At 39.0% G+C, this 72089-nt stretch overlaps 2 protein-coding genes and 1 long non-coding RNA gene across 4 annotated transcripts; 2 read left to right on the forward strand and 1 right to left on the reverse strand.

Annotated features, from left to right (window-relative positions):
• Window positions 1-15942: 15942 nt before the first annotated feature.
• PLA2G4C (phospholipase A2 group IVC) lies at window positions 15943-37672 on the forward strand. Of its 2 annotated transcripts, XM_026722873.2 has the most exons (14): window positions 15943-16210; window positions 18484-18600; window positions 23906-24048; window positions 26247-26445; window positions 27580-27688; window positions 28316-28456; window positions 28810-28863; window positions 29676-29735; window positions 30109-30234; window positions 32828-32953; window positions 33821-33928; window positions 34545-34699; window positions 35160-35328; window positions 36562-37672. In XM_026722873.2, exons 1-14 carry the CDS (start codon window positions 16187-16189, stop codon window positions 36717-36719), a joined length of 1689 nt encoding a protein of 562 aa, XP_026578658.1. In that variant the 5' UTR covers window positions 15943-16186; the 3' UTR covers window positions 36720-37672. The 2 variants fall into 2 exon arrangements, with proteins under 2 accessions (XP_026578658.1, XP_087773089.1); XM_087916963.1 differs by lacking the exon at window positions 18484-18600.
• A 14376-nt stretch (window positions 37673-52048) lies between these two features.
• LOC113451481 (olfactory receptor 5P76-like) lies at window positions 52049-53023 on the forward strand. Its single transcript, XM_026722867.1, has one exon. It carries the CDS (start codon window positions 52049-52051, stop codon window positions 53021-53023), a length of 975 nt encoding a protein of 324 aa, XP_026578652.1.
• A 4367-nt stretch (window positions 53024-57390) lies between these two features.
• On the reverse strand, window positions 57391-60531 carry LOC148124195 (uncharacterized). Its single transcript, XR_015739933.1, has 2 exons — window positions 60169-60531; window positions 57391-58194 (listed from the first exon to the last, which is right to left on the reverse strand). It is a non-coding gene; the product is annotated as an uncharacterized LOC148124195 (long non-coding RNA).
• Between the last annotated feature and the right edge of the window lie 11558 nt (window positions 60532-72089).

The raw sequence follows: 72089 nt of genomic DNA on the forward strand, positions 1-72089 counted from the left end.
TTTGGCTGCAGAGAGAGTGGACATCTCTGTGGCTTGAGACTCTTCAATTGCCATTTTAAGAGTAAGATCAAATTTACTTAAAAGATATCTCTAAAGTCTGAGGTCCCTCCCTATGAATGCATGCCACCTCGTGACCCAGGAAGGTTTTGGCACGTAATAGTTGCCAAGAATCTCTTGTAGATCTTCCCAGGATACAGTCTTAACTGCCTGAGGTGCCAACAGTGCAGTGGCAATATCAAAAACTGCGGCCCCACAAAAACTTAAAAAGTAAGCTTTTTTCCTGTACTGAAAACTCCGTCAGATCAGCAGCATCCAGGAAGCAGTCAAAACGATTAATATAAGAGTCCCAAGTTTTGAATGATGGGTGGAAACACAGGAATGATGGAGTGGATGACATTTGTCCATTGCTGAGGGAACAGCTTGATGTTTCTTCAGCTTTAATTAACAATCGCAGCTCTCAGTTTCCTCAGTGGAAATTATCCCACCTCTGTCGCCAATTTTGTGGCTTTCAAGGAATGAGCTGAGGCAACCAACAATGTTTATTGTAACAAAGAAACAGGTTATCTGCGACAGCCGCTAACTAACAACATGACTGGCTGACAGGCAATAGCTGATACCATCTGAGAGCTTTTGTAGTTAGCTGTCAGATGGCTCAGCCAATAGGAATGAACTGGCTCCCATTTAAAATGTGGACTGGATCGGAAACTTCTGTAGAACACAACATAGTGAACTTTAACAATTTAGTATTACTATTCCTCCCATCAACTGACCATTGGCTCATAGATATGAAAGTCATAGCCCAGCACATATAATCATGCCAGTTGGAGAAAATATCTTAGGACTACTTTTTAAAAAGCTTCCAAATTGAAATTTAATAAAATTCAATACCCCTTATTTGTATATTAGATTATTCATTCAAATACTCATCACTGGAGATTTTTAAGATGAGATCGAACAGTTATTTGTTCAGAATGGTATAGGTTCTCATGCTTGAGGAGGGGGTGAAATTCAAAAATTTTTCCTATCAGATCTGTGGCTGTGGCTGTGGGTGTGGCTTGGTATAATAGTAATAGCAACCAGGGGCAATTTTTTACCAATTCAAATCTTCCCTACCACCTCTCCCGAGCCAGGCTGAGGTGGTTGAATTTCACCCCTGAGTTAGACTAGAAGACTTCTAAAGTCCATTTCAATTCTGTTTTTTTGTATTCTGAAAGTAATTTTTTTTCAGAGGTATGTGATCCATATATTACTAAAACTCTTGGCATGGCAAATAGAGCAACAATTTTTGAACCAAAGTATCTCAAATTGGCTAACTGAATGTGTCCAAAATCTGGAACCCATTATTCTTGAGGGAATGGAAGTTGGTGAAATTTTGCCTGCTTCAGCACTTCTGGTTGCTACTGCAATTTTGGGCTGCTGCTACTCCAGTCACAGAACATTTTCAATGTTCTGGGACATTTTTCCAACCAGTCTCACAATCCCTCACCTTTAACAGTTACTTACCTACTTGTGGGAAGAAAAGGGAGAAGGGAAAGGGGAATCAGAAAGGGAAGGGAGAAAGGAAGGATACTTTCTGCCATATTCCCATAAGGAAACACAAGGTGGAAGCTGGTAGGAAGTTGGAAAATGCTCCTACTCCCAGTGTTTTTTGCCCATTCTTGGTCATTCTGCTTCTCTGTTTAGGTAATCTGAATACCAGAACAACTAGACACAAGGACAGTTTTTCCCCAAATGCCATTACTCTGCTAAACAAAATTCTCTCAACACTGTCCAACTATTTATAAAGTCTGCACTACTATTACTATTAATCTTCTCATCACTCCTTATCACCCATCCCCTCCCACTTGTGACTGTATGACTGTAACTTTGTTGCTTGTATCCTTACAATTTATATTGACTGTTTCCTAGTATGATTTGATTACTTATTGTACCCTATAACTATTATTAAGTGTTGTACCTTATGATTCTTGACTCTTGATGAATATATCTTTTCTTTTATGTACACTGAGAGCATTTGCACCAAGACAAATTCCTTATGTATCCAATCATACTTGGCCAATAAAGAATCAATCTTTCTTTCTTTCTTTCTTTCTTTCTTTCTTTCTTTCTTTCTTTCTTTCTTTCTTTCTTTCTTTCTTTCTTTCTTTCTTCCTTCCTTCCTTCCTTCCTTCCTTCCTTCCTTCCTTTTTCTTTCTTTCTCCTTCCTTTTTCTTTCTCCTTCCTTCCTTCCTTCCTTCCTTCCTTCCTTCCTTCCTTCCTTCCTTCCTTCCTTCCTTCCTTCCTTCCTTCCTTCCTTCCTATCATCCATCTATCTATCTATCTATCTATCTATCTATCTATCTATCTATCTATCTATCTATCTATCTATCTATCTATCTATCTATCTATCTATCTATCATCTAATGAAATATTTCTAAATAATGTGCCAATGGAGGTATAATTTAGGGTTTCTTCTCTTTATCTTCTTATTTAAGATATTCCTTTGTTCATTTTTCTTTTATTAGTTATATCTCAGTCTCCAAAATTTGTATAAGAATTCTCTCTCTCCTTTCTTTGCCCCAGTCTGTCTCGATCTATCTATCTTATTATATTGTGTAAATTATGGTGTTTTTGCTTTGTAACAGTCATGTTTTGGCCATGGAGTGCTTATAAGCAGTACATTAATTAGTTCAAATCTGACTGACCCCATATCAGTAACTTATTCATTTTTGGGGGTGCACAGTTTACTTATTTATATTTAATTTAATGAAGATATAGAACAATATTTCTATCAAAAATCTCAAAAAGTTTGATTTCCTCTGTAAAGTTCTGCCAAAATTTCCTTGGTGTTCACCAATCAAGAATATGTTAGTTGATTTAGTGCTAGATATAATTGAATTCAGCACATATCTCTATTCTATTGCAATAATTGTGAACCTGAAGACACTATCTTAAGCTCAACATGGAAAATATGAAAATAAGATACTAAAGTATTTTCTGGGAACTGACATCTTTATTATGGCATAGGTTTTTGAAGAGCCATGTTCTTGGTTGAATGCTTATAAAATCAATTTTTGATAGGACAAATACATACAGTAATAATTGAAAATGTTATTCAAGCTTGCTGGTTACCTCCACTCCCCATAGCTGCTTATTAGGCAACCACACTGAATTTCATTCCTTATTTCCACAGCTGATTTGTCATAATTCAGAAATTAAGTAGAATTAGGCATTGTTAATACTTTGATGGTAGATAAGCAGGATTATAGCCCAGATAAGAAGTTGAAGAAGGAGTGGGGGCATACTTTGGAAGAAAACAATACAAAAGTTTTCTGTTTTCTTTTGTCAAGAAAACAATATAAATCTATCCATGAAATCACTAGGACTCAAATATGACTTAAAAAACTTTAGATTTATACCTGTATAAACTTTAGATTTATACATTTATAATCTTGAAACTTTAGATTTATATCTCAAGGATACATTTGTTGTTTTGCTGCTATTATTTGATTTGAAACCTCTCCCATGGTGGCAACTTCAGTGGGTTTTAAAAAGAGTTTGAGATGCTTGTGATAACTCCAGAATTTCTTTCAAAATGGAATTTTAGCACTCAATTTATTAGATGAAAACCTAATAAATAAATACCTTTCTCATTTAATACATATGGAGAAATTACATTTAACTGTTTTAGATTATTAGAGAATAGAATTTTTTCTCAGCATCAAGGGTCTTTCCAGATTTAGAGATAGTTCCAGGGGTGGGATTCTACCGGATCCCACTGGTTCTATAGAACCATATGTTAACATTCCCGTTAGTTCGGCGAACTGGTGCAACAGCCCCCTGACTGGCCCCACCCCTCTCTGCCTACTCCTCTGCTCTTGGAACTGGTTTTTGTTATTGCACATACATGACATTGTGCACATCCGTGACATGCCTGCAGCCTGCTTTTGCTCACCAGGCCAGCCATTGTTGCCTGCCTTTTGCTGTGGCAGAGCAAAACATTACAAGTCCCACTCCTTTCAGGAATCGGTTGAATCCTGTTTCTCTCTGCTGCCCAGGAACAGTTTCCGAAGGGAGGGGGACTTGCAAATTTTTTGCTCTGCCGGGAGTGGCTCTTCCAGCAAGAGCAGGTGAGAGAAGCAGCCCAGAGCCGACATGAGCCTTTCCTGATCTGCCTGCTCACAGGTAAGCCTGTGAATCATGCTAGCCCTTCCCCCACTGTCCCTGGGGCTGCCCTGGCCTTGCCCAGCCTACCTAGCTGCCCTCCCAACACCACCATTCTCCACAAGTCCAGACCCATCCTGCCGGCGCCACTGGCTGGGGGCCTACCTAGCCACCTTCCAGCATCCCCAGGCTCATCTGGCTGGCTTCCCTGTTGGTGTGGCCCCATCCTGCCAGCACCACTAGCTGCGGCTTAACTAGCTGCCCCTCCCAATGTCCCTGGGCTCAGCTGGCTGGCTAAGCCACCATGTGGCACTCTCCCAGCTCTCCCTACCATGTGGCAGACCAGTTGGGTGGCGGATCTGGCTGTCCCCATATGCAGCGCCATCACCACAGTGTCTCTACCACCTCTGCCTGCTTGTCCTGGGGGCAAAATGGGAGGCAGCCAGGCCCACTGCCTCTGCCACCTGTGGAGATGATTTTGGAGGACTAGGGGGTGTGCTCGCTGCACGCTTAAAGCCATGAGCACCCCATCACCACAGCTGTCACAAACACACACACACACATACCTGGTCTGGGACAAACTGTGATCCTGCGAGCTCCAGTCAGCAGTGGGTGGTGGGAAAAGGAAGAAAGGGGGGAGTGTGTGTGTGGCATATAACTTGCAATGGGGCTTTGAGCACCCACCCAACCCCAGCTGTTTCCATTCCACTCGGTGATGCTTTCAGATGGCTGAGGCAGGGGGTAATCATGCTTAAAACATGCATGCTGCTTTAAATCCTGCTTGCCACTTTAAGCGTGAGTACCCACTGCCTCAGCCCTCTGAAAGCATCTCCTAGTGGAGTGGCAATGGCTGGGGGGGGGGTGTTCAAAGCCCCGTTGCACACCATCCCTCCTCCCCCTTTCTTCCTTTTCCTGCTACCCGCTGCTGACTGTAGCTATTCATCCCAGACCATGTGTGTGTGTGTTTGTGTGTGAGTGGGGGGAAGAGAGGAGGCAGAGAGAGAAAGAGAAAGAGAGGGAAAGAGAGAATCCTCTCAGGACCAAAGAAAGAGTTGAAGGTTGGTGGAGGTGTTGTATATAGATATTTGCATACTCGTAATACTACATTCTGATTGGACTGCCATTGCTGCCTATTGATTGGTTACTTAACTACTGTTGCAATTGGTCTGCCTGACAGTGGGAAGTTTAAAGAACTGTCATTGGCCGCGAGCCGTGAGCAGCCGCTATAAAAGAGGCTGCCACGGCTCCGGTTTTGTTGAAGTTACTGATAGCTAATAAAGAGCTGAATTCACACTGGTCTTGAGTCAGATCTTTCCCGCAACAGAACACTGGCGATGAGGTTGGGATTTTGAAACAAGGAGACCAGTTGAGCACGTGGCAACGACAACTGAACAACCGACGAATAATTACTTCTTTATTGTTATCCTGTTCTAACTTATCCCATCCTACGTGCTCTAGAAATTGGGCATTGGCACTACATAACACCTTAGATGTGCCTTTCTCCCAAAATCTATATGCCCTATGGTTTGCTTGGTAACCAACGAAGAATAATTGTTTAGCTCTGTGTTGCCCTTTACGCCTGAGTTGTGTAGGAATATGCACCCATGCTGGTGCACCAAATGTGTGCAGGTAACACAGATCAGGCTTCCTGCCATGCCACATGGTGAATGGTATTTCACCAGTAGTTGTATTAACAACGTTGTTCAATATGTTATTAGCACACATTGTGGCCTCCCCACAAAGAATCAGGTAATCCAGAATCAGTTAACATTGTTCTAACCATTGCCTGTAGTGTTTGGCCTCTTCTCTCAATAAATGCGTTGTGTTGTGGTCTGTATGGTGCAGATTTCTTGTGCTCTATTCCAGCTACCTTTAATCTATTCTGGAATTTGGTGTTAACAAATTCTGTACCATTATCTGTCACCAGGGTTATCAGTTGCCGTTTAGTCTTTCTTTCTGCAAATTTTAACCAGTTGAAGAAATGTTGATATGTTTCAGTTTTGCTTTTCATTAGGTAGCAAAACCCATATCTAGAATAATGGTCCATAATGCTCAGTATATATTGAGCACCCCCCATACTGGGTTTCTTTGGACCTATAATGTCTGCAAATACTACTTCTAAAGGTTCTTTGGTTTTGAAACCATTTAGCCTATTTGCAGGCAATATTTTATTCTTATCTTCACAGCAGACATTACAACGCAAATATTTATCACAAGGTTTTAACCTTATTCCATCAGATAACTCAACTGTACGTTTTAGCATTTTAAAATTTACATGCCCCAAACGCCTATGCAATAAATGGATACATTCATTATGAGGCTTTATATTGTTAAATACAGTCTGTGCCTCCCCTTTCTTACTATCATGTAATACATACAATGTTCCATTCCAAGCTGCAGTTACCTTTTTGTTATCTTTTTCAATTATGCAATTATTATCCTTAAATGTAATTACATAACCTAGTTTGTCTAATACCCTTACAGAAAGCAAGTTCACCTTTAACTGTGGTACATACAACATTTTTATATCCTGGTTTAAGCATGGACAGTATGCAATACCTTCTCCCTTGGCCTTGAGGTTCCAGCCATTAGCAAGTGATATATGTTGAGAGCTTGTAGACAGTTTTATAAATTTTGTCTTATCTCTCATGATGCAGTGGGATGCACCACTGTCCACCACCCATAAATCATTCTTCACATCACAGTTGCTAAACGTGGCTAGTTCAAAAGATTTCTTTGGCTTTTTTACATTCTGGCTTTTTTCTTTTCTGCAGAATCTTGCCAAATGTCCTCTGCCTCCACAATTAAAACACCTTTTAATTGTGTATGCCGTCGAAGATAAATTCTCTTCTTCCGGGTGCTTTAATTTACTTAGTTGGTTTCTATCAAGCTTTGAAGATAATTTCTCTTCTTTATAAGGTTTATCTTCTCTCAGCTCGTCACGTCCACACCTTCTTCTGGCTTTTTCTAATAGCCTGCCGGTAATCTCGGTTAATGATAAACTATCTTTTGGCAATACTTCTAAAGCAGTCACATAATCATCATAACTTTGATCTAATGAAGACAGTATGATGTATACTTGTTGCAACTCATTAAATATAAGCTCTTTTTCTTGTAATTCCTGAAAAATGCTCTTCATACAATTTAAATGAGTTAACATGTCTCCATTCTTCTGAAGATGTGTTGAAATAGTTTGCGTGTAAGATATATATGAGCTCCTACACTGTCCCGAACATATATCTTCCTGAGGTTCTCCCAGAAGTTTGCAGCATTTTCCTCTCCACGGATATGGATAAGTTGCTGGTCAGAGAGAGTCAGTCCTATGATGCATAAAGCCTGCTCATTCTTTCGTTTATAGTCTTGTATCTTTTTGTCATCCTCTTCAGCATTAGGATCTAAGTTAGTCACATCTGGTGGGTTTGTTATTATGTCCCACAAACCTTCTCTTCGTAGAAGTAAACTACATTACATTGACCATGAAACATAGTTTGTTCCATCTAGTCTGGATATCATGGACAGATTAGGCAAATTTACTTGTGCCATTGCTCTTCAGGTAAACAACTATTTAAAAACTACTGAAAAAAAAAACCAGTTTGTTTTTACAGTAATGTGCAACTCACACCAACTCTCACTGCTATATCCTCGTTAGTTAGACTGTGCGCACTGGGCCCATAACCAATGTTAGTGATTGGGGACAAACCCCCAAACAGAATGTGCAGCAGCAGTCAAGCCAGGCAGCCAAATGAGAGAGGAAGGGCCCTAGAGTTTACACACACTGATGACAAACACTGTTTTTGTAGTTTAAATAGTTGTTTAATCCAATTAGAGTTTAAACATTGTCAATCAGTCCATATGTCATTCACAAATATATCCATTCAGTAACTTAGTCCATTCACTAGTCAGTTCTATATCCTTATCTGCTTGTAAAGATATCTTCTCCTCTGATACCTTTCCTTTTGAAGACAACGCTGAGTATTCACAGGATATCAGCACATCAATGAAATAGTCCTTTCGTTCAGGTATTCAAACAGTTGTAGCAAACAGTAGCAAACAAACAGTAGCAAGCAGACAAAACAAGCAGAGAAAACAAGCAGAGAGAGATTACGTTTCTCTTACTGCCTTTTATTGCCGTTTGTAACCGCACCCTTAATTAGTTAATTACAAGCAGTTTGGTGCTTAAAGCTACAAGTTACAAACACCCAAACCTTGGTTTTATATATTTATTCACCCAAACTTAGTTGGTGTATCTATGTTATACCCAACAGTAACAACTCACCACCCGCACCGTTCAACCCAGCAGAAGAGGACTGGGAATTGTACATTGACAAATTCCTCATGTTCCACGAAAGCAATGAGCTACAGGGGATAACCGATCAACAGAAGAGAGGTGTATTCCTGACACACTGTGGACCCACAGTCTTCAAAATGGCCAAGGCATTGGCCAAACCACAGGACGTTAAAAAGATGGCGTGGCCAGATTTGAACTGGCTACTGAGAGTCCATTACATGCCAGCTGTCTCCAGCCTTATCTGGAGACATGAATTCTACAAACGAGATCAACGAGAAGGCGAGAGCATCGGAGATTTCATAGCAGCCCTAAGGGACATCGGAGGGGCATGCAACTTTCTCAACATGGACAAAGCCATGAGAGACCGCATGGTCCTCGGACTGAGAGACCTTACCCTACAAAGTCGACTGCTGACCCGACCCAATATCACAGTGATTGAGGCCATCGCTGAAGCCGCCACCACTGAAGCAGCAAAAAAATCAGCAGCCACCATGCGACAAATGAATACAGCTGCCCAAGAAGCTCAGGGTGACCCGAACCAAGCCCGAGACAAGAAATTAGAGGGCACTCAGAAGACCACCACCACAACCACCCACCATGAGGACATTGATTCCTCACCCGACACCAATGATGAGGAGGAAGAAATACATAAGCTCCAGTCAGAATGGAACCGGCGAGGAAAGAGGGAGAGGAGATTGGAGTTCCATTGTGCCGGATGCGGAGGAGACCACCCACGTTCCGAGTGTCATTTCCTCAACGCCATTTGCAGACACTGCAAAAGACGGGGGCACATCGCTAGAGTCTGCTGGAACAGAAAGAACTACAGCCCTAAAAGACGTGGCAGCACGCCCCCCAGAACCAGAGAGAGACAGACAGGAAGTCATTGGAGCTGAGAAAACAGAAGTAAGTGGCTCAACGAGAAGGAGGAAACACACCAAACAATCATCATTGGCCATTCAAGTGCAACCGATGCAAGAAAGGTACATATCAACATTAACATAGAGGGACAGCCTTGTGAGATGGAGGGGGACTCCAGCTCATATCTGTCCATGGTATCATGGAATACCATAAAGAACTTGATACCAGACATACAAAGAGAAGAACTAGAAAAGCAAAACCTGACCCTGAAAGACTATCAGGGAAATAGGATCCCTGTAGTTGGACTCGGACATTTCCAAGTCAAGTTCAAGAAACATACTGAAATCCTCCCATTAATGATTGTCGATTGGGATCGCCCTAGCCTGCTTGGACTCAGATGCTTTGCACCCCTGGGAATCGGAGTGACCAGAATTAACAGCGTCACCGAGACGGACTGGGAAGAGAGCCTGATGAAGGAGTTCCAAGACATATTCGACGGGAAGCTAGGCAAGTACCGAGGGACCCCTATATCATTTAATTTGAATCCTAACGTAACGCCAATCAGACTTAAGGCCAGACGAGTCCCCTTCATACTAAAACCAAAAATCAATGAGCAATTGAATAAACTCATCGTACAGGGGTTTTTGGAACCCATCGATCATGCATGATGGGAAACTCCAATTGTGACTCCTGTTAAGCCAGATGAGTCTGTGCGCATCTGCGGTGACTATAAGGCCACCCTTAACCATGCACTACAACAAAGCGCATACCCCGTTCTAGTAGTCCAGCACCTTTTACATTCATTAGGGGCAGGAAACTATGGTCGCACCTGGATAGGTTACACCCCATATACAATCCTGAAAAGCCACCAGACTGCTCCAGTAAGTACCGCACATTTACAGCAGGGGACCTTGTATACGCCAAACAACTTACGGGGGACCCACTTTGGATACCGGCTAGAATAACCTAAATAACAGGACCCCAGTCATACCGATTAGAAACAGAGGACGAAGAAGCTGGAAAAGACACATAGACCAACTAAGGTCTAGAACAATAGAACGAAACACCAACAACCCGAGGCACATAGAACATACACAAGCACCACACCAAACAGACAATAATAAAACCAGAGAGGCGGGAGATCCCTCAAACGATAATAAAAAGGGAGGGGGAGACCCTCCACTAACACGACAAAAAAAAAAAATCACCAACAAACACCACCAGTAGGCCCATCAAAAAATAAAAACTACTTACCTGCAGGCGACTTCAGACGAAGGGAGCTGGCAGCAGAAAAACAACACAAAGCCACTCCTGGAAGAAGCAGCCGAGCCAACTCAACCAGCCCAGGTGGACCAGGCAGGAGCAGCATGGCTGACTCACCCTTCCAGGAGGTTCCACAGAGAAGGACAGGAGAGATAGCGATCCCATCCGAACCAGCCGAAGACAATGCCACAACTGAATTGCACAGGTCAAGTAGGAACCATAAAAGCCCCACCTACTTACGTGACTATGTAATGTAGGATGGACCAAACCAAGTGGGGAGGGGTGTTGTATATAGATATTTGCATACTCGTAATACTACATTCTGATTGGACTGCCATTGCCGCCTATTGATTGGTTACTTAACTACTGTTGCAATTGGTCCGCCTGATGGTGGGAAGTTTAAAGAACTATCATTGGCTGCGAGCCATGAGAAGCTGCTATAAAAGAGGCTGCCACGGCTCCGGTTTTGTTGAGGTTACTGATAGCTAATAAAGAGCTAAATTCACACTGGTCTCGAGTCAGATCTTTCTCACGACAGAACAGGAGGGAGAGGGATACAAGGACCATCTCCTCTCCAGAGGGAGCCCCAAAGGGAGGCATAGAGCCGGGCAACGGCAATGAGGCAGCGATGGCAAAACCGCTGAGTTGGGCAAGGAAGGAAGAAGCACTGCACTGGGCATCGGAGTTGTGGGGAGGCTCCAAGCAGAGGCAGAGGAGGCTGGAGGGAACGAGAAGGAGCAGCCAGGGAGTCTGCAGAGAGTCCGGGTCTCTCTTGGACTTCAGGCTTTGGTTGCGCCCAGTGGGAGTGATGGGGAAGAAAAGAGGCTTTCCTCTGAACGAATGGATTGCTCACTTTTTTGTAAGGAGATAGTTGGGAGGTCAAATTGCTTAGGTAAATAGAGCAGGAAGAAGTTCATAAATTATGTGGTTGTTTTGCAAAGGCAGGTGAAATGCAAGCGAGTGCCAAAGCACAAAAAAACCAAGCACGGGGCAAGCAGCTGCTCCTTTGAGGAGCATTTGCCCATGCATATGCAACCCTCTCCAACCACAGCCACCAGTCACAAGCGGAGGAGGATGAGAAATGTTGACCAAAGAGACACTTCCACCACATGCGCACAGTGGTGGGGGGGAGGGAGAAAGAGGTGGCAATGTGTCCTTGAAATGCGCCTGCAGTGGGAAATTTGCTTGGGCAGCTCCAGAGGCAGCAAGACGAAAGCACACCCGGTTGTTTCCCCCAGTCAGATCCAGCAGCACAAGTGGAAGAAAGAGAATGTTCCATCTCCCTATCTTCCCCACTCTCTCTCTGTGTGTGAGAGAGACAGAGACAAAGAGAGGGGAAGCTAGGGAGAGGAGCAGAGAGAGAGACACACACAGAGAGAGTGGGGGGGAGAGAAAGCCATAGAGAGACACACAGAGAGAGGGAAAGAGAGGGGGAGAGAGAAAGAGGGGGAAGAGAGAGAGGGAAAAGAGAGAGAAAAGAGAGAGAAAGGGGGGAGAAAGGAAAGAGAAAGAAAGAGAGGGAAAAAGGAATCCCACCCTGGGTGGCTGCCCCCCAATTGACAGAGGAGGAAGGAATAATGGGGTCATATAGAAAGTCAGCATACAGGCATCCGATCCTGGTTACATTAGGAATATTTTGGTTACAATATCTGTAAATTTGGAATTTTTCCTTCTGTGCTACAAATTCATTTTTGTTAAGAGCATGGGATGTTTGAGTGTTACATTTCTGAAATGTTTTTTGTGTTCATTCATGGAAGTTGTTAACTTTGATTTGTCAGTCTTGGGTTGCCTGATTATTACCTTCAGGTGAATTCTTGAGATTAAATAGAGTCGAAATAAATAATAAAGTTTCTTCATTCACAGTTCCTAATGTCCGGTTTTTGAAGAAAGGATCATTTCTAAAGATGTTATTATTCTTGTAAAATTTGTTTTGTTTCTGTAAGTTCTCTGCAACAATGCCACATACAGAGACACAATGAAGAGAAATAATATCTGGCTATGGGTGTCAGAGGATTAAAAGTATTGAGCCCTCCAGTCTGTTTTACATCTACATAACTTCAACTGTTGTTCTTGGTTCTGATCTGGTTCAATAGCTTGTGATCCAATGTAAGAAGCATGTTGAGGAACAAAGAGTGAAAGGGTGTGGAAGTATTCATCCAGAATTGAAGGTTAGGCTGCTGGGGAGAAGGAGCGTCTTTGGGACGGAAACTCAATGTACTGTAGATACAATAAGAAGCACCAGTTGGGTCTAGGAAGGGTCACCAATCTAAAATGTTAAAGGCTGCATGATTCTGCAACCCTCAGTAGGGTGGCTTCTTTCTTTCTTTCTTTCTTTCTTTCTTTCTTTCTTTCTTTCTTTCTTTCTTTCTTTCTTTCTTTCTTTCTTTCTTTCTCTCTCTCTCTCTCTCTCTCTCTCTCTCTCTCTCTCTCTCTCTCTCTCTTTCTTTCTTTCTTTCTTTCTTGCCTGCTTGCCTGCCTGCCTGCCTGCTATTGCCTTTCTTCTGGGCTGTTCTTATTCTATGATACTATAGAACTGGGGTTGGTCTGAGCATCCTCTTGTTTCTAAGCTGCCTCATTTATTTCTGTTGATTGCATGCATTTTTTTAAGACCCTGCACCAAGATTAAAAAACACAGTCCCTGCCTGCAGGCTTATTCTCTGAGAGGCAGAGTACAATAGAACAGGGCCAAACTGGGACAATCTCATCCCTGTGTGTGTGTGTATGTGTATGTTTCAGGTGGGCTTCCTAGTTTTAGAAGGAGAGAGGGAAGGAGGAAGGAACAGAAAGAAAGAGAGAAAAAGAAGGAGAGAGGGAGGGGGAGAAAGAAAGAGAGGGAGATACAGAAAGAGAGAGAGAAAGAGAGGGAAAGAGAGAGGGGAGAGAGAGAAAGTGAGAGAGAAAGAGAAGGAAGATACAAGAAAGAAAAGAAAGAGAAAAAGGAAAGAAAGAAACAGAGAGAGAGAGAAAGGAAGTGAAAGGAAGGAAGGGGATGGAAGGAAGGGGCAGAAAGAAAGGGAAGAAAGAAAAAGAAAGAAAAAAGAAAAAGAAAGAAAGAAAGAAAGAAAGAAAGAAAGAAAGAAAGAAAGAAAGAAAGAAAGAAAGAAAGAAAGAAAGAAAAGAAAGAGAGAGAGGGAGAGAGAGAAAGTAAATGAGATATATGGATGGATTGATCAATACATGGAAGGAGGGAGAGAGAAAAAAAGGAGAGGAAGGAAGGACATATACCCTGGCTTCAGAAGACTTTGAAGCAGTACAGCAATCTAGGGCTGGCCTGCAAGGGATCTCGGAGGTCATCTAGTCCAATTCCATGCTCCAGCAGGAGATCCTTACAGAATCAAAGAGTAGCAGGGTTAGAAGGGTGTGTGTGTGTGTGTGTGTGTGTGTGTGTGTGTGTGTGTGTGTCTGTCAAAACACCAAAAACAGGCCAAGTAGCTCTGTGGAGGTCAGTCATAAATTAGAACACTTGCTGAGCAACTGGTCATTAAGCAAGGACCTGGTCATTAAGTGAGGACCACTTAAATTTGGTTTGCAAGTCACATGGCCACCTGCTTGGGCCTCACCCTGCCCTCCCCAGGCCTTGGAAACTGGCAAGAAAACCTTGCTAAGCAAATGGTCACTAAGCAAGGACCTGGTCATTAAGCAAGGACCACATAAGTTTGGTTTGCCAGTCACATGACCACATGCCTGGGCCTCACCCTGCCCTCCCCAGGGTTCCCCAGGCCTTGGAAACTGGCAAAAAACATTTGCTAAGCAACTGGCCACTAAGCAAGGATCTGGCCATTCAGCGAGGACCACTTAAATTTGGCTTGCCAGTCACATGGCTACCTGCCCAGGCTTCTCCAGTCACATGACCACCTAGCCATGTCCACCCCAGTCACATGACCACCTACCCATGCCTAGTCAGCAAGCCACCCCCACTCCAGTCACATGACCACCAAGCCACACCCACAAATTAGGTCACGCCCACAGAACTGGTTGTTAAGAAATTTGAATCCCACCCCAGGATAATTCATATTTTAATTACTTCAATATTGAAGTAGTATGCTGTAAATTATTAGGATAAAATAATAAGGTATTCCTTTTGAAAGGCTGCTTAAAATGCCTTTCTTCTGAGGATTCATTTTTCCTGCTGGGAGAGCTCCGCTGCAAGGATACAGACAACTGCTTGAAAGCTGGTTCTTTTTATTTTTCAGGAAGGCGAGAGATAGCAAGAAGTCTGCGTTCCTGGGGCTAGCTGGCTTTGTATGATAAGCCCCTGATTTTTTATACCTTTTCTCCTTTTGTGTGTGTTTGCTTGTGTTTGTATTTCTTAATGTTTGAAATTCTGTCAGGGGTTGTCTTCATTTCCGCCGGAGGGTAAACTCCGCGGGGTGGTTTGATTGGATTATCAGTTTCTTCCTAATGTTTTCTTATATTTGTTTTGTGGCAATCTCCTGTCTGCTATGGAATTTATTTTGTGTCTTTTGTCTATTTGTTTTGCTGATTTGGCATGACCTGTTTTTTGTAAGAGATTTCTTTTTCTTTACAGACAAACCTCAAGTTAAAGTATAAATATATTTTGAATGTCTCAACTAATATATTTGCATTCTTACCTGGGAAATAAAAATTGTGAAACTCCTAAATAAAGTCTGAATGATTCTATATGCATGCCTTTTAAAAAGTTCATTCCATTTTAATTTACAGGTTACTTAAACTAGACAAATAATTTTTCTTTTATTTGAAGCTACAAGAGATATAATTTATGCTAGAAACTTGTAAAGTATGAAGTATCAAAAAAAAATATAAAGAGTGCTTGCATGATCTTAAAATCTTTCCCATCCCTAGATCCCTTCTGAAGTGATTCATTAGTGTTCTTAAGTTGTGGCTGTGTAAATACAATATTCAAGCAACCATCTTAACCCTTATTTTACATAAACAGTATAACTGTTTTCCAGCAACTGTGCAATGAAAATGTTCCAAGTGCTACATAGTAGGGATTTATGGGTACATAACACTTGAAACATCAGGTTGTCATTCATTTCTCTAAAGCATGAATTTGAAAGAGAAAAATGTCAAGTTACTGAAGCAACGAAGCTATCATTCAGAAGGGTGTCTTTTTAGGCAGAAAAATACTCAGCCACCTTGTCTTAAAAATAAACCACCCATCCAACAGATCTCTAGTCCTTTATTTCCCCAAATCTGAAGCTTCACAGTAAAATAAAAGGAGAGACAGGAGGAAGAGGAGGAGGAAGGGTTTGATTTTACATGAATATACGATCCAATAAACTACTCTTAGCTTTCTAAAACTAGTCCTATCTATTCCATGCCTTGGTTTCCTTGTAAATGCTTTATTAACTGACCTCTTGTGGAATAAAATGAGTCATCAAGTGCAGCAGTTAAAAAGCAAGGAGGAGCACAAAGAGGAAATGTTGAAGGAATCATATTACTGATAGAAGTTTCCAGCCTATTCTGGAACAGTATGCAGTATTGTCTGCTTCCAAGAACGGAGAGTTGTAACATACTAATTCATGCTGCAAAATTTTGTGGTCCTTCTGGGAAGAATTTGTATTGATTGCCAGAATTTATAAAATCTGAAGATTCAGGGGAACGTTATTACTGACTCCATATTCCCTACAAAGAAGCCTGGAATACAACATGGAAACAAACGTGGCTGGAAAGGTAATGTGGCTGCCTCTATTTGACACATTAGCAAAATTAAAAACACAGCTGTACATTTTTTAAAAAATGACATTGCAAATTAAGATGAAATCACTAATTTGTCTACATGACGCAGTAAAACAGCACTAATGAATGCAAACATTTCCTTCCTCCCCAATATCATAAAATTTTAATACAATTATCATTAAAGGGAAGGGACAGCTGTTCAATCCAAGTTTATGTCTTTGATGTAATTCATACAATTTGCATTTACATAATTTATTCCCAAATTGATGAAATTGATATAAAAATAAAATACACATTTATACAAATGATGTAAATTGATGCACATGAGTCTCTGGTCTGAATTGCTTTGGAAAGAATGAACTGTTATTTGTCATTTGTATGTGGGGGGAATCTAAATAAGAAGTATGGAATCCAGTCCATGTATACCATTCTGGCCAACTGAAACTTTAATGCAAGTTTGATATAATGTTATTTGAAATGATTTTATGTGTAGACTGGGGCAACATCAGGGGTGGGATTCTACCAGTTCTCACTTATTCACTAGAACCAGTTGTTAACTTTCTAAGCATTTCGGAGAACTGGTTATTGGAAGAAATCTCCTTTTATTTTTTTCCCACCTTATTACATTCTTGGCAGTATGCCTAGACTTACTGTTTCCAAAGGAGTATTTTCTTAAAGGGGAAGAGTTGTTTTAAGCTTTTTACATTGGGAGGAGGAAATACTCCCCTGTTGAAGTTCTTCCAACCAGGATCGTCACTTTGAAGAAGTAATTGAATAACAAAGCAGAGCTGCAGGAAAGAAGCTTCTCATGACAAGGAACCAAGATGAGTGACATTCAGTAAGGCTTCTTAGCTAGATAGAAAGATTGACATTCAAATGTGAGTTCCAGAGGTGATATTCAGCAGGTTCTGACCAGGTCTAGAGAACCAGTAGCAGAAATTTTGAGTAGTTCAGAGAACCGGCAAATACCACCTCTGACTGGAAATTTTACAGTATCCTTCCCCTGACACCCCCACCAAGCCATGCCCACAGAACCGGTAGTAAAAACATTTGAATCCAACCACTGGTGAGTTCACATATATTTTCTGAGTTTTAGTCTAAAACTGGTTTTTGGTGAAGTTTAATTCTGTCCTTCAGATAATCAGAGTAGGAAGGGACCTTGTAGGTCATCTAGTTCAACCCCCCGCCCAAGTGGGAGACCCTACACCATTTCTATCCTTGGTGACGCTTAATCCTCTGGGATAATTTTCCCTATTCAGCTTTGTTTGGAAGGAAAAAGCTTAATCTCTGTTCCTGAAAATAAACTGGGTTGAGAAATCTGGTTAGTTCCTGTGTCTATTTGTGCTTATAATTGGTTTAAGAAGCAACAGCTACTGTTGTGATTTAATTATTTATATTGTGTTTGAATTTTTTCCTGCCTCATTTTCCTGCCTCATTTTTTCTATCTGGGGAGGTGGATCTTCCTTCACTTTTTTAGTGGTTCTTGGCACTATTTTTTTGGGGGGGGGGGTGTATTTCCGGGAGGCATGTGATCTTTCCTTAAATCTGGATGATTTCCTTAGAATACCTTGTGAGGTGAGTGAGACCAGCTGGTATCTTTAAGTGGTGCAAATGGATTTAAGAATTGCTTTTCCTGGGTGTGCTCTTTCTAGAGAGCTTAAATGACATCTCTGCTAAAGGGTTTCACTTTATAAGCAAGAGTTGGCTGCTCATAGTTATCATTGCATTTTAACTATTTTAATTCCTCAAGGTGCTCTAGCACCCTGCCTGATCTGTAACTCCGGCTTGCAGGTATTTTTAATCTAAGGATTGGTATTTAGAGCAGCTTTTTGCAAGCAAAGAAGCTTTTTGTATTCTTGTACAGGTAATCCTTGACTTACAACAGTTCATTTAGTGACCATTCAAAGTTACAATGGCACTGAAAAAAGTGACTTATGACCATTTTTCACACTTACGACCATTGCAGCATCCCCACTGCCATGAGAGGCCAGATGAGGAGAAGCGCCCCTCAACATGAGTGATGTCAAATTGGCCATGCCCACCCAGTCACTGACCACCAAACCACTCCCACCACCTAAGCCATGCCTACACAACTGGTTGTTAAAAAATTTGAATCCCATTCTTGGGCAATATCATCTCTACAGCAATGATCCAGCTAATCAGTTTGCTTGAGAGTCAAAATATGACATTAATTCTCATTATTGTCAAACTTGCTAGTAAAGTTGAATATATTTTTCCTATGTTTGTTTTGTATGTGTATTTGCTAGGGGAAAATCAAAGTACGAATTTCAAAATCTCTCTCAGCTGGTGAAGAAGTAGCTATAACTGCTCGGAAGAAAAAAGTGGAAAAAGCACTTGCTAAGCTTGGGATGCAGTGTGATTCGGTAGGTTTCCATTGATATGTCTATTTGAGAGGACTAGTAACAAACCATAATAAATGCCACAAAATCTCTGAAGATCTTTAATTTAATGAAATCAAAATTTAAGCATTTTTTGTTTAATTTAAAAGGCTTTCTTTGTCTTTAGCCCTCCTGTTTCCCAGATCTTTGAAAGCCATGTTTAATTGATATTAGAATATTTCCAGAATTACATTTTTTAGGTTTATGGCTAAAGATGTTAAATATGTCTCCTAGACAACCATAGACATACAGGTTGAAAAAAATTATGATGGTAGGTAACAAGAGAGAGATACTGCTTTTTTCATCTCTTTGCTACTATCTCATGGTCATCCAGAGATTTTCAGTTCAGATATGGTAGTCATGATAAGCTTTCTCCATTTCTCCATAAACTTCTCTAGATTTTGATTTTTCCTTCATTTCCTCTTACCAAGGGGATCAAAGAATGCCTCCACTTTAATAAAGCCTCTACAATTTATTTGGCAATAAACAATAAAAAGGCAACTATATAGAGAGCAAGGAAAAGTAATAAAAAATGGATTGTAAAAAAAATCTTTGATTCTTGGGTCAAGCTGTAGATATTTGCATGCAACTATTGAACTTGTCTGTCTATCATAAGGCAGTTAAATGATCAAAAATAAAAGAAAATATGAGGGGCAGGATAAGAATTTTCTGAAATAACAGTTAACTTCATTAGCTAAAGAAATATAGCAAAGGCCAACTCTTTCATTAGCGGAAATGATGGAAGAGGGTGGAAGTTTAGTTTCCAAATCGAGAAGTATGATGAATCTAGTTGGTTTTACCTTTAAGCTGGTAATATAGCTGCATTCTTAAAATGCAAATTGGCAAATGATTTCCTTGAAATTCAGGCTTTGCTTGTATGGTCCAGTCTAAATGTCTGCTTTGTTGCTATCTTTCATTGGGGTTCATATATGAATTTCAGTTATGACTACTAAAATATTATACACTAATCTATGTCACTTGTTAAATAGCTTTAAAAACAAATTATGCAAATATCAAAATATGCAACCTGCTTGAATGAAAATATCAAATAATATCTTTAAAAAGATCTGGATATACAGAAGATATTTATTCAATGTCCCTAAATTCAATAAATATCTTCTGTATATCCAAATCTCTGATGCATTGACAATGGTTTAGAAGTGTCTTGCACAAGTAATTTACTTCTCTGTGGTTTATTAAAGTAGCTCTATTTTTTCAAGCTTCCATTGTGCTTTAAAAAAAGGAAGCTGATTTAAAAACTCATCTTAAATTTAATACAGTTCTTAAAATAGCCATATATTTTCTCCCTTTCGGGTCTTATGGTATCCTGGAATAAAAATGAGTTGCTTTAATAAAGAATAGAAAAATGCTCCATTCGTGACTTCTGGTTTAAGCTTCTTCAGCGACAGACTGAAACCTCGTCTCTGTGAGGCTTCGATCCGTGCTTGCTGCTGGAGCACCCTGAGCCGGCTGGTTTTGGGGCTAAGCCACCCCGTAGAGGTGGTGAAGAGGGGGGAGACTGCCAGCAGGGTTGAGGAGAGCCGCATCTCTCCTCCCTAGCTGGCCATTACTCCCTTTCCCGAAGGCGGTTGCAGCGATGGTCAGAAATGGCCACCAGAAAGAAGAACTCGACCGGAATAGAATGTGCAGGAGGAAGATAAGAGGAGAAAGTTTTGGTTGACTGGGTCAAACAGCAAAAGCAACAAATAAGGTACCCTGGAATTGAAACTGTTAAAAAACAATAACATTGTTCCCTAAGAAGATTTTTAAGCTGCGAAGGAGAGAGAAAAGGGAAAAGATTTGGTTTTCTCCTTTTCCTATACTGACAGCTAAGAGACTTAAGCAAGAAATTGGAAAAAAATCCACTTTAACATCAATAGGCATTTAATGCTGAAAATAAAAAGTCAAAGGGATAATAAAGATTTCTGGATAATTAAAAGCTTTTGAAAACAGGAAAGGAGAGAAAAAAAGAATAAAAGGGTGGGATCTGGAAGGGAGGAGACTGCCTGGAATTAAAAAAGAACTTACAGCAAAATCTCAACAAGACTTCCAAAAGATACATTCTAACTGAAATATCACAACAAAAACCCCAGGAAGAGAAAGTCAAAAAAGAAATAAGAAGATATAACTCAGGACTATCTGGATGACTTGATGATTTCTGGATTCTTGGTTGTTGTTTTGAATGACTAATATCAATCGGTGGTTGTTTAAAACTGTTTAAAATGGCTCCACTTTTAGAAGAACTGAAAATGGAACTTAAAAAGTACAAAGAAGATGCACAAGAAGGGAGAGGTTCTTTTGACTTTGTATTTCAGTTTTTAGAAATGGAGATTTGGAATTATGAGAAACAACAAGAAATGCCTGCAGAACAAGAAGATTGTGACAAAGAAGAAACCATCTTTAATGAACAAATAATCTGAGATGGGGGGAAAAAAGGATAGGAGGGGAAAAGAGAATGGAAAGTTTAAGACTGGGAAAAACAACTCCCCCCCCACACACACAAAAGAGTGAAAAATAAGTATAAAATCAGAAAGCAACAGAAGAGGGAAATGCAGAGGAGAGAATTAGAAGTAGAGAGACAAGGGGATAAAAAGGGCAGGGAGAAGATGAGAGGGAAGAAAGAAAGGAAAAAAAGTTATAAAGGACAGAAACAAAATATAGAGAAACAGGGCCTATTTAAGATAATGGGTGAAAATTTAATGGAAAAAGGGATTCTGCAAAGGTACATAAGATAGTATTGTTATATTAGAAATGGAATAATTTTAGAAAATATGAAACAATGTATGATTAAAATGTTTGATAAAATAGCTATTGTAATTCAGTGGAATGCTTGTCAATAAATTAATGTAACAAAAGGTATATTTAATGATTTATAAAACATATGTGAAGAGAAATAAGGGAAAAATTAATTATGGAGATTATATGTGTTTTTAAGGAAGTATGATATTTAATTGAAAAGAAGTGTTAAAGATGTTAAGATTTTAATGATAATGATAGAACTGAACTGGAATGGGTTTATAATTACATATATTTACAATCTTTCTTTAAAAAAAAAAGAATATAGTGTGTATTATAAGAATGTGCCAAGCAGAATTCGATTGGAAGTTATGTATTATGTATTATATTGAAGGTCATAAACTTAAGCTATATATTGAAGTTTAAATAAAAGTTGAATGGATGTAATTAAAAGATATAAAGGTGTCATACTCCAATTAGTAACTACAGGAGAAAATTTGTTTAATGAGAAAAGATAATATGAAATTGAAACGGAACAGACAAAAGTATAAATATAATGATTTGAATTGAGATGAGATAATCAAAATAAAATTGAGAAAATTAAAAGAGGGGAAAAACTATATAGAAAATGTAAAATAGTATAAGATATGGAATAGAATACAGAAAGAAGCATGAAATTGAGTTTTGTGTCTGTATAAAGAAGTTCAACCAGGGACCATGCTATTTTCAAAAAAGATGTTTTACTTCTATTTTGTGTGTGAAAACCCAAATAAAACTTTATTAAAAAAAAGAAAAAAAAGCTCCATTCGTACTTATGCTTATTATGAAGTATTTCTTCTGAATCATTGTTAAAACAAGTTTCAAGTATGTTTCTTTTAAGTACTACTTAAATATAAGAACCTCAGCAAGTTGTAACCCTTTGCTGACCTTATCTGATTTTGAAAACTAAAGAGATTTGGACTGAATACCCTGTTTCTCCAACAATACGCCCCCCCAATAGGAAGACTCAGCATGTTTTCTAGGCATAAAATGAAATTAAGCCTGTCCCCCCAAATTTAGGCCTATTTTAAAACATGTAAAATTGGGGGGGAAGGTGGGGGGAACTTGCCATTAGGAGTGCCCCACAGGCAGCTATGCCTCGCCATCAGCTGCTCCTAACAGCTCATCATGGCGGAGCACAGAGGGCTCCCTACCCCCGCCAAGTGCCTTTGCTGCAGACCCAGGTCAGCGGTCAGGTGGTGGTGTGGATGTCCACCAGCAGTTTTTCAGCTGCTTCTCAGGCCTCCATAGCTTTCAAAGTTCCAACAGGTGCTGGCGCCTCTCTTGCCAACACCATCTCCAACAACAGTGTTTGAGTCACTCCCGCTTTTCCACCATCCCCGCAACAACAGGGTACCTGGGAGTGCCATGCACTGCATTTTGGTTTAATCCTGAGTGGCTGGGTGGGTGTGAGAAGAGCCAAGCGAGCATCTCTGCTGCTGCTGCTATCCTTGGTGCTCCAGCCTTGGCAAGTTTCCAAAAGTCCTGGTGCGCAGCCCATTCCTGCATTCCAAGTGCACCCAGGGTGAGCTGTAGCTGTCCCTCTCTTGCCAGCACCATCTCCAATAACAATGGCAGCAGCAATGGGAACCATGGAAGTTACAGAGGTAGCTCCCCCACTTGAGAAGTGGCTGAAACACTTCCATGGTTCCCACTGCTGCTGACGCTGTTATTGGAGACGGTGCTGGCGAGAGAGGGACAGCTTCAGCTCGGCCTGGGCATGCTTAGAATGAAGGAATGGGCCGTGCAACAGGACTTTGGGAAACTTGAGCTCAAGGCTGGAGCACCAAGGGTAGCAGCAGCAGAGAAACTCACTCGACTCTTCTCACGCCCACTCAGCCTCTCGGGATTAAACCAAAACACAGAGCGTGGCACTCTTGGGTACCTCAAAATGTTTTTTTTCCTGTTGTTGCAGGGACAGGGATGGGGGAAGAGCAGGAGTGACTCAGACACTGTTGTTGGAGATGGCGCTGGCAAGAGAGGTGCCAGCACCTGTGGGAACCATGGAAGCTACACAGGCCTGATAAGTGGTCGAAATGCTGCCAGCAGACATCCACACCACCGCTGCCTGCCTGCTGACCTGGGTCTGCAGCAAAGGTGCTTGGTGGGGGTAGGGAGCCCTCTACACTCCGCCATGATCGGCCATTAGGAGTGGCTGGTGGCGAGGAGTAGCTGCCCACAGGGCGCCCTAGGTGAGGGTGCATGGGGTGGGGAAGAAATTAATTCACCCCTGAAAAGACACCCTAGCCGTTTTTTCGGGGCTCAAAAAAAAAAAAAAAAGACCCGGCCTTATTATATGAGAAACACAGTATTATTTGGATAAAAGAGTACTAAGTAATCTGATGATTATTTGCTAGATCAGGGTTGAAAAAGAAATCTAAGTAGAAGGCAAGAGCAAACCTGTAGTATTCTGTTATCCAATAAACTGGATGGAGAGTTCCATGAAATACTAAAAAAGAATGGTCTTTAATTCAGAACAGACATGATCTTTATCTTCCCTTTTTTATTCCATTAGGAGAACATCCCCAGTATTGCTCTCCTAGGAGCAGGAGGAGCTATGAGGGCTATGATTGCATTGTATGGCACTCTAGCAGAACTGAAGAAATATAACCTTTTGGATTGTGTCATGTACTTGGGTGCGGTGTCAGGTTCTACCTGGTAAGTCTATGGCATTGGTAATGAAAGTAAATAGTTACTGCAAATAATTACTGCTTAAATTACTAGATCAGTTCATCTTTAATCTCAACCACATCCTGTTGTCATTAGCAAAAGTAAAAAATCCAAGGAGATTTGAAAGTTAGCAATAACCCCAATGAGAACCATTTTTGTGTAATAGTTAAGGCATCATGCTAGAAACTAGAAGATGGTAAGTTCTAGTGCTGCCTTAGATATAAAGCTAGCTAAGTCAGAGGCCCCACAACCCTTGGCCATGGCCCACTACCAGGCCATGAGCTGTTCAGAACTGAGCTGTGGAAGTGGCAGGTGAGCATGGGTGTGCGCATCCCCACTTGAGTGAGCAGAAATTGGAGCAGCAAGATGCACATGTGCTCTATTTGCACAAGTGGCATCCCCACTCCTGTGACCAGTGGGTGAGCAGCAGGTAAGTATGTGCATACATGCTCCAATTGCTCACACTTGTGCAAATGGAGTTGCAGATACATATGATCTTGCTAGAAACCACAAAGCCAGAAAGGTTGGGAAACTCTAATATAAGTGACTCTAGGATGGTCCTCTCTCTCTCTCTCTCCTCACCCCTCCCTCCCTCCCTCTTTCTCTGTCCTAGAAAGGAGGCAATGGTAAATGATTTCTGAATACTCTGTAGGAACTTCTCCAAGAATTGAAAATGGAAAAAAAAACTTTTACAATGACTCAAAATATATAATTTTATGTTTATGGCTCACATTGTTACATGAAACTAGTGGAAATGATTTATCAATAATTATTTATTGTTTTGATTAGTATATGAATCCAGCTAATTGTGTTTCTTTTTAATTAACAAATCAAGCTGAAGCATGTTAGAGACTTAACAAAATGTATAAACCTAGGAAGCCAATCTAATTTAACTAAAGAAACTCTGGCTCTTCAATTAACAATATTAATTTGTCCACTTTTTCTCTTCCCCTTCTAAAAAAAATAGAGCTATTCTTGTAACTTCACACTAATTTTATTTGCCTGGAGAAAAGGAACACAGGGCAGGTTCATTTCACACTGAAGTTATCTTCACTACAACAAAATAACTCCTAAGGAACATCTATGATGTTATGCTAAAATAACCCATGTTAAGTAGAAGTACCAGTGGAATTTCATACTGATTCTGCATTCCTTTAATTTTTGTATTCATGTCTTCTGATTAAAATAAAAGTTTAAGCTATTCTTACCCCCTAGTAATGTGGCTTGCAAATAATTAGGCATGTTATTTGGTAATTGACATATTTATAGTAATTAATATATTATGGGATAAATTTTGGGGGATACTGCCTTCTTCATTAAATGCATAAAATATTGTCTAGTGTTCATATATAAGCATGCATTGCACAAATATATATTTTTGAAAATTTGTTAAAACTTGCTTTTGAAGTCTTCTTGAAAACCATATTTCTATTCCAATTTTCTATATGACTAGAAAATTTCATTTGCAGTTACCTCTAAAGTTGTTAGTGAAGTGAACCAGGGGTAGGATTCTACCAGTTCTCACCTATTCGCTATGTTAACATTCTAAGCAGTTCGGAGAACCGGTTGTTAGAAGAAATTACTGGCCTAATCCTGTAAGGAAGGCAGGAAGGAAACATTCTGGGTTGCTTAAAGAAACTGCCTCTCCATTAACCCTTATTACATTCTTGGCAGGACTAGACTTCCTGTCTCAGGAACTTCTCTAGAGTTTATTTTTCCCTCCTTTGCTGGTACTTTGCTTGTGTGGTGTGACCATTCAAAGTTACAATGGCACTGAAAAAAGTGACTTATGACCATTTTTCATACTTACAACTGTTGCAGCATCCCCACAGTCATGAGAGGCCAGGCGAGGAGATGCGTGCCTTAATGTGAGTGATATTGAGTTGGCCACACCCAGCCAATAACATGACCACCAAGCCACGTCCACCAACTTAGCCATGCTCACGGAACAGTTGTTAAAAAATTTGAATCCCACCCCTGAAGTAAACTCTATATTTTCTCTTATATTTAAAATTTTGAGAATAGTATTTTTACACGAATGTAGCTTTTGTTCTCATCAGAATGAAAATCAGATTTCAGATTCCTTATTTTACAGCATGAGCTTTTAAAATGAAATAAACTCCTTGTGGGTAACTTCCATGCACTTTTCCACTGCACTAAAGACATTTGGCATGTTCTTTTCAAAGGTGCTTGCCAACCCTATATAAAAATGAAGATTGGTCAGAAGAAATAGAAAATTTGAGTAAATGTGAGCTTGAAAATCTTGTCCAAGGCCAATGGGATTTTAATAAAGCAATGAAAGCTGTTCTAGAGGCCACAGAAGATGAATGTTATTCTCTCACTGATTTCTGGTCCTATTTTCTTGTGCATAAACTGCTAAGCAAGGTGGGTGAAAAACAGTTTTTTTTTTGATAGCTAAAACAAATAAGCAGCTTTATCTGATTCTGGGTCCCAGTCTCACCTGATTTCCTAGAAATTCACACTCATGTTGGTCATATTCATGAAAATATATTCATGAAATAATATAATATAGTACAATATTTAATGGTTGCTGGAACTGTGTATGTCTAGCTTGGTGAAAAGAAGGACTAGGGGTGACATGGTAGCATTGTTCCAACATCTCAGGGGTTTCCACAAAGAAGAGGAAGTCAAGCAGGTGTGGGATTCAGATGGTTCAGACGGGTTTGAGTGAACTAGATGATAAATTTACATCTGGTTCACCAAACTGCTAGTTGAACCAACCGGCTGTCCCCGTCCACCCCTCCCCTCCCCTCCCAGAAGTCTCCATGTGACCCATTTTGGATGCAGGATCTGCAGAGAGGCTCTGGGACAGTGAATAATGGGCCTTCTGGAAGTGTGGAAACGGACCTGTTTCTGGCTTCTGGAGGGTCTCTGTAGTCTGGGGAAGGTGAAAAAATGCTCTTCCCGGAGGTTCCAGAAGGCCACGTCCATCATAGCCATGTCCACCATGGCCACACCCACCATGGCCACGCCCACCATGGCCATGCCCACTCAGCAACCAGGCAGCAAAACAGTTGCTGGGATTTTTGAATTCCACCCCTGGTCATGCTATTCTCCAAAGCACCTAAGGGTAGGACAGGAAGCAATGGGTGAGAAGCAACTTAGAGCAAAGGAGTAATTTCCTGACAGAACAATTAATCAGTGGAACAACTTGCCTCCAAAAGTTGCAAATGCTCCAACATTGAAAGTTTTTAAAGAAGAGATTGGATAACCATTTGTCTGAATTGGTGTAGGGTTTCCTGCCTAAGCAGAAGACTTCCAAAGTCCCTTCCAACTCTGTTATTCTATTCTATTCTATTCTATTCTATTCTATTCTATTCTATTCTATTCTATTCTATTCTATTCTATGATGCATTACATTACATTATGTATAATATAATGAATATAAGCTAAAAACAGGACACCCATATCTTCCCACATATGATTCTGAGCAATATCTCCCTTAAAAATGAACAGTGAAAAGAAAAAAGTAATTAAATGAAAATAAAATTATTTTAGTTTGAAGAAGAAAAATTGTCTCAGCATGCTGGATCTTGTGAGAGTGGAAAAAATCCTTATCCTATCTATGCCGCTGTGAACAAGCAAACTTATGAGAATCAAAATGCAGGTAAGTATGTTTGTCTATATATGCAGATTTTGCTGTTTATCAGACAAAAACTGTTCAAATCACAAGTTCTTACTTGTTAAAATCACTAATGTTAAATTCTAAAAAAAAAAATTGTTCAAAGCTTCTAAATGAGACATTTGCAAATAATCTTACATTATACCTATTAACTAAGGATCAGAAATATATATCACATAGCACAGCAAACTTCTGCAATAATAATTTTTCCACTGGCAATATCTTAGCTACAATTGAGTGACTATAACTGAATGTCAATTCCAGTTCTTCCATGGGAAAAAAATTGTTATAAGCACATGGTGAACACTACTGGATCAGAACCATTATACATGCTATAAATTAAATTAAATTTCTTTTATAGTCCATTTATTTCTACAATCAATTCTATGTCTTATAAAAGGGGGAATTAATAGTCTGTGTCCAGATGCCATGATAAGAACAGGGAAATCTACAATAAACTATGGTTCTATATTTTGCAAGGCACTTATCTCAATCATAATCTTGATTATGTAGGCCTGTGTAGTCTTGGGTAAAATCCAAATCTGGATAGTGTAATAAGTGTAATTTTATTAGAATGTTAATTTTTGCATGATTTTACTGTAATCTTTTCAGGTACCTGGTTTGAGTTTACCCCTCATGAGGTTGGAATTCCTGGACTAGGGGCATATGTAGAGAGCAAATACTTTGGGAGCATATTTCAAAATGGTCAGCTAATCAGAGAAAAAAGAGAAAAAAATATTTGCTATTTGCAAGGTATGTCATATTTGACTTTTTGCCCTTGAAACAAAGGAACACTTTTTGTATTTGTATGATTACTTGAGTCAAATGTAGAGAGGGGACATACCTCTGAAAATTTAAAATATGTCATTCAAACAAATAATTTCATCAAGAGTTTTGTGGAATAAGTTGTTTCAGAACATAACCAAGAACCATTATAATAATAAGAATAATAATTCAAGGTAGAAAGAAAGGATGGTGTTTGGTTACATTTCTTTCCTTTTTTTTCTGTGTTATATGGTGGAATTTTGTCCTTTTAAAACAAATTGATTTTTTTACAAACACTAGATTGTAACATGGGGGTGGGGGGATATTTTCCTTATTTTTAGGTTTATGGGGAAGCGCCCTTGGAGGCAAGCAAGAGATTTCAAAGACTATATCAGGTATTGTTCTTTTTGTGATTTAATTAGCGTGATACTGAATTAGTCCGCGAGTCAGGGGAGATTACAAAGAATTCATATACATGTGCAGTTGCATACAACCCTAAATGTCTCTGCTTCCCACCCTTAGAACCTATGGTAGTAACTTTCAAATCTTTAAGTCTATGAATTCCATTATCTGTAATCACATAGCTAACGCTTATGATTATGAATGTTGAAATACAAAATATCTGGAGAGTATAGATGTGTTTACCTCAGTCCTAAGGAGTCAAAGATATGGAAGATATGTCCTATGTTGCCAAAAGAAGAGAATATATGTAGCTCAGAGTTGAATTGTGGAGACTTTGGTGTACCTTGAGCTTCTTTTTTTCTGGTAGATTTTTCAATACTTGAGTATTGTTATTCTCTAACCCAACAATCGCATTTTCCAGATATGTTTTACACCCTCTTTTTTCTGTAATTATTGTAGTTATAGATGGTGAACAAGTTTCAGCTCTAATAGAATGCCTTTCTAGTCAAAGGCTGATTTAGTTGATTCTAGGCTCCTATTTTCTTGTTTCCGATACACATTTTTGGTGCTGGGTATAATGTACAGTACATAGAGTAGCAGAATTCCCAGGTTTATACAAATATATCACTAAGTATTATAAATGCCAAGGAAATATTATGGTTAAAAGAATCAGTTATAGAGAGAGTCCAACATTTTGGCAACATGTTTACTAAAACATGTTTCTGGTTGTTAAAAACTACATTGCAATATTGTGCTAGAAAATGAAAACTGTTATAGCTAAGAATGTATTCATTTATCATTTAAGATGCTTTAAAAGATTTTGGAAAATATGTAAGATTGGAGGACCTTATTTCAAAAGATTCAGGTAAGATTTACAACAAATATGCCCCTTTCTTTCACTTCCCTCCCTGCTAGCATTTTCTGCTGCACAGTCTGTTTTTCAGATCAAGCAAATGTTGATCTATATGTGACAATAGAATTCAAGGATTGGCTTGTTACCTGAGCCTGGTATCATGGGATGAGAGAGAATGGCTGTTTTTTGTGCTTAAAGCAGGACTAAACACAAAGTCTCTTGGTTTCTGGCCTGGTCTTAAACGTCACTGGAGGTTTTTAAGAGACACCCATTTATCTGAAATAATATAGGGTCTCCTGGGTGAGCACGGGATTAGACTGGGAACCTCCAAGGTCCCTATTCTATGATTCTGTTAACTATCATTCTTATCTTTTCAATTGTCCAGAAACAGACATTAAAAAATTAAACATGCTCTATGAATGCTATCAGATACTCCTTGACCTGCAGTTATTGGAATCTACAGATAAAGAAGGATTAGATAAACTTGATCACCTAGAAAATATCTTGAAAGGTAAGTTAATATAAACCCCATATCAAAATAAAGGTTTTATTTATTTATTTTTAATGTACTTAAATTTCTACAAAACGTAAAATATAAAAAAAAATATTAAGAAGGAAAATTATATGGTAAGGCAAGATACAGAGTAATAAAAATGAAAATGAAGAAAAATAGTTTCCAAAGTTTTTGATAGTTACATATATAAAATATATTATTTTTTTAATCTAAAATTTAACAATACCCAGTATTTCTATAAACATTATAATCATCAAATCACCAAATTAATATAGCATTTTGAGGTTTCTACCAAAAAGTCCAAAAGTAATTTCCACACAGAAACAAAGTTAGACAAAGTCTTTTCAAGGTAGTTAATTTCTCTACTTGAGCCAGTTCTATTAACTTCACCACCTATTCTTCCAGTGTGGGAATCTGTAAATCTTCCTATCTTTGAACATACAAAAATTTTGCTGGAATTACCAAAATGGAAACAAAGTCACACATTTTTTCTTTAGCCAGCAAACCTTTTTAAAAAGCACTTTTGATTTCAATTATATATTTATTTTAAGAATTCTCTGAATTAGGGACATATTTAATCCTGAGATGAAGGTTTTATTTGTATGTATGTGTGTTTGTTTTTGATAATTTCATTCAATTCCATTTATTTATTTAATTCCATTCCAATATTGCCAGATTCCACAACAATTCAGCTATCTTATAGACCAGAGTACAAATTTGTATTATATCAAAGTCCATCTCTCCAAAACAGATAATATTAATCTAGACATATTCCATTTTAAATAATAATCTGAGAGGAAGCCAATAACTAGTCATTAAAGGAAATAGTAATAGAATAAAAGCAATAGATATGTGCAAAACCTACTGATTGGTAAATAGAAAGTTCAACAGATATCCAGATTATTCCATCCTTCCTCTGGGTTGTGTAAACCATCTGTCAGGTAATGTTACACTTGCAAATGAATCCTCTGAACCAAAAGTCATGTTTTGTGCACATTCCTAAAAAGTAGCACTGGAATATTACTAACAGATAAGGATTTCTTATCTACTAAATTAAGATAATAAACTAATATTATTTCTTATCTACTAAAAGGTAAGAAAGATTTAGTGTGTTTATGGATGGATGTAATCACTTTGAGCACTTTATAGGATACAAAGCCAAAACAATAAAATGGAGAAAGATTATATGCATCCCAGGGGTGGGGACAGAGTGGGAATGCGGAAGCAAACAAAATCTTATAAGGACTTACCTTGCCTGAATACTCAGGTCTTACATACATGTCAAAATCATTGTTGCAGGTACTCTTAGTATTCCAAAGGGACGACAACCAGGGGTGGGATTCAGCCAGTTAGGGCCAGTGTGGGTGAACTGGATATTAAATTTACATCTGGTTCACTGAACCAATAGTTTAACCAACAGGCTGGCCCTGCCCACCCTGCCCTGCTGTTCCCAGGAGTCTCCCCATGGCCTATTTTGGATGCAGGTAAGTACAGAATCTGCATGGAAGCTCTGAAAGAGTGAAAAATGGCCCTCCCAGAAATTCTAGAAATTTAGAAATGGGCCTGTTTCTGGCTTCCAAAGGACGTCCAGAACCCTGGAGAGGCTGTTTTTGCCCTCTCAGAGGCCCGAGTGAAGCCTCTGGGCTCTGGGGAAGGTGAAAAATGGCCCTTCCAGAAGTTGTGGAAGTCCAGACACGGGCCTGTTCCAACTTCTGGAGGGTCTCTGAAGCCCAGGGGAGGCCTTTTTCACCATCCCAGAGGCCTGAGGGAAGCCTCTGGACTCCGAGGAAGGTGAAAAACAGCCCTCCCGGAAGTTCCGGTAGGCCACAGGTTGTTGGGATTTTCGAATCCCACCCCTGAAGACAACTCAAATACTCTCAATTTAGACCTACAATTTAACAAAGAGAGTGCACAATGGGATTTCTAAGAGGAAAATTTCCCTGTGAAAATATGTGTTATATACTTTATATCATCTACCTAATCCCTAAGGAAAAGGTGTCCATATCAAAACTTCCAATCAAGATTTTTATAAACCAGAGTAGAATATTCAAAATCAAATGCAATACAATATAAATATTTCATGTGTCATTTGATCTAAAATTAATTTATATTGCAATAGTGTTATCCAGAAAATTAAAATTAACTTCAAGTTTTAGGAACCAAAATTACTACCCATCAGAAAACCACCCCCCTCAGTTTTAAGCTTTGAATAGTCTGTAATTCCTTCAGAGTCAAAATAGATAAATGTATCTCAACCCAAGACCATTGAATAAAATCTGCTACTATCTGTTAAAAATTGTCCCTACTTAAAGTTACTGATTGCAACTTTAGTTGACCCAGTTTTCTTTTAAACTTAAAAAGGTTTAAATATTTAAATAATTTGTAATTATTTTCTGTCTATTCTGCTGAATACTAAATCATCAAAATGAAAGTCTTGCTGATTTAGACAGACTAAATTGGCTTGCCATCTTAAAATGCTTCCTTGCAAGCCTAAACCAAATGTAAATTTAGGGTACTTCATACATGGAATGTGCTTATTGAATAAAAGCTGTTTAATTCACTAAAATTCTCATCTTCCATTTCCATACAGATTATAGTTCTAGCAAAAGCTATCAGTTGACCAGAGAGATGCGTGAGACTTGGTATTCTGCAGATGAACAGGGGAAAAAGGAAGAGTACATGACATTATTCCAAACTTTGGATGCTGATTTTGGAGGCAAGTGGTTGTCATGTTGCTTCATTCTTCTTCAAAGCCTCTGGATCTCTTAAGGCAATCAGAATTTAATGGATTTTTTAAAAATAGAAAAAGCTACATATTCTATCAATAGGATAGAATTTTAGGATATTTTATAACTTACAGAGTAGTAGAAAGAATAGCATCTGAGAAAGAGTAGGCAGGAAAACAGGTATCTTCTTGATTATCCATACTGTATGGCTTCTTTAATGTTTTCATATTATTTTTTTAATAGATGTACAAACCACCTCACAGGTTCTAGGTAACAAACAATGAAACATAATACAAAACTCGTATTTAGATTTATAAGTATTGGAAAACAAAACTATAAACATGGTAAGCAATTATAAAAATGGTGTTGATCTTCCTCTAGCAATTTATTTACTAAAGGCCTTCTGAACAAGCTGGGTTTTAACAAAACATCTTTTAAAAGGTTTTATAGAACATTGATATTTCATTGTCATAGCAATTTAATTACAAATGGTTTACTCTATTTAAAGTGAACAATTATTTGGATACGTCTACTTTTAAATTTTTTCAAAATGATTCCAATAGGACTTCACATTGTGTCATTGGGAGAAATGAAAATATTTCATTTCTGAGACAATTGCAATAAAATCAGCAACTGTTAAGCATGCTTTTTGTGGGAGGTTGGCAAAATAATAAATATATTCCATATATTTTTATATTTTATGTTCCATTTCTTCATTTCTTGATCTTTAGTACCACTTGTTAGAAAAGTAACATCTGGGCTTAAAAGGTTAAAAAAATGAATGGGGAGTAGCTCGTATTTCAGCTCTTTATAATTTTATTTTTTTCATCCCTACCTCTAACTGACATTTCTTTTAGATTTTACCAATGACGTCAATAAAATGTACCTTAAAATGGTGAAAAAAACATGTTTATGCCTTTTAAATTGGTCATGGGGGAGCATCAATAATTTCCTGTACCATTGTTGTAAGTTTTCATCCTTATTGTACTCCTCATTTTTTATACTGTATATCTGAAAGATCACAATGGAGAATATTACCATACTCTTGCATTAAAAGCACAGTATATATAAATCTTAGGGTTATCATCAAAATCATTGCCCATTTGCCTTTTATTCTTGTGTTCTTATAGAAGAACTGGAAAATACTCAGTATGGGAAATTTTGCACTGGATATCATCTAACAACGTATTAAACAAGAAAAGGGTAGGGAGGAGAAGAAAGCAAGGGTTACTTAAGGTAGTATCAATGGGAAAAATAATAACGTTTTCCTTTGGGCTAAGGTCCTCCTTTTTTAATTGATAGGAAATGTACCTGTGCAACAAATTTCTTTTGCAGAAAATGCTCCCATCTAATTGACTATTTTTGCAAGAGTATCGTCTTTAAGTTCTCGATGCTCTAAGCATTGCATACTCACAGCAGTGCTTCTACAGGAATGCACTCTCTCAACCTCCCAATTACATACATATGTTCTCCTGTCACTGTCAGACAGTTTAGCTGACATTAGATTAGTCACTTGAACAACTTTGTTGGCGAATGTATAAAGAGTAACCCATGACATTCTGTTTCTTTTCTTATGATTAGCTGATGTTGAATTTCCTGAACTCACAAACAATCCCATCATTTCTTTGATTGATGCTGGTCTCACTATAAATACAGCATATCCATCAGTTCTGTGTCCTGAGAGGCAGGTCAAGTTGATTCTATCTTTTGACTTCAGTGCTGGAGATCCATTTCTGGTAATTTATTTAAAATAAAGAAGGCATTTTACATGCCTAGAATTCAGTTGAAGGATAATACTTCCATGAGTCAGCAAGACATATTTTATTTGTTTTTAAAATTACACTTGAAAAGAAATGTAGATAGGAGAGAATTAAAATTAGATAAAATCTCAACTTGATATTTGCTTGCCAGTGTTGTTCCTACCTTTTGATAATTTCTTTAAATAAAATTATACATCTCTATGGGAGAACCCTTAGAACAATTTCTTCATATTCTGATATCCCTTAGTTCTGATAAAGTTTTGGCATTACTGGGCTATTAAAGGGAAATGTGATAAACTATTTTCCTCTTTCCAGCGTTGAATTCTTAAGAGAACATAGATTCTAAATGCAACACAATAAATAATTATAAATATTCATTTTAATTAGCCAGCCACTATTTCTTTATATTAAAATTTTCTCTTACCTCTTTGGTTAGACAATTAAAAAAGCTGCTGAATATTGTGAAGCACATGCCATTCCATTTCCAAAAGTAGATGAGAATGCATTTCAAGATCTAGATACTCCATCAGATTGCTATATCTTCAGAGGAGAATGCACACCAACCATTATACATTGTCCATTATTCAACAAAATCAACTGCCCAGGTAACCTGGAAATGAGAATCACTTGAGAAAAATATAGAAAAAAATATTGGGGGCAAACAGGATTAGAATTTGTTACATTTGCTGAATCCCTTTAATGCTTAAACTAAAACAGTTTCTATCTAATTCTTGTATCTATCATTTTGAATTATTTTCATCTCAAACACAGAACTTTCTTTAATCAAGTGATTAAAGAAACTTTGGTTAAAGAGTGGTTAAAGAAACTTTTTCTATTAAAAAGTTTCACAGAATTGAACCCTCTTTAGTAAGTCAAAACATGATTTTATAATGTCAGATATTTTTGTTCCATTGGTGGTTGGCCAAAATCTGGATAAAGATCTTTTGAAATATGAATGTTCCTGGCTCTGAAATCTGCCTAACTTTATAAAATAGTCCAATTTAAATCTGATTAGTTGTAGAGTTTGCTAGGTCTCCGTGAGTAGGTTTGGCAATGCTTTGACACATGATTGTTCTCCTTGAGATAAAGAAATACTATGGGTTTTTTTTTTTAAACAAACTGCAGCTCACCTGAAAGTCATGACTAGTAATTCAACATTCTTGCAATTTAATCTATAAACAAGGAAGCAGACAGGGAAGAGAAGCAGGAACCTAATCAGAGAAAGAAACTTAGAAAGACTTGCCTTAATGGACATGTTAACAGTGGGGGAAGGAAGCTTGTGCCTGGCAATATTCTATAAATGTAGCCTTGCAATAAGATAGAATTAGTTCATTTGCCATGTTTCCTGTCTGGTTTACCTGGGAGACCTGACAGGACTGAAGAAGCATCTCAACTTCCCTATATAAAAATATTTTAGCAATTTTTAGTACCTAATTGAAAGACTTTTTCTACATACTAAAAGTATCTGGAAGTTTAAAAAGCAAAACAAATGAGCATGCTTTCTTATTCTTAAATATGAAAGAACCATATTCTACAAGAAGCAGTTTAAAAGGGATGATTTTTAAGGCCACTGCTGAAATGTAGTGCCCCTTTGAAGAGCAACCTTGCCCTTACTGTTATCACTATTTTTATTTAATTTTATACTTTCCAAACTACATTTACTTTATCCAAGGAAGATTAAAGGTGATTGAAACCTGGTGATGACCAGCATTTTTTATTTTGCTAGTCTGTACTAATTTGTCATTGTAAAATATCATTTTCTTCTAGAATTTAAATAATCTGTACACTCTGTGCCTCCTAATTGATTATTTTTAATTTAAATTCTGTCTCATTTTTAGGTGAAATTGCTGAATATAGAGAACAATTCTCTACTTTCAAGTTGAACTATTCTGCTGAAGAGATTGAAAAGTTGTTTATGGCAGCAAAGAAGAATGTAGCAAATGTTCAGCAAAAGGTTCTGGAGGAAATCAAGCACATTGTAGGCTCTTCTTCATAAACTACTGAAGCAAATGTTTCCTATTATAATAATATATTGATTGATTGATGAAAAGCTTGTTCTACAACAGAAAACATTATTAATACCCAGGAAGTGTTATATAGTTTTTCTTCTTCCTCTGAAAGAAGTTTAATTAATATCTATTTGGGATCATGCAAGATTTGTGATTGCTACTAACATTATAAAAAAGTAAAATTTTACATTAATAATAGTTAAGCTTGGACTTCAGAATATCCAGAAAAGTAAAGAATAGGAAAAATTAAAGAGAGAGGGCTATTATTTTGGGGTAGCAATGAAGACATCAGGTGACTGTATATTCTAGTCTTGCCTTGGATATAAATCTAGTTAGCCATTTAGACAACTGCAAGAAGTAATGATTAGGAATTTTAAAATGACTTGGAGATACAAGTTTTATGACTCTTTATGAAGTACTGCTAAATATTCTAGTTTTTATACATACACATACACACATGTGCAAACACACATACACACATATAGACATACACATAATATATATAAATATACACATAATATATATCCATTTTAACATGTTAGATGCATTTACAATTTAGTCATATTTAGATGTCCAAACTTGTCCTTGGTTTGGGAAAGATGCACAATATATTTTTTTGTAAACATAGCAAATTAGAGGCAACATTGATTTGAAGAACTTATTTTTCTAATTTCTATATCCCTGAAAATGATGGGAAATTTATTTTAGTTCAGTTGTTTATGGAATTACAATATGTTCCAGCACCATAATTCTTTCAGTTTTTGTATATTTGCGATTGTCATGAATAATTGTTGGATGTTGCTTAAATATCTGTGCACCTAATCTTTCTTACAATAAGAATTATGTTCATATTAATATGTAAGATGTATGTGATCAAGAAATTTGTTGTTAAGAGTGCAGAATAAGAGGAGCAGAAAAATAAAGCCAAACATATATTTGATTACATTCCTTAAAGGTACAGTATAATCTCATGTTTCTCTACAGACTGCTTTATTAACATGATTCACACATTTTCCTAACCATGGTTTGTTTGACCATGACTTATTGAGTAAAGTTTTATTGGATGCACTTTTTCTGTGCTACAAACCTTATCATCATGAGCAGTGGATATAAATGGAAAATAAACTGGAAGCAGAGATTATATTTATCTTAATATGTTAATCCAATTTAAAACTGATATAATACATATAAGAAAAGGAAACAGAATGACCATCTACCACTGTCAACTTTAAATTAATTAAACTCATATATTCATAATAAACACGTACATTTTATATGTACATAGGAGTCTACTTCCAGTGTATACTCTTGCTTCTAGGGACTGGAGAGCTACTTCCACGTACAGAGATAAAGTGTGTATTTTTCAGCCCAAGGTCATTCCTTTTTTACATACATTCACACATACATGCATGCATGGGTATAAACAACATCCAATTGTCTGAATTTGGACACTATGGAAAACAATAAATGTGACTTCATCATAGCTATAATTTCCATTCCATAAACTTTCAGACACTAATCTCAACAATTTCCAGAAGAAACAATTTCCATTGTTCTTTCTATCACTGTTTCAAAACAAAAAGATCACAGGATGAATTACCCACAGTCCATCGACCTAACAAATATGAGAATGCCAAAAGAGGCAATAGGCTAGTGCTTCCTCACACTATTTTTTTTTGTCTTTAGCTTATTCAGAAATTGTTTTCATAGCACCTGGACTCAGTGAAAGGAAACTATAAATCAGTCATCCCACTTAGTGAAATTGTAACAAGGTGCTGCCAAGGAGACTTAATAGGAACAAAGAAAACTAAAGAACATGTGGGGATGGGGTGGGGAGAGAGGAAGAAGCAAGAATTCTCATCATGATAAATTGATGACCTGGCAGGACTATTAGAAAACTGTCTTCTTGATTATTCAATTCAATCTGTAATTGAGCTGAAAATAAATTAGTTCAGTAGCCAAAGAAAAACAATGTTGTGGACATAAAGATCTCAGACTGGTACAAATAAAAATATCCAAGGAAACTAATAGGAGGGGTGCATCATCCATAAAATGAAGCCAATTTTTTTAAAGATGATGTATTACATTACTTTGCCATTACTGTATATACGGTTTATTGCAAACATGATTGATTTAGACAAAGATCCCTTGAACTGGTGGAATTTCAAACTGCTAAAGAAAGTGTAGTACTGAAAAGAGGAAAACATTTATTTTTAAATTTGAAAAGGAAGTGAGATATACTTAACAACACATGGAAGGAATTAATGAACAATCAAGAAATGCCTTATTGTCTAAATAAAACTTTCTTCACAAACAGAATAGCAGCAAGGATTGTTTTTGTATAATTCACTTTGCTATATAGAACTGATGATTTGCCAAAACCCAGTTTGTGTTCAACTGTGCAAAACAAAACTTCTTTGTATTTGAAATGGCAATGAGCCTTGAAGATGCTCATTAAAAATTGTCTATACAGAAATTCAGTTCTCTTCATCAAGTTAAAAATGTTAGATTTTGAGCTACTTTTTTTCAAGAGGAAGTTGCATTTTTAATAGTCACAGAAGGAATCTGCAATTTCAAGAAATGCTGAATTTTATAGCTGTTGCTATCTGCTATTCAATCAGATTAGAAGATTTTTAACAATAAAAGGAAAGGAAAAGGGGATAAGGAAGACTTCGTTTTCTTTTCAGTTGTAATCACATTGTACTGATTTATTGATAACAAACTATTGTTTGTATTCTTAAATTAGTAAGACATTAAATGTTTGACCGTATTTGATGAATCAGTCTTTCCAAAATTAATCACTTTGGCTCAGATTTATTCTTTTTCCTAAATTCTATCTGAACAATAAAACAATGTATTTGAAACCTGAACAAAGTAACATACAATGATTGCATATACTTCCAGGCTAGTGATGAGGTAGGAGTAAAATATGGATGTTACAAATGTTCCTATACCTATCAATATAAATGAACACATGCTGGACTGTTTGGATAGCCCAGAATTTCTCAAATAATAATTATTTTTGCATGATAGACTAGGTTATAGGCCAATTATCTGAATGCCATGGCAACTACTGACAGTGGAGAATTCCATAAATAAACTGTGTATTCTTGGTAAAGATACTATAGAAACTGATTGTTTTGTATTTTATTTTATAAATCTTGCCTACTAAACTATAACTACATATATAATACATTGCATTGATTTGACTCAAATATTTCTCAAGAGATCAATTAGGATTAGTGTCTGTATCTCCCTGCTTTCTTAAGCAATTCCACAATCCTGATTAGGATCTTTGGGAATGGAAAAAAAAACCCTCACATTCACTGCAATGAAAATAAATGTATAACTCAAAAAAAGAGTTCATCTTACCCTTCTTATAATAATTTGATTTCTTTGATTTTTCATATGGTTGAATATAAATATCGATATTAGTATTTTGTACAGAAATAAATCCTAGAATCTCAAAATGGACACTATTATCATATACATTTTCAGAAATCTCTGTTCACTTCAATAGATACATAAGAAAAAGGGATGGATTAAATGGTGAAAAGAGATATAAGAGTCAGTTACATACTGTGAATGACCATTCACAAAGCAATTACTTCTTTGTATCTGTTAAAGAGCAGGAACCATCCAAAAGAAAGATGAATAATGCTACAAACTTTGTTGAAAACAAGGATTCATCATAAGATTTTTTGAGATCTAGAAGGGACCTATTAGTATGTTTTTTTTAAAAAAAATACTTTAAATGAAACCAATGGGATTTTCACATATCTCAGACAATGTATTGTACCACAAGAAACTTTTATGTGTTCATTTGTGGTGACTTCAAAACTTCTACCGTGTTGTCTTCTATTGAATGGATGGAGAAGTTAAGAGTATCAGGTGGCCCTCCGTCTTGGTCCTCCAAACATTAAAAGCTCTTTGGTGAGCCTAAGTTATAATGCAGACTTGAACATTTCTGTTGTGTTCACGCAGCTACAGACATGCAACAACCCACTGTGAGTAGTGCAGGAAAATATGATAATATAATTGGCTAACAGCATGGCAGGCAACCCTATATAAGGGAGCCCGCCAGCTGTTAGTGGCTGTTGTTTGCAGTTGGCATTTGATTATTTACCAGTAGACTAGTATTGCAGATCCTCTGTCTCTGCCTCTTGATTCCAGCAATCTAACAACTGGCAACAAGACAGCAGGGATCTCCGCAGGCTGCAGCATCCAAAAAACAGCTGATTGGGGCTGTGCCAGAATGCCAATCCATGTGGAGAGCCTGCAGAGAGAGAGAAGTGGAGCACTGTTGATCAGAAGAGCCGATAAGCTGCAGAAGCTCAGAAGCTACCTCACCACAGGAGGACCAGCTGACAGGCCCCTCGCTACCATTGATAGGAAGAGCTGCCACTGATCGGAAGGGCTGATAAGTCACAGAAGCTGCCTTTTGCAGGAGGGCCAGCTGACAGGCCCATTGCTGCCACTAATTGGAAGAGCTATCAGACAGAAGAAGTGCAGTGCCACAGAAGGGCCCACTGACCCAGAAGTTCATCAAATCACCACAGAGGCTTTGGAGGCCAGGCTAAGCCATGAGAGTCAGAGCAGGCCTACAGCCTTTTGCTGCAGAGTAGAGCAGTCCACCCAGGTCAGCCCAGGGTAGGGAGGGGTGCTCTTGTCTTACCAGTGGAAAAAGAGTCAGGACAGCACCTAGGGGGCCCCTGACAGAAAAGATGGCAAATACTCAGAAGTTCACCCCTTTTGACCCTGAATTAGAAACTTGGGACTCTTATCTAGTCCAATTTGACTGCAACTTAGAGGCTAATGATCTCACCAACATCACCAACAACCAAGAGAGAGCAATCTTCCTTAGCAACTGTGACAGGGAAGTCTTCAAAATGGCTTGCACCATCATCTCTCCAGATCCCCTGCTGACAGTTCCGTGGGCCTCACTAATTCAAAAGCTGATCCAATACTATGCTTCCTGCATTGCAAGGTGGCATGCGTTTTACCAGAGGGACCAAGTGGAGGGTGAGTACATAAGTCCTTATATGTTTGCACTATACAACTCTGCCTTATATTGCGAATTCTGCATCCTGGATGAGGTCCTCCAAGACCAGTTTGTGAGCAATGTGAGTGACCTATGACTACAAAGATACCTATTTGCCAGGACCATCCTAATGCTGAAGGAAGCTCTAGATGAGGCCATCGCTGCAGAGCAGTCTGGCAGAACCACAGAAGAAATCCAAATGAGGAAGACGAACAGCCCAAGAACTGCCAGGTGAGCTGCCATGGTCCATCGCAAGGAAACCAAATATATAGAGGGAAATAAGGACACTGGTGACAGTGAAGAAGGCATGAACAAAATGAGAGTGGAAGCTCTCCCAAGGCACGACGGGGAGCATAAGACAGCACAGTGCATGTGTTGAGGGGGAAATCACCTGAGGGCAGCATGCCAACATACGAACACAATCTGCAGGTGGTGCAGGAAAAAGAAACACCTAGCACACATCTGCCATGCAGCTTTCCCAGAAGCTATGCCTACAAACACAGAAAAAGGCAGCTTGAGCTGTCCACACAGTGGGAAGCAGAGCTAAGTAAAAGGGAATTAACAGGAAAGAGGACTGTTTCATCTTCCGCACAGACCCACAACCCGTCGAAAGAGTAATCCACCAATCTGGGAGCCTACTACACAAGAAAATACATATGACTGTTGATATTAAGGGGGCTCCATGCAAAGTGGAGGTGGACACAGGGTCAGCTATGACCTTCATTTCACTCAATGACATCAGAGACAAGAAGAAACAGCAGAAACTCAAGACCAGCTCTGTAAGGCTCCAGGACTATCAAGGAAGCCATATTCCCACCGCAGGTAGTGGCAATTTCATCAAGTATAGCCAATTTTCTGGATACCTACTGGTAGTCTTCACCAAGGGATCCTTGCCTAGCCTTTTAGGACTGGACTGGTTTGCATTCTTGGGGCTAGGAATTACAGGTATCCATGCAATGATTACAACAATGGCTAAGGACTTGAGCAAAGAATTCACTGACTTGTTTGATGGCACATTGGGAGAATACAGAGGCAAGCCAATATCCTTCAGCCTAGACCCACAAGTGGCACCTATTCAACTGAAATTGAGATGGATGCCATTTGCATTGAAACTAAAGATTGACATCAGCTCGACAAGCTGATCTAGCAAGGAGTTCTAGAACCAGTAGACACACATGGTGGGAGACCCCAATCATCACATCCATGAAGCTCAATAGGTCATTTGTGCTTATTACAAGTGCACAATAAACAAGGTGCTGCAACAGAGCACATATCCCATCCCAGTGGCACAACATCTGCTACATTCACTGGAAGGTGGCAAAATTTTTGTGAAACTTGACCTTGTCCAGGCCCACCAGCAACTCCCTATAGATGATGTGATAGCTGAGGCCCAGACAATCATTCCAGTGCAAACGACTGCAGTTTGGGGTGAGTGTTGCCCCCGGATTCTTCCAGAGTCTGATGGAGGGGATGATACACTGAATACTTGGAGTCATCTCATATTACGATGACGTCCTAATTTCAGAGACAAACAAACCTGAACTCATGTATCATTTATGAGCTGTACTTACAAAGTTCCAACAGGCAGAGCTCAGGGTAAAAAAAGGAAAAGTGCCTGGTAGCCATGGACTAGGTAGAATTCCTTGGATACTTCATCAATGCGGCCAGCCTACACCCCACCAAGGAAAAGACCCAGGCCATTAAGGAAGCCCCAAAGCCCACAAACAGAATGGAGCTCCAAGCTTTCCTAGGGCTCCTTAACTTCTACAGTGTCTTCCTAAAAGAGAAAGCATCCATTGAAGAGCCATTACACAGATTGCACAACAAGAAAATACCATGGGCCTGGGGTCAGAAGGAAGCAATGGCCTTCAAACAATTAAAAAAACTTACTAACATCAGACAGTGTGCTGATACAGTACAATGAGATCCTATCGTTAACTCTGACTATGATGCATCTCTGTACGGAGTTGGAGCCATCCTGAGCCACAAGTTCCCAGATGGAAAGAAGGCACCCATCACATTTTTTTTCTGAGAATGTTCTCTGGGGCAGAGAAAAATTACTGCCAGCTTGATAAAGAGGTGCTGACTGCTGTTGCAGGGATTAAAAGATTCCCCGAGTATGAATACGGGCGGACATTCGAGCATATAACAGACCACAAACTGTTATTAGGCCTCCTTGCAAGTGACCAGCAGACACCTCAAGTCCTGTTCCCATGCATGATTAGGTGGACTGAATTCCTAGCAGTCTATCACTATAAGCTCATACATCACCTGGGCTCAAACATAAGCAATGCAGACGCAATTAGTAGATGCCCATTAGCAAAACAAGTGGAAGACCCTGCACTAATAGCAACAGTACTACTTGTTGAGACACTTCAAACAGGTCTGATCACTGCCACCGAGGTGGCAAAAAATTCAAAGACGACCTACTTCTTCCTACAAAGAAGAAGCATAGGTACTGAACTGGGTGTGGAGGGGGTGGCCTAAAGATCCAACAGGCACAGCATTTAGGCCATTCAAAGTGAGAAAACATGAACTATCTGGACAGAAGGGTTGCCTATGAGAATCGTTACTGCAGATGTTACATAAAGGCCATCCCGGAATCGTCTGCATGAAAGCATTGGCTCACTGTTACCTGTTGTGGCCATCCATGGAAAGACATTGAACAGTGGGTGGCCTGCTGCAAACCCTGCGAAGAGATGCGACCAACAGTCCCCATCACACCACCATGAGAATGGGAGATGCCTAGAAGCCCATGGTCCAGACTACATGTCGACTTTGCCAGACCTGTATATTGTAAATTCTTCTTAGTCATCATCACCTACTCCACCTACTCCAAGTGGTTAGAAGTGGCTGATATGAGCACGACTACTACAGACTCCACCACCAATGTACTACACAGATTGTTCACAACCCGTGGCCTGCCAGACATGTTGGTCTCCAATGAGCCACAGTTCATGGCCAGGCTATTTGAACTATGCTTGGTGAACAGGGGTATCCACCATGCACTCACCACTCCATTTACCCCACAGGAAATGGACAAGCAGAGAGGAGGGTGCACACAGCAAAAGAAACCCTAAATAAAATGGGGCTAGGAAATATACAAGAAAAGCTAGAGACATACTTATTACCCCAGCACATTACCCCATGCATGGCTATGGGTAGGAGCTCAATGGAGTTGTTAATGGGAAGGAGACTGCGAACACAACTGGATACAATACACCCCAACTATGGGACAGACACTCAACAAAGAGAGAAAGAAAAAATCAGAAGTTTCCAGCAAGGTGAAAGGGTGTACATAAAGAACTATATTGGAAAATCTATTTGGATACCTGGTCACATACCTAAAGTTACAGGGCCCCAGTCATACTGTGTGGAACTCAGCAATGGTGAGGTGTGGTGCAGATACATCGACCAGCTACGTAAACACTCAGAATGACTGACCAATGGTGAATCAGAGGACACTGAACCACTGGGGGATGAGGATAGAGGAGGAAATCACAGTGCCCGAGGTGATACCTGTCATGAACCTCCCACCAGCTGAAGTCCTGAGGGATACATCCAGTTACCCTGAAATTAGACAAAGGGACACTGATGAGTGTAACAACCAATCCAGAAGCCTAGAGGATTGAAGGTTGAATCTATCCTGGAAATGACCAGCCTACTTAAAGGATTATGTCTGTAGTTAATTAAATAATAATTAATTATTATAGTATAATAAAGTTATAATAGTTAAGTAATAATAATAATACTAGTTAATAATTAAAGCTAATAGGTATTAAAGTACCAGCTGGATGGTGAGGGGTGTTGTGTTCGTGCAGCCGCAGACACGCAATAACCTGCTGTGAGTAGTGTGGGAAAATACAATAATATAATTGGCTAATGGCATAGCAGGCAACTCTATATAAGGGAGCCTGCCAGCCATTAATGGTTGTTTGCAGTTGGAGTTTGTCTACTTACCAGTAAACTTGTATTGTGGATCCTCTGTCTCTGTCTCTTTATTCTGGTAGACCTCAAGGAGTTCCAATGCCTTCCGTTTATATGATGATTATGACTGGAAATCCCCTAATTATTTGATTAGTTGTAACTGATCAGAATTTGCACACCCCAATGTATTCTTATGAAATTTATCATTCCTGGACATCTGCTACAACTATTTAATCATCCCTCAGATGCTCTCAATCTTTTTAATGGAGAAGAAATATGTTTCCTTTCATGGCTGCATTTTTCAGTTCAATGTTCTTAGATTATTTTTAGTAATGGAATGCTATCTCCTGATAGCAATGTCCTATAATAGCTATTTGGCAATTTGAAGACCATTATAGTATTCTATTTATACTGTGAATTCATTTCAATAATGGAATTAGATTGTAGTAATGGAGCTCAGATAATGCTTTCATCAGTTATGATTGCCTCTGTCTGTACTTTGCCACCAATATCATTTCATTAATATCATTTTACAGCTGCATTATTAGAATTTTTCTCAGAATTACAATGAATAATGGGACAAAAAAAGATCTTTGCTTCTTGTTCTTTTCATTTTCATTGTGTTAGCCATCTTCTATAGCACTCTCATCATTGTGTACATTTTTCTGGATACCAATGAACTGTGAAAAATTGTCAAAGGTTTTTGTCTTTTATACTATCCTGACACCCTTGATTAATCCTCTTATAGTCTGAAGAACAAAGAAAAGAAGAAAGCTTTGAACAATTAGCACATGTGTAGGCTTTATAAAAGTGCTTTGTAATACTTGACTTCAAATCTTGAGCAGTTGAGTTCTAGATTGCTTGATGGGCAACAAGACTAAAATTGCATCATATCTTTTCTGAGATCCAGAAAAATCATCCACAGAGTGTTACTTTTTTCCAAGAAAGTTGAGATTGCATTGGTAACCTCATATATTTAAATTAAAGCTCACTAATGAAAAGATGAGATGCATATAAATGTAATTATGAAATTGCTGGGTATTCTTTAGAGACATCACCAGCACTTTTCATTCTTCTTTTTGTGCAATATCTGTCATTGGACATTGGTGATCATGTTCGCTATACTATTTTTATCAACAGCCATATGAAAAATGCTGCTGAGTTTTTTCCAAACCAGTCCCTTAGATTTTGAAGCCATGATGTTATTCTTCTGCCTGAACCTCATTTGCCTTCAATCTTTTTCTTGAGGATTAAATGAAGTTTGCTGTATCTTTCTAGGTGTCTCATCACATGTCTGGAATAGTCTAACTTTTGCTTTTTAATAGTTTTGATGATTTCCCTTGGCTTTCCCAGGCAGCTGATCACCTCCTCATTTCTGATTTTGTCAACCCAGCTTATACATAACAGCTGCCTAGAAATCCACATTTCAAATGCTTCAGGTCTGTTCAACTGACTTTCTGTCAGAGACCAACTCTCCACTCCATAGAGCAGGATAGAAAAGATATAACGTCTGACAAACCTGATTTTTAATCTTAGGCTTATGTTGTGACTGCAGAAGACCTTTTTTCTTTTTGAAGAATGCTGCTCAAGCTTTATCCTTGGTTTTACTTCAGTGGTCATGTTCCATCTTTCATGTAAATTAAAACTGAGGTGCATGATCCTTTCAACTTTTTCTAGTGTTATTCCTTCCGAAATTATCAATGGTAAATTAAAGGGTTGTTTGCTGATGACCATGATCTTGGTTTTTGAGGTGTTAAACTTCAAGCTGTATTTTTAAGATATTTATGTGCCTCTCTTAATGAGTAACTGAAGGTCTTCATGCAAGCAGAACCTTGTCATCAGTATATCCAAATTATTGATCTGAACACTGTTTTCTTTAATACCAGCATCAATATTTTCCAGTGCACTTTTCAATAGGAAAAGCTTAAATCTTGTCAGGTAGGATTTGAAAGGGATAAATAATAAATTGGAGATTCAACCAAAATGCCAAGAACTTTTCTATATTAAAATGATTTCAATGGTCAACAGCTGAATATCAGACTGTATGTATTTCTATTCAAGCCCTGGAGCTCTCAATAACCATTATTTCCACTGATTACATTGTCCTTTAGATCAATGCAGCAAGATTGGAACTACTATGTATTTCTAAATAAATAGGACTTGAAAGAGATGGCTGGGGGAAAAAAGTGACTATATAATATCCAGAAAAAATGTTTAAAAATTAAACATTACTGTATCATTTTAATAAACATAAATAAACATGTACAGAAAATAATGAAAGCAGAGTGTGAATGAGACAGGGAAAATCTATGCGTTTTTTGTTGGCAGAAAAATAATATTTTATGGAGTGGGACGATCATCCTTTCAGCACCTCATTTACTTAAGTTATATACAGTTACATTAACTTCTTATAGCTGAAACAGATTTCTAATAATGTAAAATTCCAGTGTATTAGTGGAACTATTCATGATTATACACTCATGTATTAACAGCTACCTAAAATAAACATTTTCTAGCAATTCCATGTCCCATAATTATTAACTTCAGACCTCAAAATCATTAGCTGGCATCCAAAAACTAGAGAATTATGGCATATTGTTAACTGGCCAACATCAATGGATTCTCTATACTTTTACTATAGCTATTAAACTGGTAATGCAACATCAGAAAGATTAATATACAATTCTTTTTAATCAATGGATTCAAAACCTGATTACACTTGTAACATAAGAATAGACTTTATATGCATAAGTATAATTAAATATGGGGCATATATATGTCATTATTATTATAATTATTGCTATAAGTTATACATAACTATAAATATTATTATAAGCATAAATTATTTTATTACTATAATGACATGTTATACTGTACTGTATATCTTTAATTTTCTCTCCCCCCCCCCACATTTTTAGCCACTTCTGTTCAGGACTGTTGTTGGGTTTTTTTTGGAGGGGGTGGTCTTTACGCACATACCTATAGGGATATTTTGTTTTAATTTATTGTTAAAGCATCTTCTTGTTAGTCTGCTTCTAAAGTCATTGGGAAATGACCACTTTACTTTATTTCAAAGTGAGAGTGATTCTATTGAAGATGAAATTTCCTTCTGTAACTCTAATTCACATTTAAAGAAGGAAATAAAAAACAAACAAACCTCAAGTCTCCCTCCTAATGAAACTTTTGGGATATATTTAACTTGAAAGACAATTAATCTAATAGGCTTTGTTATCTTGATTATCTCAGGACAGTTACTTCAATTGGTCCCATTCCAAAAATGAAAAATAAAACAGAAATGAAAAATTAATGATCTTTAAAGATTTATTTTAATTAATAGGTCTGCCTCTTTATTGAGAAGTCATCTTAACTCATATAAATCTAAATAATATGGAGCTTTTTAAAAATGTTTTCCTTTATCTACCTTTGTATGTGTTCTATCCAAATGAATCATCTATTGAAATGTTTTGTTGTTCATTTGTTTCAAAGTGCCCTTTACAGAACCATAGTTCTATAATAGTTGTCGAATTATTTTTCTCTGCATATATATGTACATATTCTAATGTTGACTTAGAAAACATCTGTTATTTAATTGTAGATAAAACATTACATAACTTTGAAGATCTTTAAAGAACAACAATTTATTTAGAAGCTTTCATAGATTTGTCATTAATAACCCATAAGACATTTTTCTACTGATGAACTTCTTATCATGGTAAAAAATGTAATTAAGGAATTATCCTTTCCTAGTCAGGCAGATGGAGATTTGACTTTTTTTAAAGAATAAAGAAATGTACAATATGTACATTTTTATAATATAGTACTTTGAAACTTGAAATCCTTTTGGAAGCTTCAAAGTATGGTGTAAAGTATGGCAGCAAGAGCAATCTTTGGCATCCCTAGGATGGCCTATATTATACTCTGCTCCATGAATTTCACTGACTATGTCTGCTTCCAGGTGCAGTTCAAGTTTTTGGTTATGACTTCAAAGCCTTTGATGGCATAGGTCAAGGCTAATTGCTGAACTGACTCATTTTGCTAGGACAAATCTACTCATGCTGGCAGAGAGGACCTACTCCCTGCCAGCATGAGTAGATCTCATCTGTCAAAAACTGTTAGGATCTAGAAGAAGAGCCTTCTCTCTGTAGTGTTTCCCTTTGGATCATCTCAACCCCTAAGGTAAAATCTGCCCCACCCTCCTATCTTTCCACAAAAGCCTAAAGACCTGGTTCTGCCAGTTAGTCTGAGTTCCAGATAGGGGAGTGTCATACTAGAGGTGGCTACTGGGTTGATGCAGACTCCACCTTCCCCTTGTTGTTTATTATTACCTTTATTGTCAGAGTACAACTTGTGTACAATGAGATTGGATGACCCTCACTTCATGCACCCCCCACAACACAACTCACAGTGAGGACAGAAGATGCTAGAGGACAGGAAGGCCTGGAGGAACATTATCCATGAGGTCACGATGGGTTGAACATGACTTTGCAACTAACAATAACAATATAAAGCATACAGTGTTGCTGGATTCCTTTCCCAATTTTGAACCAGTCAGTGGTTCCATGTCCAGTTCTCACTGTTGCTTCTTGACCTGTGTATAGGTTTTTCAAGAAATAAATAAGGTGGTGTGGTACTCCCAGATCTTTAAGAACTTGTCATAATTTCTTGTGATATTTAGCATAGTCAGTGAAGCAGAAGTAGATGTTTTTCTGGAATTCCATAGCTTTCTCCATGATCCAGCATATGTTGGCAATTAGATCTCTAGTTCCTCTGCTCCTTTGAAATCCTGTCTGTACTTCTGGTAGTTCTCAATCCACATACTCGGTGGTGCAGTGGTTAGAGTGCAGTACTGTAAGCTACTCCTACTGCAATTTGACAGATCGAATCCCACCAGGCTCAAGGTTGACTCAGCCTTCCATTCTTCCAAGGTGGGTAAAATGAGGACCCAGATTGTTGGGAGCAATATGCTGACTCTGTAAACCACTTTGAGAGGGCTGGAAAGCACTATAAAGTGGTATATAAGTCTAAGTGCTATTGCTATACTGCTGGAACTTAGCTTATAGGATTTTAAGCATAACTTTACTAGCATATGAAATGAGTGCAGTGGTGTGATAGTTTGAGTATTCTTTGGCATTGCCTTTCTTTAGAATTGGAATGTAAACTGATCTTTCCAATCCTGTGTTTATAATAGTACAAAACAAATTTCTGGAAAGAGAATATCAGAAGATGTTTACAATACCATTTTTAAAAACTTCAACATTTCCCCTATGGTCAATTAAGATATAAATGCTTTTAAAATATTCCCCAGTCACTATACTTAAGAAGCTCCAGGCTTAAACCAGACAGATATCCATTGTCAACATTATGGATCCTAAGTAACGACATGTAAGATTCAACAGCTTGGTGTCTAAGAAAAATAACTGAATAGTCAAATTGAAGAGTAATTGAAAATAGGCTTCATAATTTTTCATTTTAGAAAGTCCAGAATTGAAACAATAAATCAAAGGTAGGTATTTTTAAGTTTTCCACTCCTTTGGATTTCTGGTAAGAATTACCTGCCTATGTTGGAAACAAGACTATTCAGGATGTGAAGAGTTGTAGGGGTACTTCTCTTTGTCAGAGTCTTTGATGAAAGTATCCTTTCAGAAAAGATGAATACTCTTCTTCTAAAACTAGAAAGGAAACGTTGCCCCGCTTAGATACAAAGACTTCTGCACAAGGACAATATATGATCACAAGAGGCAGACTGAGTTGAATGAGTCTTTCCTTTATTCCATAAGGAAAAATGAAGTTCTACAACTAGAGCAATCTCAGCTAAATCACACAATTTTATTTATTATTTTTACCGCTTTTGCATAAAGGCTGATTCACTGTAACAGTGATTAAGTGAGCATTTTCTTAGAGGAAAGGGTCTTCTAAAAGGGTTGCTTGATAGTGAAATGGGTAGCATATAAATGTAATAAATAAATAAAAATATCAGTGATCTGAGAATACAATGTTTGCAATAATGCATCCATTTCCTCACGCATCATTTTACATACAATAAAAACATATCCTGAGATTAACTATATAGGCTTTATTAACCATACCATCAAGTAGAGACAATAATATTTATCTTAATAATAGTTGGCAGCCATAACATAATTGTTATGTAGGATAAGACTTTTGAAGAAAAAGTTAATTTAATTTATTAAAATATTTAGGGATGATAAGATATCTAACCTTTGTTTTAAGATTTCCAGCATTAATTGAGCATTTCTGTTCAGATTTCTTTCCAGATGTGAAATACTTAAACAGATAAATGAGTATTGATTGATATTATCCTTCCTAGTAGAATTATAGAATGTGATAATGAAGAAATTAGAATGGAGAAATGAAACTATTATTACGGGATTCATCCTTCATGGCTTTGGAGATCTGAAAGAGATACACATTCTTCTGTTCATACTGTTTCTAATAATCTATATCATGACGATGGCCGGGAATCTTCTCATTATAGCCTTAATTGTGACTGACCAGCACCTCCATACTCCAATGTACTTTTTCCTAGGGAACTTATCTTGCTTAGAGACATGCTACAGCTCAACCATTATTCCCAGAATATTAACCAGCCTATTGAATGAAAGCTACACTGTATCTGTGAATGGTTGCATTCTGCAGTTATGGGCTTTTGTTTTTTTAGCTGTTACAGAATGCTATCTACTGGCTGCAATGTCTTATGATCGTTACTTAGCAATATGTAGACCCCTGCATTATTCCACACTTATGAATTTCAAGATATGCCTCCAATTAGTTGTTGGATCCTGGATTGGTAGCTTTGTGATAGACACAATATTAATAACATTTTTCTTGAAGTTAAGATTCTGTGGTCACAATTTGATAGAGCACTTCTTCTGTGATTTCATTCCAATGATAAATCTAGCTTGTAGTGATGCAAGTCAGGTTAAACTTGTGTCAGCTATCCTAACATCTATCTCTACCCTACCACCATTTTTTTTAACGATAGTATCATATGCTTATATCATAGCTGCCATTCTTGGAATTCCTTCCATCATTGGGAGACAAAAGGCTTTTTCTACCTGCTCTTCTCACCTCATTGTAGTGACTATCTTCTATGGCAGTCTCACAGTTGTCTATCTTTTGCAAGATAGTAATGAACTGAAAGAATTGAACAAAGCCTTTTCTGTTTTTTACACAATCGTAACACCTCTAGTCAACCCCCTCATATATAGCCTGAGGAACAAAGAGGTGAGGGGAGCTCTGGGAAGGGCAGTCAGTAAATATACAACCTGCATACAAATTCCCAGAGCTCTTGTTTTCCCTTAAAGAGATGGAGATTGTTCTCATTATATCATAAAAATCCTGTTGTTTTATTAATTTAGCAGGATATTTGATGTGATTTTGGTTCTGTAGACATGCATTTGTAATTTGTTATACTTGTTGAATAAGAAATAATGTAGATAAACTATTGATAAGTATAAGGTCATTTGGGGAGAATAGGATACTGCAAATTACCTTTCTTTGCATCAACCTGTTTTATAATAGTCAGTGGAGATTCATCTATAATTGTCATTTATGAGTATTGACATTCTGCCTTAAATTTGGAATGAGTTGTAAGTAAGGTAAAATAAGCACTGACAATATAGTACATTTATTAGCAGATCACAATTTATATCTTTTATGTTATAACTTTCTTCTTTTTAGAAGATTTGTTAAATTATTTTTATGTATTATTCTGATATCTTGAGATAAAGAAATTAAAAACTGGTATTTTTTCTATTTGTGCTGACAATTTATCCCAAATAGTGGATTATACTGCAACAATATTTGAATCAAGGTGCCTAAGATACATTAATTTAAGGAATGTAAAAAAGTATTTGAGTATTTGTGCAAATGGAGCTGTGTGGATGGAACCATCTCCTCTCCCCGCCCCCCAATCCACAAAGCCAGAAATATTGGGGAACTCTGCTCTAGACAATTGGGCTTACAGAACCTTCTAGGTGTCAAAGTTACATTGTCACAGCAGTGTCATGTGGTGTACCAGGACTTTTCCTCCCTTTGTTAAACTGGATATGGGCATGGCCACCGCATGATGCATTCAGCCCACAGGCTGGGAGCTTGACAGCCCTGGACATTCATGATGAGTGTAACTCCTTAGATTCATACCTTGTTTGTTCCTGAAGAAGAAGAAGATCAATCTTGGAAGGAAACTAAAGAAGTGTCATGAACTTATTTTTTTAACATATAGTGTTTCTTAACAAAGAAATGGAAAAATTAGCCCTAGTTTGCTTTGGCAGCGACCTTGAGCATGAACTGTGGGAAGCCTCTGAGATAGAGCTGAGCTGCAGGAGGGAGCTCTGCAAGGTCCTTCTCATACAGTTCTCACCTTGTGGGGGCATCTTTGGTCAATGGCCTGCAATATGGAGCTTTCTTAACAAGCTCTGAAAGTCTTCCTAGGAATTCCAAAGTCTTCCAACATGGAAATACTTTCACAAATGCAGCGGTAAAGGCTTTTCTCTGTGTGTTTATGGAATCTTCTTCCTCAGAATTCTCTGAAGCACCAGATTTCCTTTGTTCAGATGAAATAAGCAGTGTCTTTTGTTGAAGCAAATCAGCTTACCTCCCCCTCCCCAATTGTGCCTTACAGATATTACTAGTTGGATGTTTTAAAATGTTGAAAAAACTTAAACAGCTACAAAAACTGCAGAATAATGGGGAGGCCTAGAAAGAATGGAAAACAAAGTATGTCACTCTTGGCCATCTCAATAATCTCAGATGTAAAATCTAGATCAGTTTTGAAGGAATTTTAGGAACCCTCACTAGAATCTCCCCCAAACTTATCTTTGTGCTTTTAATTTTATTCAACAAATGTTTGGTTTTGAATTTGTTCAGTCCAATGGGAAAGTGTTTTTGATCTTTAACTACAAAGAGAGTTTTTTTAAAATGATAATTACAATTTTTCTAACAAAATCACATTCTCCATCCATACAGCAGTAACGTGCATATGCCTTTGAAAAAATTCTAGATTGAATCTGAAAAGCACACTACTTTTGTGAAGGAATAAATTTCCTGGAAAGTGGTTTTCCACCCAGGATTATTTTACAATACTTGAAAATTAGTTTTAAAAAGTATACTTATGAATTAACAAAATTTCTGTGTGATGGAAGTGAAATTTCAGCACTACCTTTCTGGTCATGAAGTTATTTTATTGTTCTTTGCTGGTTTATTTTTTGTTGCTCTGAAGAAATTCATTCACATCATAGTGCTATAGTCAGTTTTTTCTAAAATTCTAAGACAACCAGAAACAAGAGGCAGCATGTATGAAATTGCAATGTGTGCATTTTCAACTACAGCTATAAGAAATTTGAATTAAAATATATTGAATAAACATACAATGAAATTTTGATAGGGAAAAGAAATTTATGATATTTTTTTCTCAAGAAGCTTATTTTTTCCCCAAGAAGCTTACTGTTTCCACTACAGCTTTATCCAACAGGGTTGCCAGATCGGAGCTTGGCTCTGTGGCCAAACTCAAGTCAAAATACGGCCAAATTCAGCCAAATTATTTTCTCTCACGGCCAAATTTTCTGGCCAAATTTTTTTATGCAATATAACATGAGGATATATTGTTTTTTAACTGTTTTTAAATTATCAAATCATAAAAAATAGTCTTTATTCAACAACGTGACGTGATGTCATGGAAGTTTCTGTGTTTCTTTACTCACATCCAGGTTAGGCAGCTCACTTCAAATAACCACTACTACCATTTGGAAAGCTCAGGGACAAATGCAGCGATCCTGAGGAGGGGGGAGCTAGGGCATGAGGGTTTTTAGGGGGATTCCCCCCCGATTGAAAAAATATAATCACTAAACAAATAAAACGACACAAAAATAGCAATTATATATAGAATCCTTATGAAAACTGAATGCTCAATAACCATCTTTTCAAAAAGTACACGCACAATGCATTTAGCTAGCTTGCATGTACCACAGGCGTATTCTCTCGGTCGCACATCTGGGATTTTCCGTGACGCTACATGCCGGCTGGCAAGAAAACAATCCAATACTGAGATGTTTACATCCGGGTTAACATCCGCTTATATTACGCAGTGCTGTTCACAGTCAGAAGGCTTCGGCCTATATATTGTGTTGTTTTTCAGACATTTTCAGACAATCTGACAGTCATTTTCATGCGAATATATTGTATTGAAAACTGGTATTTGGCCAAAATTTCGATTTCATGGCCAAGCAACTTTCATACGGCCAAATTTCCGGCCAAATATATTTGGCCAGAGACATGATTTTTTTCATGGCCAAACAGATTTCTATATGGCCAGATTTTTCAAATTTGGCCAGAAAAACGGCCAGATGGCAACCCTGTTATCCAAAATCCACTAACATTTCATTTTTTTCTTCCAAAACTAATTTTTACTTACATAGTTCCAGCTGGGAGATACACACATTCTTCATTAAACAACCACAGTAAGGATTACTAGAAGCAATTCAGGCACTAAGGAGAGAAGAATAGGAGTCAGTCTAAAATTATATTGCAGTCCTTTTGATACTTGACATGACTCTTGAATAGAGAATGGCCTTGAGCAAAAGCCAGTAACAACTACCTTGTGCAATAGCCATGTTGGTTACAGCTTCCTAGAGGAACCTTGATTACACAGTGTATCCAATGTAAATAACATCATTTAGTTTGAAGTCCACAAACTGTCCTTCAAATATGTAGATGACCTGACCTCCTTCAAGGTTTGTTCCATATGCTGTATAGTAGCTGTAATGTTTGGAGAATAATCAGAGATATACATGCAACAATGTGTATGAACCACAGTGCAAACTCCCCCTTGCACAGCCAAAATAGTGTCCACCGCATATCTGGTTTGCAGGACAAAGTCAAGAATTTTGCCTTGCTCTTCTTCAAGCAGCTTTAGCGTTTTAATGGTGTCTTTAAACATAGTAACTGTCCAATTGTTTAAACGATGTAAATCTCTATAGTTCATCATGACTCCTAAAGGGGGAATAACTCCCCTTGATATTTGTGTCCAGTAGTCATGGGTCAAAACAGAGTTTACTTCCGTTGCAGAACATGCATTGCGGATATGAGCAGTCCCCAAAGATTTTAAGATGACATGAGATGGGATTACTTTCCCAAAGGTGCAGACCCCTTTCCATCATGCTGGCATGCAATCATAGGCCATCCGTCCACACAGCAACCATAGATTTGCTCCCAGGAGATGACCAACCTTATTTGGCTCAGCATAGATTAGCTTTGCAAAGGACTCCATTAACATAGCCAAATAAGTGGACGATGGTGCGTTATTCCCATTTGCACATTTAGGCAGCTGATTTTCTTTCGTGGTGGGACAGCATGTGGCAGGAATATATGGACACCCGTTTTCATTGATCAAAGATGTGATATCAAAATAAGAAATGTTGTGTACAAAGTAAGATTTTTTTTTTCATGTCACCCGAATAAACCCGACTTCCATTGCCAATAACAATTGTTTTGTTACAAAATGGATATGTTCCCAAGTAAGTCATATTCTCTACCGTCTCATTGTGGGTCCAGCAGATACCCGCCACCTCTTGGATCCGGCTTCCAAGGTGTAAGGTATTTATGTTACTTGTAGTCCAAATGCTGGACCATGTCCCCGAACAACCATAGCATTGTCCCTTATGCCAGTCGCCTTTGGCCAGAGGTACTGCAACCATTGGAAGCCCTGATGTTTTGTGAGTTGGCATGTGCATACATACCCAACAATCAGTTTTATTATGAAGGTTTGCTAGCTTCTCCATGTCCTGGATCAACACGTTTCTTTTCCATTCCTCCAAATCCACCCCCTTGCCCCTTTGGCTGATGATAAGGATGCACACAGCGAGCAGGAACCCAAACAACTGTCCCCTCATCTTCAATGGCAGTGTATCCTCAGCCCCAAGTTATCAGCGGAACAGGTCCTCTCCACGTTGGATCTGGCAGTCTCCTACACCAAACTTTCGGTCTTGGTGCTCCTGCAGAAGGGGAGGAAGCAAAATGCCTACTGGCTGCCATAGCAGCAGGAGATCCTGTTATGTTTAGAAAATTTAAAGTATATTAGGTAATATTAAGAATGTTTTGTATGTAAGGCAAACCATATCCATCCACTTCCCCTGTTTTTGTTTTTATATGAAGCTACAAGCTTTTCCTGTGGAAGTGGCCATTGGTCAATCCAAACTGGCTGAGGGGTTAACAGTTGTAACTTTTCCATTATCCAATAACAATTTTTGTGTTGAACTGTGACAGCAAATCTCTACCCCATAAGTTTATATGCAGGGGCAACACAAGAGGTTGAATCCTTGCAGTCTCGCCAGTTGCTCTATGCAATGCCATCAACCAATGTACACTACTTCTTGCAAACTGCATACCACCTACGCCACGAACAGCCGGAGAATCCTCAAGCACCCATTCATTTGGCCATTCCTTTTGGTGTATCACAGAGACATCTGCTCCGGAATCTATAAGGCCAGAAAATGATTTTCCTTGAATTTCAATTGTCATTTTTGGTTGGTCTGTAGTCAAATTTTTTGTCAGTGCTAGCAATTCTGCAGCAACTGGAGAACTGGCCATTTCAGTGGACCCAAAACCGCCAGTTCATGGGATCCCAATTAAAGGATTCATAGGAATGTATGGAAGCAATAATAACTGGGCAATAGATTCACCAGCCATTAATGATGCAGGAGTATCAGTGTACAATTGTATCTTAATAACTCCTTTATAATCTTGATCAATAACCCCTGGAATGACAAAGAACCCCTTTTTTTGATGCAGATGACCTGGGAAGTACCAATCCCACTGTTTTTTCTGGCAGTGGCCCATGCAAATGAGTGTCCTCAATGTACACTTGATTAGGAAAAGTCACATCAATCGAGTGCAACATTTTTAAACACAAACCTGCATTCCCAGTAGTTGCGGGTGATGCCTTTGTAACAGCCTTGGGAGCAGGGCTAGCTGCATGCCCCAAATTTAGTTTCCCGAATTTTGGTTCTGATCAGAGCGACATTGATTTGCCTAATGAAACCCTTTTTTGCATTTCGGACAGACCCACTTTGGGCGGACATCCTTATTTTTGTTTTTGTTAAATGCCATTCCCCCCCAGGTGCTCGGCACTGGGCTTTAAAATGGCCAGGCTTCCCACAATTAAAACAGTTCCCCATAGGTTTCATCCCTTTTTGTAATGCCATAGCCAAAGTCTCCATGTTGTAAGCCTGAGAACCCACCACTGCACATGCCTTTAACAGATCAGCCAGAGTAAACTCACCTCTAGCCACCAAAGGCTGTAAGATACGCTTGCAGTCAGCGTTTGCATTTTCGACTGCCAATCTCAGCAAAAGTTCCTTTGCCTCTTCCTCATTGGAAATCTGCCGGGTAATAGCCAATTGTAGTCTTTCCACAAAATCGTTATAAGACTCAGATGCTGTTTGCTTAATTTGAGAAAAAGACTGTGCCGGGGTTCCCACATCCTGGATGCGGGACAATGCCCCAAGGACAGCCGCCATAACCATGGGAAGTGCGTGATCAGGCAAATTAGTAGCTTGATCAGCAGTGGATTCAAACAAGCCTGCCCAATAGATTTGGTCTGGCATATACAGCCCCCCCGAATTCCGTCCCCTAGTGATAGCTTCCCTTTGGTACTCTGAATCAAAAACCACATACTGAGTAGAACTCAATATCATTCTCATTAAATCTTTCCAATCATTAGGAATCATATGTGAGGTAGCCAAACTTGTCAAAAGACCCTTTTTAAAAGGACTTTGAATACCATAATCTTTAGCGGCTTTCTTGATTTCCCTAAGTACTGCCAACGGAATCGTGAACCCATTCCACCTGCATGTTGCCTTGAGCATCCACTTGCCTATTAACTGGAAACAAATTCATCTGGGGAATCTCATCAGGTTCTAATTTCCCCTCATTGAAAGCCTGATGCATCATTGCTTGAACTTTTCCCATTTGTGGCTGGGGTTTCTCTTCCACAGGCGTAGGCGCTGTTGGGGGTGAGAAAACATACTCCAGCTTTGGAGTCGAAGGGTGCAACACAACTCCTTTATAAGGAGGAAGTTCTGCTAAAGGTTTTAAAAGAGGTTGTTGCTGGGTCTCTAAAGCAGTCATAACAATCTTCCAATATGTCAAAATTTCAGCTGTTGCCCATGGTTCCTCATGAAAGGATAGTTCCAATTTTCCTCCATGTGTCTAACTTTAAAGAGCCCTTCTCTGAGTACCAGGGGCATTGCTGCCAGATCTCTTGCAGCAGCTTTTTCACATTACCTCTTGAAAGAACTATATGCTCCCCTCTAGAAGGTTTAAAGAGAAAGAAATTTGTCCTGACTAGCTTCAGCAGCTCACTAACATGATGTTCCTGTGGCTGAGAAAGTTTTCCCCCCATGTTCCCTGAAAAATCCTATTGTCCAGCAATAGTTAAGTACGTACTTTACCTATTCCAGGCGAGGAAACACAGAGGTCCAGACACGTACCACCTGCAGTGGATCACGTCAGGGTCACCACTTGTGGTGGTCTCTCATGGAAAAGATGAGACACAAGCGAGTGTTCTCGGGATGAGAGCCCAGAGCAAATTCCAGTGCTCCCTTTTATTGAGATTTTTAGCATAGCAAGTATAGTCACATTGTGGATTACAATAATTAGATATAGTACAGACTTGTTTACAGTTGTCTGAGCTGCTTGATTGTTTCTAGTGTTTGTTCTTAATTTCCTTACACTATCTCAGTGACCTTTAAGCAAGCATGTATGTATAAGGTCTTAGACTAATCATTACCCAATACCCAAGTCAAAGTTTTATTCCCACAGTAAATCCTGCTGGATTAGGTCATAGGTCTATCTACTTCAGCATTGTCTTGGTCAATGGTCACTTAGATGTCTTAAAAAGAATATTAAAAGACTTGAGGACAAAACTGCCATTGTTCCTAGTCTTAAATGGTTCATTACATCTGAGTGAAGTTTATTAGATAATGACCAATTTTTCAAGTCAGAAAAATGAGCAATTTTTCAAATTAATAGGGAACTGACATAGCACTAGTATAAAGAGTTCTATTCAGTATCATGACCGTGGGATAATGCTGTGTATTCAGACCTCTGTCCCATCTTCCTTGCTCAACAAATAGTTGATAATTCATTGTATCTGTGAAAAGAGAGGGAAGGAACTGGAGAATGGTTAAACTCTTTCATTGAAATAACATTATTATAGTAGAGACTAGTCATTTCCCATGTAGCTTATTTCAAATATATTGAAAGTGCAACTCCCAGAATTCTTTGCCATTAATGCCTTTCACAGTACCAAATTGGGTTAGTCACTGGGACCAGAGGTTTTGTCTTCCAAGTTTTTGATTTCATGCTGGAGCCCATCCTCAGGGAACTTCTTTCTAGCAGAGTGTGTGTCAAACACACAAAAACTCTGGTCCCAGTCACCAATCCATATTTTATTAACAAACCAGGTAACATCAGTGTTAGGATTGTTAACACTGATGATGTTACCTAGTTTGGTAATGAAATGTCTGCAAGAAAAGCACCAAGCTCAGAAAGCATCAGTGACCCCATAGTTCAACCTGAGCTACAAATATTATCTTCTATTTGTAGAATTCAGTAGGAATGAGAAGTTTTTTAAATTCCTGTTTTCATAAAAAATCTCATTTCACCAACTAAAAGTTTCAGTTGGCCACAGTTTCTGCATCAGGTGAAATACATATGAGAAATGTGTACCAAATATTTTGTACACATTCTGTGTATTTTTCCACCAGGATAGATTTCAATTTATTAATATTAATATATTTTGCTTGTGCTTTTCTAAAAGTCTCATTTTTCTCCATTCTTTTCTAGTTTCACATGTATTTTATAGAAGAAAAAAATGATCTTCTGTTACCGGAATCAAGATTTCCCCACTTTTCATACTCACAGAATATAGTACCAGGAGTGGTGGTTTCAGAAGAACTGGATATCATAATTAGAAAACCAAACCAAAAATCATATTCATTCCCACAGTGAAAGATTAGATTGGAGGGCAAGCTTTTTTTTTTTTAAGATCTCATGTATGTAATAAAAAAAAAAAGACGAAAGAGCAAAAATTGAAAAATATTAGTTCAAGATGAATCTAAAAGAAATTGCCTTACAACCAGAAAAATTGAAAACTATTCAATTTGGAAATTTTAAGCAATAGCTGGGCAAACTAACACACAAATGAAGCACAAATAAAGCAAAATCAATTATTTCAATCAGACCATTAAAAATATTAGATTGTTTATAGAAAAATTAATGGGGCAGTGAAAGGCAATTGGTGTTTGGAAATGAAAAAATATGGAGTTCTCAACTATTTTTTTTGCCTCCAATCATACTTGGCCAGTAAAGAACTACTGTATATTCTATTCCAGGGGTGTCCAACCTTTCACCTTCCCTGGGCCACATTAGAAGATGAAAATTTGGTTTGGGCCGCACATAAAATAAAATAACAGTAACAATACCTGATCATCCAAAAAAACCATAGAAAACATAGTTAACATATTAAATTTATTTGGAAATGAAGTTAGTGAGATGTTTTTATTATTAATTATTTATTAAAAATTATTTATTTTTTATCACAGTTTTTTTATCACGGTTTTTTTATCATGGTTTATTTTCCGGCCAAATTTTGCGGGGGGGGGGGAGAAAGCTCGCCTGCCTCGCGCCTACCTCTCCTCCTGCAAATGGCCCGGCTGGATGAGGCAGGACTGGAAGGCAGAAGCAGCAGCAGCGGCGGGGGCAGAAGCAGCGGCGGGGGCAGTGGCGGCAGGGGCAGAAGCAGCAGTGGTGGCAGGGGCAGAAGTGGAGGCGGTGGGGGCAGAAGCGGCAGCGACGGCAGGGGCAGAAGTGGCAGCGGGGGCAGAAGCGGCGGGGGCAGAAGCGGCGGCGATGGCGGTGGTGGCAACAGCAGGAGGTGGTGCTCTGACGGCGCCTGCTTTTTCTGTTGCTCCTTGGCCTGCCGCTCGCCTCTCCCTGCCTCTGCTTCTCCTCCTCCTCCTCACTGGCTCTGGCACAAAGGTTGGGGTGGGCACTGGGCCACATTACAAGGTGACCTGGGCCGCATGCGGCCCTTGGGCCGCAGGTTGGACAAGCCTGTTCTATTCTATAGCAGCATCCTGAGGAGAGGAGTTTATGTTCAGAATGCAAGGGATTTGTAGATATTTTCTTAGCCCCTTTCTGATTTGTGCAGTATATAGATTCCCAATGGAAGGTGGGGTGAATGCTATTGTTTTTTCTGCAGTCTTGAGATTTGAACTGCAAAATTTCAGGCAACTGGCAATTGGCAGTCAGCAAAAGTAGCCTGCAGTACTGCATTCTAACTGCTGCACACCATGGTTCTTTTCTTTGCTGTTCTGACCTCCCTTGTTAATATATTCCTGGCCTGATTGTACAGCATTCTATCTCCTTTCCTAAAGGATTCCTCTTTTGCATGGCATAGTTGTTTAATTTAGCTGTGAGCCAAGGTTTAATATTACTATAGATGGGTAAGATTTTGCTCAGCATACATAAGTCCTCAAAAAAGCTAACATACAGTATGATATCAATGTCAATGAGTTCATCCAAGCCTGCTGAGGCAGCTTTAAAAACATTCCAGTCTATGCAGTAATTGAATTAAGATTGCACTGTGTTTTAAAACATAATCTTAACCTTTATGTATTTTTACAATATATCTTTATTTTATTTATTTGATTTGTCAATTGCTTACAAGATAATAAATATAAGTATAAACATGAGTAAGAATACAGGAAATAGGCATGCATAAATGGGGACAATAGGACAGGGATGGTAGCACGATGGTGCACTTATGCACGCTCCTTACAGACCTCTTAGAAATGGGGTGAGTGGTTAGTTTGAGGTTAAAGGAGTGGGGGTTAGAGGATGTAATAACAGGTAGTGCATTCCAGGCATTGATCACTCTGTTGCTGAAGTCATACTTTCTGCAATCAAGTTTGAAGCAGTTTACATTGAGTTTGTATCTGTTGTGTGGTCTTGTATTGTTGTGGTTGAAGCTGAAGTAGTCATTGACTGGTAGGACATTGTTTATTTTATTTATTTATGTATTTTATTTTGCCAAGTGATTATAAGATGACAGGTATAATTATAAACATAGTTATGAATATATGAAATGGATACATATAAGGAAAAAAGAAAGAAAGAAACAATAGGACAGGGATGGTAGGCACATTGGTGTGCTTATGCATGCCCCCTACAGACCTCTTAGGAAAGGGGTGAGGTCAATAGTAGACAGTTTAAGGTTAAAGTTTTTGGGGTTTGGGGAAGAAACCACAGAGTCAGGTAGAGTATTCCAGACATTGACCACTCTGTTGCTGAAGTCATATTTCCTGCCATCAGGTTTGGTACAGTTTATCTTGAGTTTGTATCTATTGTGTGGTCTTGTATTGTTAAGGTTGAAGCTGAAGTATTCATTGACAGGTAGGACATTGCAATATACAGTATAATTTTATGTACTAGTCTTAGATCAGACTGAAGGCGGTGTAGTTCTAGGTTGTCTAGATCTAGAATTTCAAGTCTGGTGGCATAAGGTATTCTGCAATGAGTAGAGGAGTGGAGAACTCTTCTTGTGAAACATTGTAGCAGATAATTTTGTGTGCTACACTTAAGTCTAACTGTAGGCGGTGTATTTGTCCAAGGTTGTCCAAGCCCAAAATCTCAAGCCTGGTGATATAGGGTATTCTGTTGAGAGCACAGGAGTGTAAGTGAAATACTTCTGCACTCACTTGATTATATTAATGTCTGATGAGATGTATTCAGACTGATGAGATGTATTCAAATATTGAACTGGCAAAAGTTTTATATGCTCTAGTTAGCAATTTGATATTTCTGGAGGAGAAGCTTCATAAGATTAGATTTACAACTCTTAATGCTTTTTTTGGCAATGCTGTTATAGTGAGTGTTAGTTTGAAGGGTTGGGCTCATAAAGACGAGAGACTTCGGTTCAGTAACAACAGCTCTTTATTTATCGGCTAAAACCAGCTCAAAAGAATAGCAGCCCCAGCGGCTCTTTTATAGAGCTTGCCGGGGCTTTAGCAGCCAATGACATTGCTTTAAGTCTCCTGCACTTGGTTTGGACCAATTGCGGCAGACTCTTAGTGAGCCAATCACAGCCGCCCTGGTTGTCCAATCAGGTAGCGGTTAAAGCGGACCAATGGGAATGTTGGGTTACAAGTCTGTCAATATGGAACACCCCTCCCCTCTTGGTATCGTCCAAGGGTTGGGGTGACGTAGTCGCATAGGTAGGCAGGTCTCCATACCTGCCTACTTGACTTGCACGCTTCATTTAGTCCCTGGTCATCGGCGGGTTCGGACGGGCTCTGCATCGCTCTCAACTTTCCTAATGGAACTGCCTGGAAGGGAGAGCCGGGCCTATAGCTGCAACTCCTGCCTGGTTCGCCCAGGTTGGTCGAGTCATTCGCTCTGCTGCTGCCCCTGGATTCTCTGGGCTGGTCGATCTTGTCTGGCTACTCTTTTCGGGTGAAGCACCCATCTGCAACGGTTCTGTATATTCAGGTGAGTAGGTTGGTTTATTGTTTGGCTTCTGCCTGTGGGGGTGTTCTGCTTGCATTGAGTTTTTTTCTTTTTCAATGTTCGAGGTCCCCCCCCCCCTCTGATTTCTTTGTTAAAGCTGTGCTGGCTAGCCTGGACTGTAGCTGGTCAATATGGCGCTTCCAGCTTCACCCATCAGTGGTTTCTAGGCGGTATGACCTAGGTCCGGTTATTTAGGTGATTCATGCGGGTACCCAGAGGGGGTCCCTGGTGAAACTTTTTGCGAAGACAATGTCGCCGATATTGAATGCGCGATGTTGGCTTGTGGAACTGGAGGGTTTCTCTGGATTATAAGTGGGATGCAACCAGTCTAGTGGCGAACGGAGTCTTCTGCCCATAAGTAGTTCTGCTGGGCATTTGTTAGTGGTTGTGTTAGGTGTGATATGTTGTATCAGCAGCATTTTGTTGATTTTTTCTTGGATATTGCCATCTTCAATTTTTGTATGGTTTTTTTTGTAAACTGAACTATCCGTTCAGCCTGCCCATTCGCGACCGGGTGAGCAGGCGATGTTAATACATGTCTGATGCCTCAGGCAGCTAGGTATTGTTCGAATGCCAGTGCCGTGAACTGTGGCCCATTGTCGGACACTATCACATCTGGCAAACTGTGTGTGGCAAAAAGTTTGTTAAGTTTAGCTATGATGGCCTCTGTGGTTGTTTTTTTCATAGTGCAGACTTCCAGCCAATTTGAATAGGCATCTACGGTTATCAGAAATGTGTGTCCGTGAGTGGGGCTGGTGAAATCAAGGTGGATTCGGGACCAGAGGCCTCTGGGTGTTTCCCATTCCAGGGGTGGTGCTGTGGGGGTATGGATTGCGTTTGTTGGCAACTGTTGCATGCTGCGACCCATGTTTTGATCTGCCTGTCCATCCCTGGCCACTAAGCATAACTTCTTGCCAGGGCTTTCATCCGGACAATGCCCGGGTGCCCTTCGTGCAGCATGTCCAGCACTGTGGTTTGTAATGTTTCTGGTATCATCACCTGATCTCCCCAAAGGATGCACCCTTTTTGAGCAAAGAGTTCAGTTTGTCGGCTCCTGAAGGCTTTAAAACATTCATCTTCATCATTTTCCGGCCAACCCCATTCTACCCAACTCAAGACTCGTGCCAGCCGTCTGTCTTTCTTTGTTTCATGGGCAATGTCTGGTGCGGTGAGGAGTGAGCTGGGTAGGGTTTCTATTTGGAGGACTTGAGTGGTAGGTGCTGGGTCGTCTAGCACGTCTGGAAGGGGTGAGCAGCTTAACGCATTGGCATGCAAAATGTCCTTGCTGGGGCGGTGTGTGAGCTGGTAATTATAGGTGGCCAAGAACTCGGACCACCTCATCATGCAAGGTGAGGGGTTGTTTGGGGTGGCCTTGTTGCCCGCCAATATGCCAAGCAGAGGTTTATGATCAGTAATAATTGAAAAGGTCCTACCGTAGACGTATTCGTGGAACCTTTTCACTCCGGAAATGATCGCCAGGGCTTCCTTGTCCAGCTGGCTGTATTTTCTTTCTGGCTTGGATAGGGTTCTTGAAAAGAAGGCAATGGGTACCTCTTTTCCATCTGGTAAGGTGTGACTGAGGATTGCTCCTACTCCAAAAGGTGATGCATCGCATGTAATTGTTAGTGGTAGAGTTTCACTATACTGGATGAGAACTGCATCGGAAGTTAAGAGGTTTTTTATTTGTTGAAAGGTGTTTTCCTCTTGTTTCCCCAAGTCCAGGAGGCAGTTTTGCCCAACAGTCTATGCAATGGTTCTGCCACGGTCACCTTTGGGGGTAGGAAAACATTATAGTTAATGAGTCCTAAGAACGCATGAAGCTCTGTTTTGTTTTTCGGTCTGGGGGCTTTCTTGATGGCTTTGAGATTTTTCTCGATGGGGTGAATTCCGTGTTTGTCTAGGAGGTACCCCCAAATCTTGACCCTCTCCATGCATAGTTGGCATTTTTCTTTTTTAACTTTCAAGCCAGAGTCTTTAAATTTTTGGAGTACTGCCCTCAGGTGTTTTTCTAGTTGTTTTATATTAGCCGCTGCCACTAATACGTCATCAAAGTATGGCACTACTCCCTTAATGCCTTGCAGCATCCTTTCCATTAGGCTTTGGAAAACCCCAGGTGCTACGCTGATGCCAAATTGGAGGCGGTTGCATTTAAATGCCCCCCCAGTGTGTCACAATCATTTGTGCCTTGGCAGTTTCTGTATTGACCGGCAGCTGCTGATAGGCTTGTGCCAGGTCGAGCTTTGCAAAGACCTGGCCTCCCCCCAGTGAGTGCAGGAGGTGCTGGACTACTGGCACGGGATAGGCACTTTGCTGCAGGGCATGGTTGAGGGTGGCCTTATAGTCTCCACAAATTCTTATGGAGCCATCTGGTTTGATTGGGGTGACTATAGGCATTTCCCAATGGGCATGGTCAATCAGCTCCAATACCCCTTGGGCGATGAGCTTATTTAGTTGCTCGTCTATTTTAGGCTTGAGTGCAAATGGCACTAACCGTGGTTTGCGGCAGATAGGGGCGACATCTGGGTTAAGATTGAAGGAGATTGGGGACCCTCTAAGGTGTTATCAAAGACCTCTTGGAAGTCCTGTGCAAGTGCCACTTCCCAATCTTCTTCGTTTGTGTGGTGGATGCCAGCCATTTCTATCCCTAGCGGCTCGAACCATTATAGCCCGAGCAAGCTGGGATGGTCACTGTCCATGATGGTGAGTAGCAATATGTTGGTGTGGCTTTTGAATATGATTTTGAAGTGCCCGATGCCAGTAACAGGGATGCGGTTCCCCTGGTAGTCTTTGAGAATCAGCTTTTGGTTGCTTAGTTCGTGTCTGCGTATGCTGGGTATTAGGCACTTGATGGTGTGCCAGGAGACCATGGAGAGTTAAGATCCCAAATCCACCTCCATGGAGCACGGTTGGTTTTCGATGTTTACTGTTACGCATACTTTTCGGGCATCTATGGTTGAAGATGGCCGATGACAACCGTTTGATGGGTCTCTTCTTTCCACGGCGCCTTGTTGAATTGTTTGGTCTGGCCATCTCGGCTCCATTGATTGTCAGTCTGGCGAGCCTGATGCTTTGGGGGGGGGGGTACCTCCTCCTCGTCTAGGGCTGCCGCCTTGGCGCTGAGGACTGTGGTTGCATTTATTTCAGCAAACTTTTGCGATATGCCCCCGCTTCTCGCAATGCCGACAAATGGTGTCAAGAAAACGGCATTCAGAGTGGGGGTGATCGCCTCCGCATCTGGTGCATTGGAACCCCGACTTATGACCCTGCCGGTCTCATCGATCGCGTTCTGATTGAAGCTGGTGGATTTCTTCCTCCTCGTAGTTGCTGTCAGAGTGGGATTCGATATTGCCGTGGTGGGTGAAGGCGGTGTGTTTCTTTGGTGTCGAGGCCGTCTCGCTGGCAGGATGGTGGTTGGTTATATTTGCTCGCTGCATTCGAGCTGCTGATTTGCGGGTGGCTTCTGCTGCAGTTGCTTCAGCTATGGTGTCAGCGAGGGGGATACTGCCTTTTGCCATCAATTTGCTTTGTAGTGTGGGGTCTTTTAGGCCGAGGACAACCCAGTCTCGCATGGCCTCTTCTAGGTCTATGAATCTGTACAACCCTCCTAGGTCCCTTAGATCAATCACGAATTCACTGATGCTCTCACATTTGTGCTGGTCTCTTCGGTAAAAGTCGTGCCAGCGAATGAGGGTGGGTACGGCTGGAGTGTAGTGGTTTTGGAGGATGGGTGCGAGATCATCCCAGTCCATCGCCTTGATGTCCGTGGGTTTTGCCAAAGCCTTGGCCAATTTAAATACGGCGGGTCCGCAGTGTGTTAGGAATATGGCCCATTTCCAGTTGCCGTAGGCGTCTTTCAGGTTGCTGCATTCCAAGAACATCTGGAACCAGTCGATGTAGGACTCCCAGTCCTCTGTGGCCAGATTAAAGGGTGTGGGTGGCGTGGCGTTGCTGGCCATCTTGATGGTTGCTTTGCACCATTTGCCACATGCTGGATTGTCTCGTTGTCTTCTCTATCCCACCCTCATTGCCAGTGTTAAGTTCGAAGGGTTGGGCTCATAAAGATGAGAGAATCAGTTCAGTAACAACAGCTCTTTATTGGCTAAAACCAGCTCAAAAGAATAGCAGCCGCGGCGGCTCTTTTATAGAGCTTGCCAGGGCTTTAGCGGCCAATGACATCGCTTTAAGTCTCCTGCGCTTGGTTTTGACCAGTTGTGGCAGACTCTTAGCGAGCCAATCAAAGCCACCCTGGTTGTCCAATCAGGTAGCAGTTAAAGCGGACCAATGGGAACGTTGGGTTACAAGTCTGTCAATATGGAACAGTGGGCTTTGGTGCTTAGGTCATTTGATATTAGAACTCCAAGGTCCTTGACAGAGTGAGGATCATCAACGAGGTCATATCTGCCTAGTTTGTATTTGGTGTAGTGATTTTCTTTAACCAATGTGTAGGACAGAGCATTTGTTAGTCGAGATTTGGAGTTGCCAGATGTTTGACCATTCGGACACATAATCAAGGTCGCTTTGAAGGATACTAGCATTTCAGTGGTGTTGAATAGCTTTACATCATCCGCAAAGAGGATGCAGTTGCTTATAAGGTTATCGCAAAGGTCATTTATATAGAGTATAAAGAGTGTGGGTCCTAGAACGCTGCCTTGAGGGACACCGCTGTTAACTGGAGCAGGATTTGATATAGCGCTCCCTATTTTTACTATTTGCTGCCTGTTTGACAGGAATGCAGGAATGCACTTGTGAAGGGATCCAGAAATGCCATAAGAATTTTGTTTTAACAATAGTTTGTTGTGTAGCACTGAATCAAAGACTTTGCAGAAGTCTATGTAAATTGCATCTATAGCTTTACCCTGGTCAAGTAGAGTAACACACTAACATGTTATACAAACAAAGCAGAACTATAGTACCTGACCTTAACATGTTTTGTTTAACATTCATATAAAAGAGCATTTGTTTCACAAAGCAATTATGTAGAACAAAATGATTGAAGCTTAGACACCAATATAAAGATCATCATGTCTAGTTATGTGCTTAGATCTCGAGAACTGGAACAAATGAACCCAGATGAACTTGCTGACAGTTTGATTGAACCTTTTGTACTTTCCTGACAAATTGAAGGGAATAGGCCAAGTGATTGGGAGGAAATGCATGTTGTTGCAATCTTCCCAAAGGAGGGACAAATAATAGAGGTAGAGTCAGCCTGAAATTAATGTATTACACATTAATTGGAAACTGGCTCAGTGACATTGGGGCAACCTCTCTCTTTTGGTGGCTTTCAGTCCAAATGATTAAAGCATTTAATTAGTAAATATGTACATGATTAAACTGTCTTTTTAAATTAAGAACTTGAAAATCATTGAGCTACCAACATTAAGGGATTGATTGAAAAAGATGATGATGATACCCCCCCCTCTCTCTCCCTCCCTCCCCCCCTTCTCTCTCACACACAGAGTGAGTTCTGTACTAGGAGCAAGTAAATTCAGGCTCCATTCCTACTTTATGCATGAAAGCCAACTGGATGACTTTGAACCTATCACTTTATATCATCCTTAGCCTTACAATATTTCCCTATCACCCAGTACTGGTTCAGAATGATAGTCAATGGTCCCTAAATTTCAATGAAGAGATGTTAGGTACATAGACATAGGCACATGTTGTGTGATGATGTGCATGAGGTAGTAATGATTGCCATTCTATTAGTTATTAGATTCTAACCCCAAATTGCAAAAGTCAAATGTTTCATCAGATATGTAGCCTTGAAAATCATGGACCTTTGCTTTGAAACTGACATAAAACTGCTAGACCAACCACATCTACTAAATTCACTTTTAAACAAAATTTTGAAGGACCTAAGGTTATAGGGTAACAAGAAAACTTTTTTGAAAGTCAATAAGTTTAAATCTATTCACCCATCTTTTAAAAACGTTTGCAGATATTTCTTGAGGCAAGGCTTGTCTTTACAAATGAAATGGGCACAAATTTTATTATAGTAGTTATTGACAAGAATCTTCCTTTTATCTTTGCAATGGAAATAACATGAATGAGCGTAATTACCCTGAGATCCAGGACAGTATAAGTATAAGATAGTATAAGTTTCACCTACCTGATCCACTCTAGTCTCAAAACAATTTGGAAACATGAAGTGGGTAACTTTCATACCTTTGCTTTGCTTCGTCACCACTGCTAAATTGAAAAAAAACTACCCAGAAGATATCAGGATATTGGTATAATGTTGTTGTTTGTCACTTTCTCTTTTAAAAAAATCAGGTTTATTTATTTTTTCAGATCTTCATTTAATTGTGCAGATTTGTATTGAATTCATAGTGCTACTCAGAAGCAGAATGTAAAATCTTAGTCCCAAGGAGATTGTGTATTCCTTCAATGGGATTTCCAGAGTATATGCAAGTTTCTTTTCAATTTATATAAATCTTGTACATTTTCAGTTGGATTTTTAATCCAAGAATTTTCCAGTTAATGACATTTGCTTGATGACTAAGATTGTATATTTTAAGAAAATTGTTAAGATTTGCTGGTTATAGTTAGCAATATTCCGAGGACAATAGATTCCCCACAATAAATCCAAAATAGTATTTACGTGCTTAATGTTCTTGAATATATAAATATTTTTATGCCCCATATTACAACATTTTCTATTCCAAATCCAGACATCTCTTCCATTAGGTATAATATTCTCAATTTTCACTCCATGTTCATAAAAAAATTACTAGGATGTTACTTATTCTTAAGAATTTAGTGACCTTGATTTATTTCAAAATTCTAAGCAGGATCATGTATA

The sequence above is a fragment of the Pseudonaja textilis genome, chromosome Z, assembly GCF_049901715.1.
Source record: "Pseudonaja textilis isolate UNSWEBS1 chromosome Z, rPseTex1.2, whole genome shotgun sequence".
NCBI classification, from domain to species: domain Eukaryota; kingdom Metazoa; phylum Chordata; class Lepidosauria; order Squamata; family Elapidae; genus Pseudonaja; species Pseudonaja textilis.

Bases quoted from the DNA above. Each gene is read 5' to 3' on its own strand.
- PLA2G4C (XM_026722873.2), top strand. From the start codon at position 16,187: ATGGAAACAAACGTGGCTGGAAAG. The intron at 30,235-32,827 runs GTAAGTTAATAT...ATTTCCATACAG, and splicing joins CCTAGAAAATATCTTGAAAG to ATTATAGTTCTAGCAAAAGC. The intron at 32,954-33,820 runs GCAAGTGGTTGT...CATTTCTTTTAG, and splicing joins TTTGGATGCTGATTTTGGAG to ATTTTACCAATGACGTCAAT.
- LOC113451481 (XM_026722867.1), top strand. From the start codon at position 52,049: ATGAAGAAATTAGAATGGAGAAATGAAACTATTATTACGGGATTCATC.